This window comes from Rousettus aegyptiacus, unplaced genomic scaffold (genome assembly GCF_014176215.1).
Source record: "Rousettus aegyptiacus isolate mRouAeg1 unplaced genomic scaffold, mRouAeg1.p scaffold_m13_p_11, whole genome shotgun sequence".
NCBI classification, from domain to species: Eukaryota; Metazoa; Chordata; class Mammalia; order Chiroptera; family Pteropodidae; genus Rousettus; species Rousettus aegyptiacus.
The window spans coordinates 53,287,359-53,359,447 of NW_023416286.1; positions in this window are offsets into that span (position 1 = coordinate 53,287,359).

Here is a 72,089-nt window from a genome sequence, read left to right on the forward strand (position 1 = left end):
GAGAAAATTATGAGGAGTTGATTTGTGGCCAGTGGGATTTAAAACAATAAACATAAAAGATGTTACAGATTCAAGATTAATGCTTAGCTAATAAATGTATATGGGGCAAAAAAGGAAGTAGAGTCAAAGTTAATGTTGACTATTTAAACAAGTTTGGCATGGCAGGTGGTGCATTTAAATGCGGAAATAAAATAATTGGAAAAAATAATTCATAAATACAGGAGCAAATTCAGTGTGGACCAGATTTATTTGTAGAACTGGTGAGGTCCTATGGTGTATGTCCACCAGGCAATTAGAAATTTGAGACTGGATTTCAGAAAATGGTGAAAGGTGAAATAAAGATTTGTAAATTATCTGAAGAGAACTGTGATCTGAAGTCACAAGATTTAACAAGATAGCCACGAGAGACATAAGAAAGAATGGGATAGCTAAGAGTAGATTTCAGAACAGTCATATTGAGAGTAAAATGTGGTACGCAAAAGCAGAGCAAGCAAAGAAAAATGGAAGAGGGTCAAGGATATAAAAGGAAATCACCCAGGGCAGCATAGGGCAGGATTACAATGCATAAACCGATGTCTCTTTTGGAACACAACTCATATTTTATTTTGAAATATCCAATGTTTGTTTTGCTTTCATCTTTAACAGGTATAAAGGAATGTTCACTTATTCTCAGGTATTTCTATTTTGAAAATATGTCTTATTTTCTCTAAGATCACTAATTAATGCCTAGAACTATGTTTACAGATAGCATGCATTTAACAATTTCATGTTAACTGTGTAGGTAGTGCTACTAATTCTCGCAAATTGCTTCCGTAAGTACGCATTTTAGAAAGTTGATCTCAGGTAGAGATAATTGAGTTTGACATCACTCCTGCACTGAAGGAGCTTCAGCATTTACAGTGCAATATATTCAGCAACATAAGAGACCTGGAAACCAAATGCTATAGGAATTTGGGGGAGAGTTTATATTTGACCCAGAGAGTCACTGAAGCCTCAGTGAAAGAAGGAATATCTGAGATGATAAGTAAATGATGTGGACCAATCTCTCTTGCTTTTTTCTCTCTCTTTTATACTTTTTAAAGTCTTAATTATTCTAAGTAAATGAAACACAGAAAGTGAACTAAATGGACTTTGTTTGAATAAGCATCATTTTATTCTTAACATGTTTTTTTTTTTGACCACAGCACCTATGCACAGAAATAGAGAAATACATTCAGAGAAGGATTCCCTGATTCTATTTCCATCTCAAATATCTCCCTTTCTTTCTTATATCCTCTGTTTATTCAGATTTAGGTTGAGGAAATGATAACATTTTAGTATCATGACTTAAGCATCTAAATACATTTGTGGAATGCATCCATTCTTGTACAAATTCCATTTTAAGGTATCTATAGAATCATTTGTTTTATATAACATGAGTTTATTTATTTATTTTTATTTTATATAACATGAGTTTATTTATTTATTTTTATTTTATATAACATGAGTTTATTTATTTATTTTGGACTACTGCAAATGGGTCTATTATTTCACTTTCAAAAAAAATGTGAGAATTCATTTTCTTAGTCTTCAATTTAGTAAGATACAATATTTATTATTATTATTATTATTATTATTATTATTTTAGAATTTAAATGGCCCGTTGTTGAACTGTTAGAAATATTATTTGTTCTTGAACCAAAAAAATAAAAACCAGCAAGACACTAACTAACATCTAATTGTGTGGCCACTGTTTTCAGTATCTCACACTATTTTTCAAGCTCTTTTTTGTCATTCTCATGACCTTTCTTGTGAAAATAAGTTACCTTGTTATTCTGAGTATCAATTACAATGTCCTTAACTCCCTCTTGAGAGTATGGAATTGAATTCCATCTCCATTGACTGTCAACAATAAAGGATGTATTCAACAGCCTGAGGATGGTGTCATTTGAAGTAGAGAAAGGAAGTCTATTTTTTTTTTAATTTTTTTTTTTCATTCCAATTAGCAATGAAAGGAGAGAGTTGTTTTGTTTTCCTTTACTTCTCATGGCCTCAGAAAGAAACAGCACTGAAATTGGACTCCCTCACCTGCCTAGACTTGTCGAAATCTCCTATATCCAGCAGGTAAGAGGCAGTTTGTGAACGTGGAAGCCTGAGAAGTCATGGGTTAGTTACCAACCTATTCCCCAGAGGGAAAAACAATGCAATTATCTTTCACTTAGTAGTAGGATTTTTCCATGAAGGCGAGTTAAAAGTAGAATATAAGAAGAGTGAGGATGTCTTATGTTTGTTCTGTGTAAACAAAAGTCTTTATGTTGCAAGCTGTTTTTTAACTCTTAAGACAAATAGACACCAAGAAAATACTAATATGTAGAAAGGAAGCTATTGCTTACTTTCCCCAATATGTGAATGTGATTTTTCAGTAATTATATTATTTTTTATATACTCTATTTCTTTCTGACAATATATATTTATGTTGTTAAATTTTATATTTTGTTTAGTTGCAAAGCAATAATTAAAAGTTATGTATTTAAGCAATTTTTTTTAAAAAAAACACTATATTTTACTCATACAAATGGTATCATATGTCCTGACAATTTTAGAGTCATATTAAATTCACTAGAATAGAAAAAATAATCTATAAAATATTTGAGATAGAATTAAGAGTAATGTATATGATCTGAATTTTGTCTATTCATTTTTGTTTTTATATGTCTTTGAATGAACAATAAGACAACATATTTTTTCATTTCTTTGTTTCAGAGTGTTTTAGGAAAAAGTAGATCTTGAGAAGTTGGGAAAAAGAAAGAAATATGTGAAGGTAGATTTTTGAAGTTACAGGTGAGATAAAATGATAAGGCCAGATAGGAAGTGAGACTAAAGTTTTAGAGAAGTTTTTGAAGAGTAGTTATAAAAAAATATTTAGTCACATAACAAATATTACAATGTGCAAATATAAAGTAAAGAGAACAGGGTTGAGTTGAGTAAATGTTTTTTAAGGGTCCCAGCAAAACTGTATCTGATAGATAAATAATAAACAGAGTATATTTTCGATGATCAAGAAGAAATTATAACTAAGAATCCAGATAAACGATGAAATTATGAAAAATATTTTTTCCTATCTGCGAAGATATTTGCACTCCAATGTTTATAACAGCATTGTTCACAGTAGCCAGGACATGGAAGCAACTGAAGTGTCCTGCGATAGATGATTAGATAAAGATGTGTATGGTCTGTACCTACAATGGAATATTACTCAGCCATAAGAAAAGATGAAAAATTGCCATTTGTGACAACATGGATCTTGAGATAATCATACTAAACAAAATAAGTCAGACTAGACTAAAAAGTTGAAAAAACACATGACATCACTTACGTATGGGATATAAAACTAAAAGCAACAAACAGAGACGACAAACAGAGGCTCATGGACACAGAAAGTAGATTAGTGGTTACTAGAAGGAAGTGACAGGTAGATAAGTATAAAAGGGGTCAAATATTTCGTGACAGAAGGAAATCTAACTCAGGGTGGTGAACACACAATGTAATATATATATAAATATGACTTACTGTTGAATGATGCACTTGAAACTTGTTTTATTTTGTTAATCCATATCACCTCAATAATTTTCAATAAAAAGGGGAAGATTTAATGTGAATATTAAAATTTTAATTTTGTCACAGTGTCTCAATTTAAATAATTAAACATATATACTTAGCGTCTATTCTGAGCAAACCATTCCTATGATAGTGGCATTAAAAGGTAATACGCACAAATTCTCTGTTGCACCCCTCCTCTACTCATTAATTTACTTGTGACCTATGACGTTAATGAGTATAAATTATTTATAGGAGATGCACTGGTTTACTGTAGAGAGGTCCTCAATATTGGAAAGTTAACTGAGGTGAATCAAGTCAAAATCTGGTGAAGGGAACCTTCACCAAATATTTTTTCCTCTTTCCCTAACAGCTACCCTTGACTGGGTATAACGATGAGGTCTAAATATACATAAACTGAAGAACTTTTGTTGTTTTAAGCGCTTCTTTCTGGACGAGGTCTCTACAACTAGCCACATGGAGTGAGGGAATTTCCTGTTATGGAAGAGTAGTGCACATGGTAAAGTTTTCCTCGTTGCTACATAGAAATATTTTGTTTTATCTCTACAGTTTAATTATATATAAAATGTTAAAATTATAACACAAAGATCAGTTGGTCTAGTTATTCTTTTATTTATTCATTTACTCAACCATAATTGATTTTTGATTTACTGTGTCAGGAACTGTGTTGGATATTGGGGTGAAAAAAGAAATAGGCACTCATGGGGTTTACCTTCATGGAGTTTACAGTCTTTTAAAAAGCAAATAGATTTAATAGAAAAATCACAGCAATTATTATAATGATAGTTACAATAACAAGTTCTGATACATAATGTAAAGAAGAGACAGGGCCAGCTTCATCAGTATACAATCTACATGGAACTACGGGGTCCTACACTTAGAGGGCAGCTCTTGGTTTAATGTTCTGCTGGCACATTCTGAAATTTTAAATAATTTTCTAACAAGGGCCCCTATATTCTCTGTTTTCACCAAGCCCTGAAATCTATGTAGTTGGTCCTGAGAAGATGCTACAATAAGTGAAAAACAAGGGAATATCTGGTTTAGATATGGTAATGAGGAACCACTACTTGGAAGAAGGTAATTCTAATTGTTTTTTTTCTAAGGTATAAATATAGATTAAAATAACCGGAGGCCTAGCCCTTTCCTTGGTCCTGCTCTAACTATAATGTTAGGTAAATTGGTGGGGGTCATGAGAACTAACTTATTAACTAGTAAAAGGAGGTATAAAGGTACATAATATATTTGCAAACCCATTTCTGAAAACTATAAGTAAATCCTTTATAAAAATGGACAATTTATAAAATTTATAGAGATGAATCATCTCAATAATTAATAATATAAAAAGTAATCAATATTGGATAATAAACTTTACTAATTAAATTGGCAATAAAATGTCCAGAGTTGGTGTATTAGTCAAAATTTTTATTGCAAGAAACATAAGTTTTATTTGAATTATACAGAGATAGAGATTAGATAATTCACAGAGTTGGGGAGGCAGTATTAGAGCACAAGGACTTAAACCAAGCTTGTAAGAATAGCATCCCAAATTCTGCTTAAGAATTGGCTTTGAAAAGAAAGCCACCACAAATGCTACTGACCCACGTACCAAAAGAGAAAACCATTTTCACTTTCTCTGCATTTATGACACTCCTGGACCAGGAAGCTTCTACCACTTCAAGCCAGCATCCTGACACATGTGCCATTACCCCTTGAAGTCAAACAGATTTTGTAAGTCAAATATTTTTTTTTCAAGTCACTTGTCACACACACAACATTACTCATTTTTAAAAAGATAAATTGAATTTTTTTAGAGCTCAAAATTTGCCTTTATCAAACTATATAATTAAATTACAGACTAGAAAATATATTTGCAGCTTATGTGACAAATAATTGTATAAAATACATAAAGAAATCCTGTAAGTCAACAATTAAAGGTAAAAGAGCTCATTAAAAATAGTTAAACATAGATTTACCTTATAACCCAGCAATTTCACTTATAATTATATACTCAAAAAGTTGAAAACAAATACTCAAAACAAGTACTTGTACACAAGTTTATAGCAGTACTGTTCACAATAGCCGAAAGGTAGGAATAACTTAAATGTCAAAAACAGATAAAGGGATAAACGAACTGTTAATAAACATGCAGTGGAATATTATTTAGACATAAAAAAAAATAAACCAGTGGCACATACTACTAAGTGGAAGAATCTCCAACTTTATGTTATGTGAAAAAAATAAATGTAAAAAGTAATTCTTATATAATTCATGTTATATGAAATATTCAGAGCAGATAAATCCATAAAGACAAAACACAGTTTGGTATTTGCAAGGATTAGGAGGAGTACCGATTGGGGAAATTGCTTAATGGGTAAGGAGTTTGATTTAGAGTGATTGACATTTTATTTTATAGAAATATAATATTTTATATGAGAGTAATATTTTAGAATTACAGAAAGGTGGTAGTTATACAACATTATGAATGTACTAAATACCACTGAATTGTTCACTTTTAAATGATTAATTTTATGTTATGTGAATTTCACCTCAAAAAAGTAATTTAAAAATGTGTGGTGGAAAGATTTGTATACTTCACTGGATGAAAAAAAATACATATGATAGCCCCTATACATATAAAAAGATCATTAGCATTATTAGTTATTAAGAAAACACAAATTAAATCCTCAGTGAGATACCATTTTACACACACTGGGATGTCTGAAATAATTTTTTTTAAATCTTGAAAAAATGTTAGATGAAGAGAAACTGATGCTTGCATATTTTGCTAGTAAGAGTGTCAAATAGTTCCGCCACTTTGAAGAGAGGGTTGGCATTTTTTTATACAGTTAAGCATACAAACAATGTATGACCCATCAATTCCATTTTTACTCATGTACCCAAGATAAATGAAAACATATGCCCATGTAAATGACTTGCTCAACAAAATTCATAGCAGTCTAACTTAAAAGAGTCCCAAACCAGAAATATAATCCAACTGTCCATCATCAGAAGAATGGATTAAAAACAAGGACAACAAACCCCTATAGTAGACCCATACGATAAATCACTAGTCAAGAATAAAAATGGAGGGACTGCTGATCCATGCAACAGGATGGATGAATCTCAACAAGAGTATTTTAAGTGAGTGAAAAACTGAGCACAAAAAGGAATGTTTGATTTCATTTTTATTATGTCCACTAACCAGCAGTTATAAGTGACAGAAATCAGAGTTTCCTTGGGATAGTTTGGAAAGGGCATGAGAAAATTACCTGAAGTATGAGAATGTTCACTACCTTTCTCTGAGTTTTTGTTGCATTAATATAATATCCAAAATTCACAGGACCGAACACACGATTTGTACATTTTTGTTTGTATTAATGAAAGCCAACAGTTTTCCTTTGTTAATCAGTGTGATTTTTCATATATTTTTCATTATAACCAAGTTTATGACAAATTGTTATTGACAATAATATTCTAGCTATGTCTCATTCTTTTACAGGATTTTATTCTTCCAGTTTGAATGTATATTTTGCTGTTTTTCTTTTAGAGATTAGTATCATACCTGTGTCCAACCTCAATGGGCACACTAATAGTCATAACACCTGCTGATTTGCCATCATATGACATAATTTCCTAAAGTGCCACCTGTGATGGAACATATTGTACAGCTTCAATTAAAAAACTTTATGAATATTAAAAGAAAATGCTACTGCTTCCTTGAATGTACTTGGCTTCATATTCTACTCACCATGCCGTACCCAGGTGTTGATTTAAAATTCAGTGGCACAAAATGATGATCTATCATTCTAAATTATCTCATATTCTTTAAATTCTTGATGTATCTAAGACAGAAGCCTGGGAAACACTTCCTTTCCAATTGACCATGTAGCATATTTTGTCATTAAAGGCTTACACTTCATCATTTGGAATTTCATTCTAAACAAAGATTCATAAGTGAGCATTCTAGCAGCTGCCTTGTCAGGTTTGTGAAAGCGAAAAATTAAATCTACTATATTTATTCCAAGCTTCCTCTGTAATGGATCTCATATGAGAGCTTAATTTTATTTTCTGTTTATCAGAAATAAGGCCCGTCAAAGACATGATATGCAACTAATTATGTAGAGCCATTACACAGATGGCAGATAATAGTAAGAAATTATTTATGGAAATCTGTCCTTTTAACAAGCAAAGAGAAATGGCATTTGACTCTCCTTCTTATAAATTATAATACCTAGTGCTTGTTCAATTTGATGGCACTTCCATTTTCCCAGAAAAAGAGATCTGGTATTAACAAAAATATTTTCAAATAAGATGAATCAAGTAATGGTCCTTCATTTATTTTATCAGTTTAGGCCAGAATAAATGATAGATGATAGGTAGGTAGATAATAGATGATAGATGATAGATAGATAGATAGATAGATAGATAGATAGATAGATAAATAATAGATCATAAGAAAGATAAATAGATGATAGAGATAGATTAGATAATAGATTAGATAGATGACAGATAGTTAGACAGACACAGATTATTCAAGCTGTCAAAGATAATAAAGCCACATAGTTGTGATGAGTCTTATTGATGACATTTTTTCTTTGTAATTCATTTTTTTGAAGTTAACCTTATGGAGACAGAATGTTACATTGTCCAATGGTTAATTTTTCATCTCATTTATACTACTAATGTTAAAATAGTAAAAATATAAAATAATTTGTTCAATTATTTACTTATCTGTGTATTTAAAAATATATTTTTTAAGAGACTATTATTTTCCAGGTCTGTGTTAGCAGAGTAAGTAGCAAATGAGACCAATCAGACACTATAATGAACCTAATGAATGGAACAGAAAATAAACTTTTACTTGGCCTATTATAAATCTTAAATAAGATTAAATTAATCAAACATTTATTAATTTCATCCAGTATTTATTAAATATTTGCTATCTTCCTGTCTAGCAGGGAAGTGAAACTAAAATGGAGAAGTCCATGACAATCTAGGGAGACTAACATTGACATTTTTCAACCTTCCCCAATTTAAATGTGTTACATATAAATAAAGTTTGCATAACTATGCTTGACACTTATTAGGTGTGAAATTAGTGTTAATTATAGTTATTAATAGTATGAGTTGTTATCATCATCATCATCTTCATGATAATTATTAGACCTTTTTTCTCCTATATGTTGCTCTTTCCATATTATAAATTTGGAATAAAACTAAATGATTGAAACGATCATAAAATGAACAACAATTTTTATTGCTATTTCCTGTTACATATTTTGGAATGTTGTTATTAATAATCAAGTGGAAAAAGGTGAAAAAGTATTAGAAAAAAAGGTGGAATCAACAAACTGTGTAATGAAAATGAAAATTGTTAATTAAGATACTTTTTTAATGTTACCTTTAGGATATCGATGTGTAAACACATCTGTGAAGGTAATTATTTAACATATTATTTTTATTTTCTTTTATTAAATTTTTTAGAGATCAATTCATTATAGGATGCCAACTTGAATCAATCACTGAAGGAAGATGTTAGACATCTAGGTAAGAATGAGGATCCAATGCAATATTACAATAATCATTTAAAATGTTACTTTAGAATACCTTAGGATAGATTTTCTTATTCTTGATACTATTGGTACTCGGATTCACATAATTCTTTATTTTCTGTGGGGGAAGTGGTTCTATCCTGTATATTGTAAGATGTTTAGCACCATCCTTGACCTGTACACACTAGATGGTAGTAGCACCCCTGCCCCTTCCCGGTCGTCACCAAAATGTCTCCAGACATTGCCAAATATCCCTGAAAGGGCAATATTGCTACCTGTTGAGAATGACTGGCTACAAATTAATGATTGAGAAGAGATCTATAAGCTTCTTTAACTTAGAAAAACAAAAGTTTTTGCGAAATGGCTCATACATAAGGAACTCTGACCAACTTAATAGAATCTATGTCTGAGTATGTCTAGGAAATGAATAAATGTATTAATTATTTAGATTTAGTATTCAGAAACAATTTGAATATAAATTGAAATATATACACAGGCTAAAGCAATGAAAATGGTCAGAAAAAATCTCCACACACACACACACACACAAAAACAGTAAAGATTTAAAAAAATGAATAAATCTATAATTTAATGACAATAGTCTTAATCATAAACTTTGTTTATTTCAACATGTATTTAAATGTTGTACTTCTTAGATTACAAAAATAAAATCAAGTTATCAGATATAAATTCTGCCTAACTATGCAATCATATTTTGACTTTTTTAAAAAAAGATCAAACATATGTATACTAAATAGGTTATCATCAGTTTTCTCAATTATCCAAACAGTAATTATCCCTAAAAACTAACTTTAATGGAACACCTGGTATCTTTAAGAGATTTAAACACTATGCCTTGGATTTTTATCAATAATTTCAAGTCATTTTGAGTACAGAAATTTCCCAACTGGGGAGTATTTATTACGTCAAATGTGACATTCGGAGAGGAAGTATTAAGTTCCTACCTAATCCTATGTTTGGAAAAATAAATTAAATGACAGCCACATAAGTATTATTAACATAAAGATATTGAAACAAATACCAAGAATCCAAATTATTTTCATTGGCCACATATAATTTAAAAAATTTAATTTCTTTTTGTTGAAAAATGAAAAAATTCTTTCTAAAAAATATATTGTCATTCTTCTTGATAGTAGACCAGTAGCCAGCATCAATTTATTCTGATATTATGTTTATGTAGCACAGAGTCTGATTAAGTGTGAGACTGAGACTTCCTCCTGTGAATGATTTAAAGTCATTCTCTTTCTCATTGCTGCCCTGTCTCTATGCATAGACTTAGTTCACTTTCTTTATTCTTCTACAATAGTTTTACTATGCTTTGAACATTGACTATGGACACCCTCACCACAACTTCAAACAGATATCCCAAGTACACTTTAGGAATATTAGTAACAGAAGATTCTTATGGGCTTTAAAGGGATGGAAAAAGAAGTTTTCCTTGGTTGCATCACTCTGGGAATACCATATTATATTATAAAAAAAATATATTTTGAGGAGAAAAATAAATATGAGGTCTTTTTCAATGGGTATGAAAATGATAAATCATGGTACAAAAATATTGATGATTCAAAATACGTAAAGAATTTAGATGTAATGTTTTCAAGCATTGTTTAATAAGCATATGGAATGCATTGACCAAAATTGCTATCAAAGAATTTACATAAATGAGTTTAAGAAGCAGACATTTTTACATCAGGAAAAGAATTACTACATACACCGGGCATGTCACAGAACAGAATAATGATAAAAGAGAGCAGACTCTTCGAGGCACATGGTACTTTCAGTTCTTCCATTTAAAATATAAATCTATACTTTTAATTAAAATATACCTCATAAAGCCAGTGCACATGGTTTAGTATGCTTAGAATTAAGCTGGCCTTGCCCTAGGGCATGATTTACAGAGATGATTTGATTTCTTGACTTAGTAATGTAAAACATACAATAGAAGGAAGATTGGGAACGATTGTTATCATGTGAGTTAAACCTAGCATTAATTTTACATGAAACTTAGTGTCATGTTAGCAAAATAAATTTGTAGGTTAATAGATCATAGTGAAAATATGTGTGTTTAATTGCACATCTATTAAATATTTTAACAATTCCATTTCATACTTTTATATCTGATTTCTGCTTAAACCTGAACATAAGAATTCACTTTTGCTGCTTGAGTTGTGTTCTCCAAGCCCCATCCCACAGGGCTGCTGCAGGTGGTGATCTTCATTTACTCGCTCTTGCATCCTGTAATCTACTCTTTTCCTCTCTAGCTTGTCACTGGCTGATGTACCAATACTAGAAAAGGAGGCTGTTTTGTTTTTGCTTCTCAATAGATCACTTTTAAAGCTACCATTTCTAGGAGGCTAATGTATACCAGACAGCAATAAGTGTTTTATAAAACATTTATATGTTAAATCTTAACAGAAAAACTAAGAAATTAGTCAATTTGACTCTATTTTACAAATAAATACTCATTTATTGACATTTATCTATGTTGCCGAGGCTTTGCCAAGCCCGTGTGTATGCTCTCATTTCATCCTTATAAAATTCTGAGAGATTGTTTTAATACTAGTGTTATTAGTTAAACTATGTACACTCAAAATCCATGTGTTGACGCCCTAATCACATTATTTTAGAACATGACCTTATTTGGAAATAAGGTCACTATAGATTTCATTCATTAAGATGAGGTTATACTGGAAGAAGGTGGGCCCCTAGTCCAATGTGATTGCTGTCCTTATAAAAAAGGAAAATTTGGACACAGAAACAAATACAAGTAGAACACTATGTAAAGATGAAGGCAGAGATTGGGGTGATGCATCTACAAGCCAAGGGACATTCAAGATTGGCAGAAAATCACCAAAAACAGAACCACAGAAAGGCTTGGAGCAGAACTGCCCTCAGAAGGAACCAACCCTGCAGATTTCTTGATGTCGAGTTTCTAGCCTCTGAACTGTGAAACCATACATTTTTGATTTCCTGAGCCACATATTTCATGTTACATTGTTACAGAAGCCATAGGAAAAATAACTAAATTGCCATATTATAATCGAGGAGATGGAGGCTCTTTAAGATCACGATGACAGAGCCCAGGCTTAAAACTGAGGCTGTCTAGTCCAGAAGTAGCTTTGGAATGATTTCACAATTCTTCTACTTCAGTTACTTTCTCCATAGCTTTCTTTCTACCTGGCTCTGCCCGCTTTACTTATCCTGGGAATCCTGAGTCATTCCTCCCAAACCTAGACATTGATTTGTTGGCAGAAGCTGGAGAGAGGGCACTTGAATCAGTGGTGTTTTGTTCAAGGAAATCTTCTACTAAGAGCCAAATAAAAACTTCTTTCTAGCAAGATAGCTGTCACGCTATAAAAACAGACACACCAATTTCCATGCCCATGCACCTGGTCTGGGCTAGTATGGACCTGTCTTTTTCTAAGCCATGCTCCTGTACTTTCAATGTCCTGGGAAAGTTTGACACTTGTGTCCTGCTGTTCAGTGTTTCTTCAAGTATTTCTGGGAGAGTCAGTGAATAGATAATGCACAATGCTACGCTTTTTCATTTCGTTTCATAGAAGAGGGTGATGAATGAGGCTAAACCAAGTCACTTTGATATTCCTTTGTTCATAGAATCTTTCTACAAAAACCAGAATAGCAATAGCAAACTCTTCCCACACTGGTAACTGTTCTTGATGATCATGTGATTTTGCTAACTCTGCCCTTCAAGTTTAGGTAGTTCTAACTATTCCCAGACCTTCTGTAATCCCAGGAGCCCATTCTATTCTTTACACTTACTCCATTTTTCTTGTGGTGTCTTTTCCTTCCTCTCTTCATTCTCTTCCACACTGGGTTCTTACTATTTGTCTGCATCCTTTCCCCTGCTTCCCTTCACACTCCACCTTGGATGAGGTATTGGAGTGCTGCTTTTCCCAACACCTGCAACACTTACTTTGTCACTAGGTTTTTAATTTTTTTTTCCCCCTTAACGCAGACCTTATAGTTAACCATCTGCTCCCAATTCATTTTCTCCTTTTGAGTTGAGGGATGTTGTTCTCGAACACCCTGCCATTCTGATAATTGTTTTTCTGTGAAGTTCCCTTTTTCTTTACTTACTATAAGGCTAGTTTTATACCAACCTAAAAGTAAAGATACCGATATTTCAAATCTGTCTTCAGGAGCAAACAGAACTTTAGAGGAAAGATACTGTTACAGTTAGACATTTGATTCGGTAGACTCAACCACTTAGGATTTGAAGAAGTTATGTGTCAAACTACAAATACATAAATTACAGCGCATAGTGAAGTCATGTTTACATAATAATATAGTTGCTTCACTAATAATTTTCTTGGCAGGGCATGCTACAACCACTGAGTCTATTCCACAATTTTAGAAAGAATATAGCCTTCAACTAAAATGAAGTCAGTACATAACTGACACAGGAGCATCTCCATAGAGGGGATATGATGTAAAGCACTCTGCAAGAGGGGATAGGATCCAGATGCAGATTAACTGGCCAAGAACACAACTTTCTTACCAATTGGTCATATGATTAAATCTCATATCTTCTCTTAGCTCTAGTTTTCACATCTGAAAAAGAAAAGATTTTTGCATTAAACAGTTTCTAACATGTCTCTACATGCCTGAAAAAAAAATCAATTTGAAATTGTCAAAACTTGTTTTTCATGTGGTTTAAAAAATCTACCACAAAATAATCTAATAAATATGATAAAGAAGAAAAGAGAATAATAAATTAAAACCCCCCATAGAAGATAATACAGAGTAACTTAGAGTTATTTAAGTATTTCCATTTATCAAAAGGATGTAAAAAATTACATACTAAGGAAGGAAAGAATCTCAAGGCCATTTCAGTTCAGCTGTCAGTGATGAAGAGAAAAGCAAGTTTGTTGATAGTGTCTGAGAGATGATCAGACTGTATTTTAGTAAGAGGGAAAAGAAAGGGTTAAAATAAAAACAGTTTTCATAAGTTGTGAAATTAAAACTATAGAAAAATTACCAAATAGATGGATTTTGAATGTAGTAGTTATCACATAAGAAAACATTTGTTTTCAGGATAAATTTGATCAATATGGGATGTTAAGAAAATCTTTTCCCTTTCTTTCTCAGAGGCCTCCTCATTCATCCCAAGGCTATTTGCTCAGCCCACAAGTTACCTTGGCGCTAGGAGGAGGATCTGCTCTGTCAAATGTGGGAACAACAAAGTTCTCTCTGTTATGAACTTCGGAACAGTTGTCTTCTCTCTTTTAGTTTCAGAACTCTTTCGCATTTCTAGAAGTCATTTAGAATCAACCCCAAAGATGTTTACCTATTAGAAATGAAAACAAAAAAAATTTTGAATTTGCATTAATAAATTAATTAAAAATAACAATAAACATTATTATCAATAAAATATTTTTATGAAAAATGACTATAAAATAGTGATAAGGATGGAATTGTAGTTCATATTTGCAAATCCCTTTAATGTCAGGCTTAATCGAAGCTATCTGGATTCTCACAATTATTTTGCATTCAATCTGTAGCAATACATGTTTTGATAGAATTATAATGATGGAAATCGGCTTCAAACAGATATGTTTTTTTTTTTGGTGGTGATTTCACATAGCTAGGGATATTTTTCTTTGATACTGCATCAAAATATGACAAATGATGATTTTTTAAAGGTTACTTGAAACTAAAACCATATTAATAAATGCTTCATATTATGATACGTTAAAATTCATTGATCTATCTAGCACTTTAAGAGATCTTTCACCAATGCGTGATTTTATAATTATGCATTGGTCATTTGGAAAGTATTGCTTCATTCAGTTATTCACATCTTCTAACAGTTGGCCCATTCCATTACACAATTTTTAAAAATTTACATTTGTTAATATTACCACCAAGGAGAGGAGTCTTTTAAGTATAGTATCATTGTCAAACTCATGATAGTAAAGAAAAATTTTCCAAAATCTGATTTTTGCTGCTAAGTTCAAATTTTATCATTGGTCAACCATACTGAAAGTTATTTTTATTGAAAGTACAGGTTCATTTTGCTCATTTTTGAGAAATTTTTGCCAAATTACCTAAGTATAAATAAGCAAATATCTCTATAAATATTCTGGGGCTTGAAGTATTTGTTTAAATATAGGCTAATAAGTAAGGTTTATAAGCTAGCAGCAGTTCAGGGTGGGTTAATGGCATCAAGGAAGGAAGGAAGAAAAAAAGGAAGGGAAAGAGGGAGGAAGGGAGGGAGGGAGGGAAGGAAAGAAGGAAAGAAGGAAGGAGGGAGGGAAGGAAGGAAGGAAGAAAGGAAGGAAAGAAGGAGAAAGAACAGGCTACAAAATGAGTTGAATCTTTGCATGTAGATAGATTAGGAAGCAGTGATTCAGATTCTGGAGTCAGACTTCACTTCATATCTTGGCTGCAGCACTAGATTTTGCACTTCAATTTTCTTGTTTATTAAATGTAGTGAATAGTGACATATATCTCATAAGATTATTGTCAGAATTAATTGAAATAACAAATACCAAGTAATTAGCCTAGTGTCTGGCAGTGTGGAAAGCTTCATAAATGTTAGCTGGCTTTATTATTAATGCCTTCAAAAATATTAAGGAGCATCCAGTTTTCATAAAAAAAGAAAGATTGTTGTCTCTGTTCTTTCAACAAACATACTTAATTTTGTTCCAAGCACGTGGGGAGATAATTTCTATGGGTCTGGCCCTTCACAGTAGTTCCTTCATGTCTCAAGTGTGATCCTGTTTACTAGAGGTTCCCATTACCACAATAGGATATTTACTTGGGACAGACAATTTTTAATTTGGATAAATAGTTGAGGCAAAGAGAATATTAGACAATGATTATCTAGAACATAATGGATACCTTCACGTTTTAGAGATGGTAAAGTAGCATTTACAATTCTAAAGAAGGGGGAGTCGTGAAGAGAAAAAAATTGGCAGTGCGAATTCTAATTCTAGCGAGGAGGATATTAGTTTAGTCAGGTCAAAGCTGATGAAAGCCTTAACTAAGCCAGTAGCAGAAGAGGTGGAGAAAAGGGGAGATGGAAGGAGCACTCGGATTTTGTTTATTCCTGTATTCCCCAAACATATTTGACCATATTTCCTTTCATTCTTGAAGCACTGATTAAACATCATGTATCAAGAGGTTTGTAGGGTGGGAAGTTCTGGCTGAACTTTTTAACGTTAATTAACATAGTATTACTGCTTATATACTTATAGCTCTTTCATAAGTCCTATTTATTCTCTACCTTTCAGTTGTCTACGTTCTGCTGATTAAAAGACCAGAAAGTCTCGAAGCAGTACTCTCACATGGTGTGTTCATTTTACTGCGAATCACCCCCAAGCTTCTGTGCCTCCTCCAAAAGTCTTGTTTTGATTGCTCGAAACTCACTAATTTCTAATCAACCCAGTTATGATCATCAGTATCTTCTCATGTCTTATCATTTTTCTTGAGATGCCATATTTGGAGGCATTTATGTTTTATATTTTCAGCATTCGAAAGCCCATTTAAAATTATTTTATTCCCAGAACCTTTTTACATTTAGAAAAAAGACTCTTCCTACCCTTGACTCTAACCTAAAACAAGATAGTTCTTTCCATGATATGAATAAATATGCATAACAAATTTATGGCCCTATTCATATAATATGTAAAATATAATAAATCAAATCTCTTCATTTAAATTTTCGAAACTAGCTTGTCAACTTCTCAAAATAAGTCAGCATCTTGAATGTGCATTTCTAAGCCCTAAATAAGATATTTCTATTTTCTATGGACCTGTGATAAATAAAAGATATATAACCTTGAAGAAAATTAGTTGCCAGAGTTCCTTTATTCTACTGCAAGATTAATACTTCACAATGTTTGAAATAATTTCACTAAGAATATTGAATCATGAAAGTTTGATACTTATTAAACTTTTTCATTTTCGGAAAGTTTATAAAATATTATATTTATCATAAGGCCATAGAAACTACTGCATTTGTTATTCAGGAAAATCAAAGAATGGAAAGGAAGAATCATACAATTTTTCCAAAAGTTCAGAATGTGTTTTCTAAAAATAACTTTTGGAGAAAATTTTATAATTTATTTATTAAAAATAAATTATTATCATTATTTTCTCAGTAATGCAAAAAATATTAAACTAATAAAAGGGAAAATAAAATAATCCCTGTCTCCTATGAAAGCGAGTTAAACTGATAGTGGATAAGTTGATCTTATTCAGAATATTGAGATATTTCTACTTGTTCTTTCCAGTCTGTTGCCTCTGGTTCCATATATATGTTTTTCATATATTTTTAAGACTAAAACAACAGAATTTAAATAATGGCTTCAATGTGTAGACATATTTAAGGATATTCATGAACCTTATCAACTTTCAAAAAGAGTTTAAACTGTTCACCCTTTCCCAAACTGTGTGCGAGAAAAGCTGTTTCAATACAGTCTTTTCAGCATTTGAGCATTTTTTAAAAGTTATAATTAAGAACTTTAATTATTTTGAATGTGACTATTTTTAATTTAAATAAAGTTTACATGCAGTAAAATACACAGATCTTTGTCAACGATTTCTGACAAATGCATGCACCATCACTCAGAACTTAATTTTTTTTTTTAAGCTATCAGAAAATAAAGAGGAGAGACATGTTCATCTTTTTTCCCTCTGCTAGTACTGACCATCATTCTGGCAGCTGATGATTGTAGTATAGGGAGGTAATTTACATGACAAATTGATTAAGTACTTCAAAATTAGAAGAAATCACCATGAAAAGTCAAGAATTCATAACAGTTCATTAACATAATATCTGAAGTTGGTTGGCTGATTTGCTTAGTGCATGGTCTTAATGGAGATGATATTTTGTTTAATTCTTATATATCTCAATTATGTTGGTTCTGATCCATGGCTACAGGTAATTTCTCTAATCCTAGCCAGTAACTGTCTCTAGGCTGTAGCAAATTTACAGTGAGGGAATATAAAAATTTTAATACAAATCAAGATACTATTCTAGAAAACTATTTGAAAAAATATATATATAAATTATTTATATATTTATATGTATAAATTAGAATACAAAAGAATAATTATTAAATTTATTTGATTCTCCTAATGGCAAATAATAGAATTTTATTATATAAATGAGGAATATATATTATCATAATCTCCAAGTTGGTTAAAGATTAAAAATATTTTTCTCACTACATTTGATTTGTATCTCACTGAAATAATGAATGAAATTAAATATTTCACCAATATTGTAGATATATATTTCTCTGGATCGCTGATACTAAATTACACTCTGAATAAAATCATATTAACTTTTGTTTGAGGGGGAATATGAAACACATGCCAAAAGAGCTTGTACATACAGACTGTACAATTAAAACTGATTTACCAAAGGTAAATTATACTTTTAAACTATAAAAATTCTTCTAGAGTGACATGGCATTCCTTTTAAGATAATTTCTCATTATGTTTCCAAATGAATATCTCATTGCTTAAATTTTGATAACTTTTAAATTAATGTCATTTTTTTAACTTTCATTTCCAAAATCGAGACCATTATTATGGGCAATAAATGAGATGATCCATTGCATGCAAAGAAATTTTCTTTCTTTACAAGGGTATGATATTCTTAAAGGTTATTTATCTATTGATTTTAAGTCTTCTAAAAATAAAGATTTTTGTCTCTGTGTGTTCTCCTTATTTCTAATTATTGAAAAACTTTTATATTTAAATTATTTTCTTTACTTTTTCTTTTGTGTAATTACCATTTATATAAAATGTGAGTATGGGGAGGAGAGAGAGAGAAAAGGGGAGAGAGAGAGATTGAGGACAGAGATGAGATATGCATACATAAGTACAGTGCATCATAGAAAAAAAAAGGATGTGGGAATCATAACACAATTATTTCATGCTACTGATGTAAAAAAATATTCTGAAAGAAATCAAGATTAACGCTATTAAATACTCTTCAATAGCCCTAGAAAATTTTACTATAAGTGCCAAATGTTATTTCTAACAAAACATAATATTTCAACTAGCTTAAATATTATTGGATTTCAACAGATCTTTATTAAATGCATCACCAGTAATGTATCGGAACTATAAAGGACAAAAAAATTCAAATCTTTTAAAAAATGTATATCAATAAAATCTAATATTAAACATGCATATGTTGTATTTGAAATTAAATAGGCTTTAAAAACATGCTGCTTAATTATTATTAGGTATTCAATATCATGACTGTGTTTTAGTATTAAAGTCTAAACAGAAGTATGGTCATAAATTAAGAATATACATCATTCACTAAGTTACCCAAAACAGTGAAATAAGAATATATTCAATTGGATAGCTCTCTCAAATTAACTCTCAATTTCTTTCTCCAGTATTCTTTTTCTTTAGACCAGAAAAAAATTTACATTTTGGGACTAAGAAAGAGGAACAATCATTTCACAGAACTTTATGAAAGAAAGTAGGAATAAGATGTGAAATGTTTGTAACCTATTTCCAAAGACAGAAATCCTGAACACTTTACTGATGAACAACAATATAAACGGTGGCAAACTATTAAGAAAATACGACTACATGAAATTACAATGAAATAGAACAAAAGCTACAAGCATGTCTCACCATTAAGGAATGTCGATGCTAATGTCGGTGACCACGTTGTATTAATCACCTGTATGTTCTGTCCAGGAGAGGTAGAGCCCTGAGACTGTCAACTCTGGCAAGTTAAGCCCAAGGCTGGATGGCTGGCACAGGTCTGGACAGTTAGTCTTTGGAAGTAAATAGATTGGTGGATCTCCAACTGCTGGTCTATATCTCTTTCGAAACACCATGATGATTTTAGCCAGGTATTTTCATAGAGAGCTAATCTTACTGTAGCTTATTAATACAGTTGGTGAGATATATTTGATATATACAATGATATATATAATAATATATACAATGGAATATATTTGATGTGTTTTAGTCAATCTGTTGGGGACAGGGCTCAGGAGGAACATCCACAAGCATCACTTTGTGCAGAAAAGCATGAGCAGAATGTTGACTGATCTAAGGGACCCTGGTTCTATTAATCACTTGTGGAAAATCATATTCTGGCTGAAGTCATATTCAGTCTGGGTCAAATGGCACTAGCAGCTTCTATTGCAAGAAATGGTAATTACATGATAATTTAGCCTACTAGCTGTCCCTCTCTTGCTCCTCTCTCCTTTTATTCTCATGTTTCTTGTACCTTCTTTAGGCAGAGACCTGAAGACCCTGGTACACAGAAATCCTTTTTCTGACATTGTTTATATAACCTGTACTTTTTTTATAGTCATGACACTCTGACACACTATGTATGAGCAGCAATGGATTCAGGAATAAAATACACAAGACTGTCTGCTGCTGATTACTGAATTCAGACAATTAAATCTGCAGTCGATGTTTTACATTAGCTGCTTGTCTCTAACCCCCAGATTTTACTCAATTGCATAGCTGTGTCCATTTGATGCAGCGATTCCTCTTCCACTCAGGCAGCCCACATCTTCTTCCAAAGATTCCATATGGACTATTTTCAGCCTTTCATCCTCCTTCTTAGGGCTCAGAATGACTTACACACTTGTGAGGAGGAGCCAAGTGATAGAATTGTTGGCAGTCTTATCACTCCAGGTGTCCCTTGAACTTTAAGATTTGTGAGTGAACTGCCCACTCAGGAGTGTTGTGACCCTGTGGCACATAATATACTCACATCATCACCTACCTTTTACGTACCTGTTTTATCACAAGCCTTAGCACATGATGGATTCTGTGAATGCCTAAGAACGAGTTGACTCATCCAAATTCGAGCCATCTGGTATTCACAGTGACTCACTATTACCCGCCAAGGGCCATTTGCTTCAATTATCTCAAGGGCAGTTGTAGCCCACAGACAGGCAACATGTCCACTTTATTCTTGTTTTTGTTTGTTTGTTTGTTTTTGTTTTTGTTTTTTGTTGAGATATATATATATCTTACTCTTGCTCTTAGGGGATCTCTCCAGCCCTTGAGGTGACCCAGCCTAAGCCCCCTGCCATAGACCAGGACAACAGCATTTACACCAGTTTGCACACATGACTTCCAATAAGTGTCACTTGGCACAGGAACTTATGGACAAGGTTTACCAGGTGTATGGTTACCATGTTCTGTCATCTCGTAGAGAGGCCTAAAGGTGCTGTAAATGTGGGCTCCAGGAAAGGGATTTTGCCACCCTGTCTGAAAATATGCTCATCACCCCACCACCAAGATTTCTAATCTATCTATTTCTGAAATAATTTTATAAGTAAGGATAAATGTCTCTACCAGAGGCCAGTCGTTTCTCTTAATATATAGATCCTATCCCATATTGCCTTCTCTTGGAATTTTCTAAGCAGTTATGCAATTTCTCTTCTGCAACTCTAATTTCTTTCTCTCCATCAGATTATTCTCATCATTCCACAAGGACACAATAGCTTGAATCTTTAAAAAATGAAGTTAAAACAACCTTGCATTCCACCACCCCCCAATTTCTGATGGAATTCTGTATGCCTTTCCTCTTGAAATTGCTGTCTATAGTCACTCTCCCAGTTTCTCTACTGCTGAACAAGCTTTGGCCATGTCATTTCCCTGAGTCTGCTCTTATATGAGATCTTCAAACACATCCATGTTGCCAAACTTATCTGCCTCTGTGGTCTTCTTCAGTAGTATCTCAGAATCACTTGTCATATAGTAACTGAAACTCCCTTTCTTATCTCAGCTTCCAGAACACGGTATCCTCTTACTTTTCATCCTCTCTCATACACTTTTCTCTTTTATTTTTTTTGATGATGCCTTTTAAAAATTTTACTTCCAAATGATGATATTCTCCGAGGTTCATAATTGAATTCTATTCCCTTCTCTAAGTGTCTTCTGTTGTTAGATGTTTTCATTTAGTCCCATTACTTTAAATACCAATTTTATGTAGCTCTAACTTTTCTCTTGGACTAGAATCTATATCCAACTTAGTATTTTCAAATTAATCTCTAACTAATATTTCCAAATCTAAACTCTAGAGTCATATATTCAATTCCCTATTTATATGTCTATGAAAATATCTAATAGACATCTCAATTTTAACTTGGTGAAAAGAGCTCTTTATTTCCTATATTTCCAAAATCACGTCCTTCCTCAGATTTTCACATTTCCACAATTGGAATCAACAGGTGGTCAAGCTAAAAATACTTTTTTTTTTTTTTAATTCTTTTTATTTTCTTATTGACATTATACATTCCCCGGTTAGGAATGTTGAGGGAAAAGGTGTCAATTATCCCACATATATCCCATCATATCATTTCCATTTTTATTAATACTACTTTATCCAAGGCATTTTCCATATCTTGCCTGGACTATTAACATAGCTTTTTATCTGGCTTCTGCTCAGCCCTTACCCCTTCTGTGTGCTCTCAATCTAACAGCCAAGTAAACTTTGGAAACCACAAACCATATATCATGACATTCTCAAGCTTAAAACTTTTAGCTGGCTTGTCATCAGTCTTAGAAAAAAAAAATTAAATTCCCTCCTTTTGCTTACTAAGTCCTATATGCTCTGGCTTTGTCTCATACCATTCTCTTGTTTGCCTTCTGAATATGACAGTGAAATTAATCTATAAAGCAAAATTATTGCACACTGAATTTTCTAAAACTAATCAAGTGCCAGTGAATGTGGGTTAGAAACAGCCTGACTCATTATTCTTCTGAGGAATATACTATCATTGCATATAGAGACTATCATGTCCTTATTTGTCTTTTGGCTAGGAAGACTAACACTGGCTAAGTTCAGTCCCACTACACATCTCTCATGCTACCAGATGTTCAGATTATGTTAGACACCCTTAGATGTTATGATAACCTTTCAGAAATAGTGATTTATCTTCATTCATTGAAGTACATACACAATCGCTCCATACAGAGCTGCATATCCATAAATCTCCCAAGACAGAAGACCTGTCTCTGTTCTGTCTTTATTCAATAGTAAACTCAGCCAAACTCTTAAAAAGTGAGTAGGAAACTAGAGTCTACCATGGAACAATTCACTACTAGAAACTGGTTATCTCTTTAGCTCAGATACAGATTCGTGCAATGATGGAGGATATAAAACAAATGTTAATGGTTGGTTTTACATGTATCATGATAGTCAGGACTTATTCTAAGTAATTTACTTACAGTTTTTAGGGACTTGCTTAAAGCCATCGGTCAAGTGCTTGACTCATAATGTTCTATCAATATTATTGAAAAATAAGAATATTATTATGTCTACCCTCTGAAGTAAGTCCTTTATCTTCCACATTTTGCAGAAAACGAAGACTTAAAGGGTGAGGGAATTTATTTTTGCTCTTAAGTTTGGTATTTAACAGATATAACACTTAAACTAAGGCATAGCGACTCCAGAGTGCTAGCTGTGTTCACATCAGGATGACCTTAATTAAAGCTCTCCACGTCCCTTCACATTGCAGAGATGATTATCTAATGTACATATCACCTTTTATCTTCCTGTGTGTGCGAGATTGCCCCTCTGAGCTACTAGCTCTGAAAGATTAGAGCTGCTGACTTACTCGAACTTGGCCGTCATCACTAACACAGGCCTGATGCATAGTGTGCTCAGTAAGCATTTGATAAAGCAATGAATAGAAATTCTGGCATGTGGTATTCATTTAACTGAAAATCAAAGGAAAATATCTGTGTTAGCTATTACATAGCACCTGTCCTGAAAAGTCATATAGCATTTATAATGTGTCAGGAATTATTCTAAGCTGTCAGATATTAACTCATTGCATGCTTTAAATAATCCTCTGGAGATAGTAACTACTGCTATCTTTGTTTTACATCTGTAGAAGCTGAGACTTAAATATGAAAATATTTGTCCAAGACCATGATTAAGAAATAGTAGAGATGTGCATCAAACCCAGGAAGCTGCCCTCTGGGTCCATTTCTCATCCAGTTGTCTAGGTGTTTATGTAGGGATAGAAGCTTCCTATAAAAGTACGTAAACAATATTCCCAGAAATTAGGTGAAAACTAGAATCTAATTGGTTAGAAATTATGACAGTTAATATTAAAAGGAATTATAGTTATTAAAACAGAAAAATGAGCACATATCTCCCTAAATTGTATAATGAGTACATCTGTTTTCCCACCTGACATGAACTAAGTTTCTATGAATTTATAACAGGTTACTTAAACCTAATCTCCTGGATGCTCACCATTTCCAAGGAAACAAACCAAGGCAAATGTTGAAATCTGAAACATGTAGCTACATACTGTCTATTGCTTTCTTACATAGGTATCGAGAAAGATAAACTCGACTTAATACATACTGAAGGATTAAATTTTTTCTGGGGATGCATTTTACATGATGCCAAGCAAGGAAAAAATGCACCACACATAGACATTTTCTTATCCATTTTTTTTTGCCTAAATAATCTTTAAATTCAGACAATAGCTATCTCAGAACTGAGGACATATATTCTACACATATTTTTAAATGTAATATAAATGCTTACAATGAAATATTTTATTTAAAATAATTTATTGGCTAGCTCTCTCAAATTGTTTTTATTCACAATATAATATAAGTAAACTTTAACAAGCACTTCAAAACATTTTTTTCCCCAAAGCTAAGCATAAAAATTAAGAAGAGAAGAAGAAAATGTTCTACATAAAAATCCCCACATGAATATAATGTATTCATAGTTTTGGCATGAATTATAGATAGAACCTCTGGAATACACCTACGCAACAGATGTTATACAATGTTTTATTTTTTACAAACATAACAGAGTACACCACAAAAAGTAAATCATTAAATAAAAAATAGAAAAATGACAATGTGTGCCTTAACTGAAAAAACAATATGTTTAAAATTATTTATGTTTATCTTTATAGGTCAAATTGCTGTGGTTGTAGGATGCTTTGTTGGCTTTTCTGCTTTAGATTTTTCTTCTATTTTGAGTTTATTATTATGAGTCCTGAATAATCGAAATAACAAAAGGTACATGGAGACATTCAATAAACCATATAACATATTTAATCTAACAGTAATGTAACTTATGCAACATGGTTACTATTCAAAAAAAGAATTCATTTAGAGATAAATTTATCTGATAAATGTAATTTGTAATACTGTTCTATTTCAAGTGTAGTATTTCAAGGTTCAGATGGAGTGAAGAGAAAGAAAAGAGAAAAACAGAGAGCATGAAATAGAAAGAGCATATTCCTTGTTTGTCCCTTTTGAATAAATATTTCAGGCTGGTTTCTTTCCTACCTGTCACTTTCACATACACACGCACAAAAAGGACAACGTTAGACCTTGATGCAAACTTCATTATGGTCAAAATGCCATCCCCTGAGTGGTTAAGGTTAGCCTGTTTAATTTTACTGAAGATGTGGAGGAAGGAGAACAAGAAACTGCATCATTGGCAAATATCAGGGTAACATGAATATCAAAATGCTTGTTTGATTTTCCAGTTAAAAGATGGCCTCAAAAATGTTTAGGCCAACAGACATATATGAACTGTCTAGTGCTTTCTTACATATTTTAAATAAAATATGTATATATGCATATTAATTACATACTAATCATATATTTTAAATGATAATATGATTGTATGTGAATTATATACAATTATATTAATACACTTGTATAATTAGTTATATATTTATTTATTTAATTATATATTTCTATAAATCCAAATTTTACCTCTGTTTCATAAAGTATCAATATAGAACTATTGATTTTTCATACCATTATATTAAATTAAAGACTTTAATTTAAGCTTTGCACTCACACCTTGGATATCTGTGAGTTCATCACCGATGTGTCCTTTGCATGAGTTACCCACACACTGCCAGCCACTGTACATCTTTTGTATTTCCATCCAAGTTCTGTGAGATACAATACTTTCTGAAATCCATGCATGATATCATTATCGGAGATTTTATCTCAAGCCACAAATACTGATTCACATAACATTAGGATTATTGTCATATTCATTTGTTCTATAGATGTAAATTCGTATGCAATAATGTGAGTAAAATCTGCTATATTACTGTTCAACATCCATTAAAGTACTTGTTTATAATGACTTCCAATGTTTTCAATCATGAGCTCATTCCCAAGAAAAAATTCAAAACTGCGTATTCAATTTCTTTGTCTCTCCTTTCCTATAACTTTAGATGACCTCTATAAGCATTTTGAGCTAGTATTGATTGAGGTTCTTTCAGGCCACATGTCTTCTCCAAACGCCACTTTGTGGTTCAAAATAAAATCATTAAAAAAGGTGCCCATAATATGAGAGACTTGATAGGGCTCAATACAAGGTGACTTTCTTTTCTGAGGAATAATTCTGAGAATATATCGTTTTTCATTTAGTCATCTATAATAAAGTTTTCTATGCTGTTCTACATAAAATTCAACTAAGCGAAGGATCATTTTCAGTCAGATACCTTTAGCAGTTGGCATTCTTCTTACCGAGAATTGGTTTAATTAGCCGCTCTCCTAATAGTCTGTGCACAAGCATTCACTGATACCCAGTCTGTGCCAGGGCCTGTGCCAGAACGTGGGATTCAGTGGAAACCAAACAGATGCCATCCCTGCCCTCCCACAGCCTGAAACCCAGCAGAAGAAAACGAGCACTGAATACATCATTAACATCAGTATTCAAATACACATCATGAAAAGAAAGGTACAGAGGAAATGGAGAACATCCTCCTGTGGGATCTTTTATTGGAGAGATCTAACCTAGGCCAAGTAACTCGGGACAGGTCTACATCCTGACTCAGAACTTTCTAAGTTTCAAAGCCCAGCAGCTATTCCTCCTAGTGCATGTGTGACTGTGGGCAAGCTACTTAACACTCTAGCTCCATTGTTTCTTTTCTGTAAAATGATGAGTGTGAATATGACTGCTATGTAAGTTTGGGATGAGAAGTAGTTGAGTATATGTTAAATATATATATATATTTAATTGTGTGTTCATTTAATATTTAATGTTAAATGTGTATATATATACACATACATATATACCTATTTATATATATACATATATATACACATTTATATACATTTCAGTGTATGTATATAAAAGTATATTTTAAATATCTATTTTATGAAACAGAGACTGGTTTCTAGCAAATCTCTTTTGTGTTCCATATAATTATACTTTTTATTATGAACTAGGAACAAATATTCAAGCTAAATATAAAAAATGACTGAAATTTAATCTAATAGGGGATGAATAAAAAGGAAGGAGAAATAGAATCTATCAAAGGTGGAAATGAAAGCCAACGGGCAGGCCCTGAATTAATAAATAATTAGCCTGGAAGACCTTAAAGAGATTCAGATTGCAAAAGCTGAGAGACCAAAGGAATGAAGGTTGTTTGATAAGTCTGCTCAAGGCAGATAGTTTTGCTTTTTGCAGAAAAAGGAGTGCAAAGTAAATAAGTGCTAGGAGATAGAAGTGAGACCTTAAAGGAAGGAGAAGGGCAATGGGAAAAAAAGTGAGTTAAGAGGGAGGAAGGAAGGGAAAGCACACAAAAGAGAGATAAGAGCTCTAACAGCTGCCGATCTTTCAAAGACAGAAAGCATTGACTCTCTTTATGCCAGTTTTTGACATACCAACCAAATATAATTCAATGTAGCTTGGTTATTGTTCAATCATTCTGTTTAGTTCCTAAATCTCGTCTTTGCTTTTACTGAAAAAGGTGATAATTACTGGCGCTTTCTGGAACCACTAGAGCTAATTCCTCTTTGTGCCAAGTCCTCTTTCTCAATCATTGAGGCCTCCAGAGGCATGGGAGTTAGCTACTTCTGTTCACATTTCATGAGGAAGACAGTGAAATATGTCTCTACAGATCCCATACTTTCTAAATCCCATACTTTCTCAGTATTTCCAGAAACTATCAGAGTCTGGCAAAGTAAGTGCTTAAGGAATATTTTTTGAATCACATGTTGCTAATAGGCTAGTAAACAGTATTTACTAAACATAACTGTATTCAAGACAAATGAGGATATGCAGAATTCACTGCCTAATGTAAATTCTGTACTTTAAAAAGATTTTAGAAAGATTCAAATTAAAAATAAATAAGGGGAATCTAATCAGATAAAAATAGTAAACCTGTGCGATTCAAATACTTGGGGAAATGGAGTAATAGAATTTAAGTGAGACTTTTGAGCTAAGTGCTTTAATATTCTAGAGAATGATGTAAGAATTGCCAATATACCTATATGTTAAATGCCTCTATAAATTCACAAAACATCAGTAAGTCATATATGCAAGCATGTATAATGGTTTACCTAGTTAGAAAATGAGGTGAAGAGATAAGTTTAGAGAAAGAAAGTGAAATTAGTCAGTTCCCAATATACTAACAGATTTTGATTTTTACTTTACTATATGGAACTTTGTAGCCATGAACAAGTTGTTTAATATTATTCTTTTTACCTCTGTTTCTTTATAATTAAAATGTGATTGATAATAACTAATTCATGGGTGATTACTTGTGTTAATATATTTACAGGGTTTGGAATAATGTTTGTCATGTTGTACATGCTCAATAAATATTATTGTTATTATTATTATTAACTTCTGAAATATCTATTCTACCTGGGATCTTCTACTCATATCTAAATAATATAAAAATTGCTTCTAAATGACTACTCCAAAATAACAGTCTTTTCATGACAGTTTATTGCATAAAATTCTTTACTGGATTTCTATCATCACTAATCTTAGCATTTACCTAGAAATACTAGGTAAATGAATCTTGAAACACTTTCTAGTTTCATCACAAAATATTAGTCTCTTTATCCCTTGAACTTCAGGCATTCTAAATTACTTACAGATATTCAGGCCAAAGACTTTTCTTCTTATCTCTCTTCTTTTACACATGTAGAGGCCTCTGTTCATAATCTTGATTCATCAACACTTTCTCCCTTGTGCCAAATACCTGCTCATTGATTTAGTTCAGGTTGCATCTCATTTTTTTTAGGACAGCTTCTTTCACCACCAGGTAAAGTTGTACAAACTCATCTCTGTACAATGAGTCTACCTTTTAGATAAATGTACTCTTGCACTTAAGTCATTAAAAAAAGTGTTTGTTTATTTATTTGTCAGTTCATCATCCTCTCTCTTGATGAAACTGTATTGAAACTTCACAGACATTTTATTCCTGTTATCTTCAAAAGAGAGACCTACTTTGGCACACAGTAGATGTCTAACAAACATTCAAAATGATTGAATCGCTAAATAATACATTAACAAATGCTTAAAGTCTTTATAAATTGAAGCTTCTTTACATTGCACTTTATTCACAGAATACCTTCAATAAAATCATGTAGATGTTTCTTTCCAGGATAATGGAAAGAAAATTAGGAACAAGATACACAAACCCTTGCTCTTTGAGGCATTCATTACAGTTGTGCTGTTGTATATACAGACAAAAATAATTTATAAATATTTAACCTAACATTAAGAAGTAAAAAGAACTGTGGAAAAAAATGTAAATCACTAATTGAGATAAAGTTTCACAGAGTAAGTGGTTGCTATATTAAATAGATTATTTCTTAGGTTGACTTCCCAAGAAGGCAAATTCTAGAAGGACATTTGAATGCAGGAATACTATGAAGGAGCTTCCAGAGAAACACTTTTAAGGGAGTGAATGAAGCAGGATTAGGAAGAAAGAGAAACTGAATATGTTATAATAACAGCAAAGATCTTAGTGGATTCCATATGGAGCTCTAGAGCTATGATAACCATTTAAAGGATTTTATGACCTAAAACAAGGGATCCAAACCAGTCATTAGCTATCCCCAGGGAGTGAGCATAAACTTGAGTGAGGCAACTCTGCTCCTAGGAAGACTGCACTGGCTACTAACTTCAAGCCATCTCTATGTACTACGGGAGCGTGCACTTCGGTCCAAAAGGAGAATCCCATTAGCTCACCATAATTCTACTGCAGTGTACAAGATTGCCTCAGTCTGCCCTGAGGGGTTGATGTTTGAGCAGAAATCTGAATGAATTAAAAAAAAAAAATCTGGGAGAAGAGTTTTCCAGGCAGAGAAACATACGACTGTAAAAGCCTTGAAAAAGAAAGCTGTAGAGATGAGGTACTGAAAGAACATTAGATTGAAGTGCAGTGAACACGACCAAGTATAGTAGGAAGTATCCAAGAGGAAGAGAGGGTTTATATCACAGAGAATCCCATAGACTATGATGTGAAATTGAAAGTATAATTGGAAAGTCATGGAAGGACATTGAATGATTTTATATGGTTTCGATATTCTGAATGATTATCCTGGCTGCCTTGTAGAAAATTGGTCTCAGGAGATGAAGCATGAAATCAGGCAAAACAGTTGGTAGGCTAAAGCTATAGTCTGTTTGAGAGGTGCAAGTCATCTAGATTAGGATCACAATTATGGCAGTGGCAAAAAGATGTCATGGAAGAGCTACATAGTAAATGAAGCTGTTTCTTGAATTGCATATGACCTATGAACTAAAGTAAAAAACAAAAATGACTTAGGCTTTTTGTTTGTTTTGAACAATTGGATAAATGATGGAGTCATGTTTTGGTCTGGGTAAGATGGTTAAGGACAAGTTAATTAAGATATATATATATTAGCACTATAAAGTGTAAAATTAGTATTAATTCTTTTTGACCAGAGATTTCGAGTAGGTAGTTGCATATACAAATCTTGGACTTGGGTGGAGTTGGAGCAGAAAATATAAACTTTGAATCATAAACATATAGAAGAAATATATAGCCTTGCAACTCGAGAGAAACATCTACATTTTTTATATAAAAGAAGAGGACCTAAAATTGAGTTCTTAGGGGTATTTATGAAGGTGTTGATCAATAGGTATAATGGTGTGTGGAGGGGGATATGTATTTATGATACAAAAACAGAGAGATTGAAAGAGTATAGTATTTTAAAGAGCTTAAAATATCTAATAAGGCTCTTGAAAAGGATGTGTACAAAGAATAGTAAATGATGCATTTCTACAATTATCTGGTAATGGACAAATAATAAGCAAATAGATATATCATGTTAAATAATCTGTATTTTGTTCTGAAGGAAACGTATTGAATGATTTCTTTAGGATACACTTATGATGGCACAGGGGAAAGAGAGATGTAGATAGAATTTAGATGGCTTTAGAATTTAGAGAAAAAGACTTTGTTGCTCATGACATATTCATAGGATAGATATGACTGATTCTCCTGTTTCTGACTATAGTTTCTGTGAAAAGTCGACTTTATTAATTTATTTATCAATTCATTCACTCAATAAATATTACTTAAGCTCTTATAGATCAGAAATGTTTCTAAGTGATGAGAATATAACAGTGAATGAAATAGACAAAATTCTTGCTGTTCCATTTATATTCTAATGTAAAAGATACAATTAACATGAGACAGGAATAAAACACATAGGTGAAGTGTAGCAAAGTATAGATGTTAGTTATCCATCTATTCTTTTATATTAACCACCTATAACGAGTTATGGAAAGGACAGAGATGAGTAAAGAAAAAAAGAAAATTTTAAATAAAATGAGGGAATAAATGAAATAACAGATACAAACTATGAGGTTAAGAGAATGTGTGTTTTCACTGTGAAAAAGAAAGAGATGCCCCTAACTTTATTGGCTGGTGAGAAGAGGGAAGTATGGTGGAAAGAAGAATTCTGAAATAGAGGCCTTTGAGAGACATGATTGATTTACTTAAATTTCACAGAGGGAAAGTATTATTTGTTTGTAAGAGCTGCTACAATAAAATTTCCAAAATATTTTATAATTTCATAAGTATATATATCATATATAAAATAAAAATGGAAAACTATGGTATTACACAAACATTTAATCATAAACTATTTTGAACACATGGAAAAGTAGATGAAATGATTTTTTGTTAATTATTGCAATTGGTATTTGATTATTTTGTTGGCTGTGTTGTTATTGCTATGTATGCCGATTTTGTTTCTTACCTGAATTAACTCAAGTTCTGTGTAAAAAAAATCTCACTTTAAAAAAATTCCATGCATACAATATAAAGGCTAATTGAAATATAGATTGAAGTGACTAAAGCTCAGATAGTATTTATACTGAAGTATCTGTTAAACCTTTTAAAGTTATAGTTGTAACAGGCTCTTTAAAATCGATATTTGTAATAAAAAAAAATATGGCTTTTCCTAAAGGGAACTCTGACAGTAAAAAAAGGTAATCTTCTTTTACAACCTGATAATTGTTTAAAAGTTGTTAATAAAAAACCATGAAGCATTTAAGTCAGAAAATTGACAAAAACATCTAAAAACAACTACAGAGAATTAGTGAGATGGCAAAAGTTAGTGGGTTTTGGCCACTGAAAGTCAATTTCATGTATAATTTTTTTCTAACACTTTGCTAATTTTTTATTTAACATATTTTAACTATAATTTTTAATTTTTTTAAATTAATTAATTTTTTTTTATTGTGGCGACATTGGTTAATGAAATCCAGTAAGTTTCAAGTGTACTATTCAACAGTAAGGCACATATATATTGCATTAATTTTAAATCTATTTTGTGAATTATCAGATCAAACCAAAAAAATACTTTCACATAGCAGGTACATAATACATGTTAAATGAAAAACTAATGAAGCTCTTAAAATAGACTACTTAGTTAATCTGTGGACTAACATTTCTATGACATGATACCAACAAAATAAAGTTTACATAAGTTTAATTATATTCTACAAACATTATTGATAGAAAAAAAAAGATGGTAAAGTATGTATGAACAGATCGCTTGAGCTTAGGGATTTGAATAATGATTAGGAACATACATGTATGTATGTGCAAACATTACTAGATACTAAGTATTCTATTAGATGCATAAAAATGTGTGTATATTTTTATCTGAACAATCTGAGTAGAACTTGTAACATGTGATAAAAGTTTAGGTGCAATAAAACTTTTATTAAAACTTTAAATTGTTTAGATAAATGTGACCTAGGAAACTATAATTTCATAGTCAAGAAAGTAGGAAATCCAGAAGGGATACTCCACACGATTTGTAGACTACAGGAATAGTTAGTTGATCAGGCAGCGTTAGGAAATACACCAATGTCGCATTGGAGACAGTAAAAATTGTGAGATTGTGGGTAAATTGTTCAGTAAGACCAATGATGCTCTACAAAATAGTTTAAAACTAAATAATTAAAAGAAAAAGTAAGTAAAATAATTCAGTGTCATATTTTTTTCTTGTGATAAAAGAAGATAACCACAATATACACAATATAGAGGAGTCCGCAAAAACATTAAAACAGAATCTCGTCTATTATGAATTTTTTCAGAGCTTCATTTCATAAAATGTTGCTCTAATTCAGGGTATCTTGATGCAAGAGACAGCTGGAATTGATAATAGCATTTCTCAAGGCTGTCATTAGTTCTGCAATATTAGCTTAAATTGGTATGGAGGAGAATGTAAAGTTCATACAGATTTTTGTTTCTGTTCCTTACAGCACATAAAAGATAAAATGACATATTTCAATAAATTATTGGAACTTGTTTTCTTCAGAGAAGTCTCAATTTTAAAAATATATATTATTAAAAATTCTAATTGTTGTAATCTAATTTCAAAAGAAATTACCTCTAAAAACATAAAACATTTTTACTTAAATGTATTTTCACTGAGTTATTTATATAAAACCCATTAAGGAAGAATTTATACATTTTAGCAAAACATGTATATTATCTGTACAATAAACAAAATAATTTTTGTTGACTGAGATATTAATAGCAGACTTGTTCTCAAGGCACTCAATTAATATCTGCATTGGATCCCACATGATTACTGTTTACTTCAGACTAAGTCTCCATTAAGAGGTAACCTCATTCCTTCAAAGCTAAATGTGCAGACTAGATACACCAAAGGTATCTCATCAGGCCAAATTATCTGTAAACAACAGAGTGAAACAAGGAATACTTGTTTAAATGATATAATTACATTTGCTTTTTGATGGGGATAGAAAGCATCACATTGGTAAAAAAAATTAGAACTAGATACAGATACTTTTTATTACTATTTTCCTCTCAATGTTGATGGTAAATTATGAAAAAATATTTTATGGAAACTTTATTAAAAATGCAAAAATGGAACTTAATTGTCCATAGATATAAAATAACACCAGTAATATCATTTCAAAAATTTCTAATTATATAACATTAATCATAAAATATATTTAATTGCTAATTCATTATCATAGCATTATCTATCTATATGCTTTTGCTTGGAATATTAAAGAATATATGAATAAAGAATAATTAAGAAATACTATTTTTAATTATTGTTTATAAATTTCCAATTAACAAAACCTCTTGACTTTATGTACATTAATAAACTGTTTAACCATAGTTTTAAAATAACAAGTTATAATTAATTATACATAGCTTCCAAAATAAACTCTGTATATGAATTTGAGGATCACAACTTTGATATTTTAATATATTCAGACTCCAGTTGCCAAGTACAATGAAGAATTGAAGGGAGATTGTGCTTAAATAAATGATAAAATCATTTCAATTTCCAGCAACCTCGTGATGGAAACTGGGAGACTTGGAGTATTAGAGGCATAAGGAAGTGAATCTAGGATTCAGGGACAGAACTGAATCCTCAAGGGAGTCAGAGCTTGGCAAATTAGGGATGGTGGCATCCCATGACTATTCATTGAAGCAAATCTTTTCTAGAGTAGGGTATCTCAATTAAGAATCATAGAACACTTAAATATAAAGATCATAAAATGAGTAACTAATCAAGGAACACAAACACATAAGCGGATGAGCCACTATAACAGAATCAGCAAACATAGAAAAACAAATATAAGTAAATAAAAGTAAATATCTCCAAAGACTGAAAATATAGGAATGATCAAATACAAAATATAGAATAATTATATATGACTATTTAATAAAAAATGATACCATTTGAATGATCAACAATGTCATTATCAGAAATAAAGAGATCAGAAAATAAATGGCAATATGAGAATAAATATATTTATATCATATATACATATTTTATATTATTATAATACATGATATATTTTTATATATATTTCAAGTTGTTTAAATAAAAGTCAATAGAAAGGTTTATCGACATATTAGACAGAGTTGAAGAGAGAAACGAAAAAGTGGCAAATACAATAAAATATAAAATAATGGAATAAAATGAAGTACTGATAAAGAGGTGGAAATATGAAAGAATCACAAAGATATATTGAGGACAATGAGAAGATATAATATACAAAACAATTGAACTCAATTATGAAAATAGAGAAGTTGCAATATTCAAAGATATAACGGTTTTAAATATTTCAGCTCTCATTAAAAATATGAATCTACAGATATAGAAGCACGATTCATCACAAACAAAAAAAAATCAATTTAAACCACTTTTAACCTGGTGACATTGAAAGAAATTAACCTTAAGATCAAGAAAAACACAAGAATGCCCTTTTTCTGAGCTACTCTTCAACCAAGTACTATAACTCTAAAACAGTGCAGGAAAAGAAGAAAATGAAGAAAAAGGAGATGAAGAAGAAAAAAAGAAAAAAGAAGAGAAAGAGTATGATGAAGAGGAAGAAAAGCACAAGGATCGAGATGAAATAAATATAGACTAATTACATACCTTAAAATACAAACAATGCTATAAGCAAATTATTAATGATAATAAGAGTATATAAATGTAATTAATTAAAAGTCTATTTTCAACATGTTTATGTACTGGTTTTAAAACTTAAACAATATATTACATCAATTATACCTCAATAAATATGTTTAAAAGCCAAAACAAAACAAACAAAAAAAACACACTCTCAAAATAAGCCACAAGCCTCTTGAGAATAAGTTGTATAAAATATCTGTAAAATATTTGTAGAAAATGATTTAAAACTCTACATTAAAAAGAACATAAATAAATGGAGACAATGTCCTGTGATACATCAAAATCTGGGAAAAGATACTTGAAACATATATAAGTGACAAGCATTAGAATCTAAAATATATAAATTATGAAGACAAAGATACTTATCCAAGTGATATTTTGTCAAAAGACATGAACAGACATTTCTCAGATGAGAAAACATATATGTCCAACTTCATTATCGATTGTAGAAACCCCATTACAACAAAATGTGATGCCATTTTATATTTGTAAAATATGAAAAAAGGAGTCTAACAACATAAGGTGTTGAATAAAATATAGATCAATGGAAACTCATACATTGCTCTGAGAAGATAATTTGTGACATCAGCTTTGTAAAACAGTTTAGCATTTGCATACTAAACTACCCAGCAACTTTATGCATAGTTATATCCAAGAGAAATTTCTATATATTTGCTTCAGGGGTCATGTATAGGCTATTTCAGAGAATATTACTTCATTAGAGAATGGATAAATCATTTGATATATATTCATAAACTGGAATATTTTGCAACAGTAAAATGAATTGACTATAGCTACATATAACTTTATAGATAAACAGAAAACTGAAGTCGAAGAAAAGGAATTTCCAGAAGACTACATACAGTATAAGATCACTTTTATAAAGCTTAAAAACAAAGCTAAAAAATAGATTTCTTAGCCATGCATACATATATATGATATAATAATTTACCAATCAAGGAAAAACTAAACAGAAAGCTTAAAATAGTAGTTATGAGTAGAAGGCAGGAGATGGGATAAGGGAGAAGTAGAAAAGTATGTGCAAGTTATTAGTATGTTGAATTTCTTAGGTGAAATGATAAATTTACGTGTATTTTACAAATTACTTTTATAAATTAAAATACGTAACGTTAGCATTTGTGTGTGTCAGATATTACATATCGACACACAATAAAGAAAAACAATTAATTAAGGCTTTCGACATAAAAACACTTACCAACGTGTTTACCGAAGACACCCAAGCATATATTAACAAATGTATTGGTTAGAGACAATGACATTTCTAACATTTATGTCCATGAAATTATATAAAATATAGCTTTGGAATTTTGAGTATATTTTTATTTTACTTCTCATTACTTTTACATTGAGAGGTACTCAAGGTGTTTTCATGGCACTGTGGGTATATACTCTGTGTTTGTGGAAATTGTACTAAACTACAAAATGGGAAAAGCAGGTTCAAATGGGACCTGTACAATTAACTCTCAGTAACTTTGGGCAAGTCACTTTAATTTCTCTCAATATCCTCTTTTGAGTAATTAGCAATTTAATTAAGCACTCTCTGAGGTCTCTTCTAACTCTAAAATTTTGGACAAGTTTGACCTTAATTTGTTGTAAATGTAAAGTTTAAAATAATGTTGAGCAAATTGGATTACTCTGGTATTAAACTACTTATGTGTTATTAGAAATTATGGTGAAAATGCTTATTGAAATTTACTTGGCAAGTCTTTATTAATAAACTTATGAAAATGTCTGTCACATAATCTAATGAAATGTTGATACTTGAGATAAACAGGGCAAAACATCAAGGCAAAAAATTTAAATGTTCTGTTGTAGTGTCATTACTTTGTAGAGTGCAGCAGTGCCCTGGAGTAATGAATGCACTAAATCAAATATTTAAAATTTAATGTACTTGTCTGATTTGAGAAATTTAAAATTTGCATATGAATTGAATTCAGGGCCATTTTTTTCCTTCTGACAGAAAAGAAATATTAACAACTGAAAACTGATGTTTTTCTACTACTCAAAAACAACTTCTCGAGATATTTTTATATACCGCTACAGAAAAATGACTAATACAATTCGAAAGGAATATTCTTAAAAGGAATGATAGGACATAAAACATCAGATTTCCTAATATTTCTATCTTTATGTCAAGTAAAATATGTGACTATGTTTGGTTTAATTTTTTGAGCTTCAGTGAGATCATTTATATTCATTAAAATATTAAGAAAGCTGTGAGTATGATCGCTTGCAAGATATCTTAGAATTCACTAAGCAATATGAAAATATAAGCAGATGAATTACCCATTAAATCTAATAATTTTGCCTGGAAGCAGATTTTGACAGAGTTCTGACTTTTAAGAGAACCATATTATTACTTTGCCTAGTGTAACTGTCAAATGTGTATAAAATCATGAGATAATTTACAATTTTCTTTCAAATGAATCTTTCCCATTAGCTTATATTTTTAACTTGTATAATTTTTCATGTTGTTGTTTTTTTTCTATAAAAAAGTCAAAACATTTCTTATGGGATAATCTTTGTGTTATTTTAATTGTTATATTTCTATTATAATACTTTCGGGTAAATAGACATTTTTCTTATGTATTGATTTTTTTAGTTTTTAGTAGTTATATTTTGAATCTCTATGTTTTGGGGGATGGGAGCCTTATTAATGTCATTACAGAGAGAAATATAGAGTAATATTAAGAACATTTTACTATGGCATATAATACACTTAAGCCACTCACAAGATGATATTCTCAACATGTAGTTATTTTTCCCCTCCTCTCCTATGACTATGACATCTTCTTTTTAACCTATTGTGTTTGAAATGTTCGATTGCTATCTCTGTTCCTACCTAGTTAAATAATATTCTAGATTTCCGCAAGTCAGTATCATTCATTCTTTTCATTTCTGTTATTTTTCTTCAAATTACACTGTCTGCTAAATATAGAAGACATATTTGGATGAGGATGGAGGAGAGCAAGAAGGATGACTCTAACTACCCCAGAAACTCTCTTCATGCTGTCCCAGGTAATGATAACAAAGTTGCACATCTCTCCTGTGTTCATTTGCAATGAGATTAAGAGTAAAGAGTTTATTTTTCTTCAAAGTGATGTGTCTTCAGAGGCTGCTGATTACTTGCCAATATATTTCTGCTATGGATAAATCCATTTCTCCTTAACATTTTATTATATGGTATTGATTTTTAAAATTTTCTATAGTGTTATATTTTGAAATTCTCTGACTTTTTTTGAGAGACAAGCACTTTATCAATAAAAAATATAAGAAAGTTAAATTAAGAACAGTTGAATAACTACCACCTTAAATTCTTAAAATGAGTGCTTAAACACAGACCATAATTATCTATTCAGGCTTCCCCTGAAGAAGTAGTGCTTATGAATATATATGTAAAAGGATGGATGTACAGGTGTATTGATACCAACTTGTTGTAGTCTCTAAGAAGTCACTGAAGCTACATTAAGATCTTTAGAAAGTGTTACTCAATTCCTTTCACATTACTTTTTAAAAATCAAATAGAAAGTAAAATATTTCTAGTGTGTAACAAGTTCATGTCTTAAATATTTGCATCCTAACATAAGCTCTACTAGTTTTCATTTTATGAAAGTTACATACATTGTTAAGTCTTTGACTTTTTGATGTATTTTATTACTATAGAACATTAAGAATCAGTCTTCATTATCAATACATTAGACTATATATAGATAGCTTATTTCCATAATCACTGTGTGAATCTGAATTTTGAGAACACTTTCAAATACATGTATTTGCATATATTGAAGAATGGGGACATTTGGTAATACACTAGGAATAAATCAAGTGTAAAAATAAATTGGAGATAATTTATCAGCACTTACTGGACAATGGTTTCTAAAAAGAAAAATAGAATTATTATTACAAGCACATGTCTATAAAGTTTTCCATTATGCCACTTAAAGTATTTAATAAACAAAAATTGATGAGCATTTTCTGTGATGAAATGCTTTTGGAGGAATTGAAGAACTAAGTAAAAGAATAAGAATCAAATTCTGTTTCTGATGTTGCTCCATGTCAAGATGCTTTCATTTTAATTGTGTTACCAGTGAATAGGTCTTTGAGAGCTAATTGTGAGGATATACAATGGTGTTGCCCAGATTGGACATGGTTCTCTGTATTGTATTGATGTTTTTTGGGTCAGTGACATTAATCTGTTAGTGGTTGTCATGCTCCATTTTGGCTCCTCATATAACATAAAATTGTAGAGAACATCTCTCATGAACCGTCTCATGGACTTCTTTCTTTCTGGACCGTTGAGATGGTTTCTCAATAATAGATCAACTTACTCTGTTCTTATTTGTATATAATTGGGTTCTAATCATGAGTATGCATTCAAGTAATCTCAATAACTAGTATAATCAGTTAAAAATAAAACTAAAAATTACCTAATAGCTATTTGTCTTTATGACATACATTATTTGCTTGACCACCTTTTACTGATTTTCATGAACATGACATGTCTAACATGTGCTAAAAGTGGAACATTACATTCCATAATAAGATAACATACTTTTATTGATAAATGAAATGTTACAATCATTTTTCAACTTAGCATTAGGTACTTCAATAACTACTTTCCACAAGACACTTGAGAATATCTGTATAGCTATCACTCTAGAAGAATTTCCTAAAAATAAATATTCCACATTTAGAAAATTTTTCTATTTCCACAGACAATTTTATGTATTAACACAGAATGGAAAAATGACATGGTTGATGCCCATACAAAGAGTCAAATACAATGGTGGTACTTGGTAAACTTTCTATAGACAAGGTAGTATATTTAAAGAGATGTTCTACTGTGGTAGGTATGTATATGTGTGTGTGTGTGTGTGTGTGTGTGTGTGTGTGTGTGTGTGTGTGTGTATGTCCATGCTCCAAAGTTCTCAGGATTCTGGTTCCCATTTTGAAATGTATATTCTCCTAAACATTTGAGATGCTGGAATTTTGCTATAAAAATGTTATTGCCATAGTTAATTGATAGCTATAACTTACTATGGAGAAGCATATAATTTTTAATGAGAAAATCTGAACTAGAGACAATTAGTATTCAGGTAAATGAGAAGAAATGTCACAATCAAAATATTATCAAAGGTTCCATTATGTCTCTATTACCTTTTTTCCAGATCTAATGTCTCTGTCTCCATCTCTGTCTGTCTGTGTCTGTCTGTCTGTCTGTCTGTCTGTCTCTCTCTCACATGCACTCACATCACATATAAGTACACACACACAATAATTTGCAGACTTGTAGATCATTAAAAACTGCTTAAATCATCCTAGTTTATTTATGTTTACCTATCTGTAAGAAATATTCATTTTTGATACAAAGCATATTATAAAAATAGTGGTAACAAAATGGTGAAACATTTTAAAATTATGTTCTATTAAGCTTTAGCAAAATATATTTAAAATAATTTTCTACATTGCCAAATTCATTGATCATTAAAAACTCAGAGAATATAAAGAACATAAGAAGGGTGAAAATATAGTGATGGATACAAAAAATAGGACTAATAATGTGTTTTCTTTTAAAATGTCTGTACTGATCTATATTAACATAATTGTCTCTATTGGTTAGAAATGTCTTTGTTTTTCATTTTATTCAGACACTTGAAGTTTACATATGTAATGTTTTAGATTCAATGTTTATATGTATACATACATTTAAACATATTTACATATATGCTTATATATAAAAATGGAAATAATGGATTGTAGAATGACATTTAAGTCATCATAATTTGTTTTAAAAGAACAAAATGCTTAGCTTTATTTTAATATTTACATAAATTGGCAATGGTTAATTTTTTACAAATAGTACCTAATTGACATTTAATCAAGCATACACAAGTGTATGTTAAATATAAATTAATTACTGTATGTTCAAGATACCATAATTTTATGGTGTGTAAACATGTAAGTACATTTTAGTTACCATTTAATTACTGATTTCACAAATTATAAATGTCTAATTACCTAGCTAACAATTCACTACCTTTCTAACGAAAGCCATTTTCAGGTTAAAAATGACGTAAAGTTACTTAGATGTTATTTGAACAATAATACTTAAAAAGTTGCAAATGATTTGACATATCTATCTCACTTCTGAATTAACTCATCTCCACAGTAATATGTGTGGAAATTATAATGTGCATAAAGACTGCTTATAAATGCATAGTTACATAATTGTGATTTGATTACCCAAGCCAATGCAATAATATTTTTATAGAGAATATCAAGAAATATGTCCTGAGGTTTTAAAATAAAAATATTATCTATTTATAAAGTTAAGTTAATTCAATAAAATAGTATATGAAAAACACCTTTCGAAATGTAAATTTTCTTATACATGTGGGAATATAAATCATCATCTTGGATTTTGCATTATTACTTATTTCTTTATTTTGCCCTTTTCTTTACTGTTTTTCTAAATGCTGTTTTTTTTCTATTATTCATTTTTCACTTTTTGTTTTGTGTGTTTAAATAACAAATCTTGAGTTTCATGAGGAACAAAATAAAATATTGCTTCAAATTGACCTTAATCAGTTTAGTCATTGATAATTATTCTATTCTTTTTGTCAGATATCAGTAACCTTGTGTAGGTTTTAGGTCTTTTACTACACAGACTCTATAGCTAGTATTGTTATAATGAAAACTAGTTCCACACAAAAGTCTACCACACATACAAGTGCTTACTAGCACAGAGGCAGAAAAACCATTATCCGTCTTTACTGTGAGCTAGTGAAATCTTAGCACTTTGGACTTTTATATGTTAGGAAACCACTTTGCATGTCAGGTTCACAAGAGGCAGCTGCAACAATATTCTAGCAACAGGATTCATCTAACCCTTTAATTGGAGTCAGATTTTCTGTTGAGTTTTTTAACAGGACACTGTTTCAGAGTCCTAAAGCCATGTTTCCACTGGAAGTAGTGCAAGACTTTGGGATCAGTAGACAACATAGTTCATAAAAGAGTTGGGATTATGGGACAATATTTCTGGTCAATGCACAAATATTAAACACAACTCAATTCGTTTTAATATCATGTAACTATCAAGCCATCTAGTGTTGATCAATATAAAAATACCTGATGCACTATTACAGAAACAGATTACTGGGATACAATCTTCTGATTATAGTCTGACAGCTCTGGTACAACAAATATTAACCATGAGTTTGTTCATTGTTACAAATAACCATATAATGAATATATGAGACTGTACATGTGGAAATATTTGAAATTAAATTATAGACAGTATAGTAGATATGTATTTTGTTAGCATCATAAGTATTATATAAAAATAATCAATTTTAAGTTGCCCAAGTAGTTTATAAACATGGAAACAGCTATTTTAAGAAAAAGAAGAAATATTTGGGAAAATATGAAGCATATTTAAGTGTCAATTATTTCTACATTACAATAACTTAAGACACAGGTATTTTTTCTTAACAATCAAAGATGAAATGTTAGTCACTGTCTCATCTAAACAAAACATTGTGAAAGGTACTAAGGGGGTTCGAAAGAAGGCTATCCTACAAGCTCTTCCCTAAATAAGTTTACTGTAATCTTGTTTTGGAAACATGACCCATAAACTGATCAGAGGTAGAAAAAAGAAGATAAAAATTAAATTTACTAGTAATCAATGAAAATTCACATTTGACTAAAGTAATAATTTGCTCAATATAGATATTAGTTCAGAAAGAGTTCAAAAAAGGAGAAATCACAATTATTTAGAAAAATCATTGTGAGAATTATAAAAGAATTCAGTCAGTTGTAAATTTTAAGAGATAATAAGAACTTTCCTTCTTTCTTCAGGAGATATTGAAGGTAGTCTGGCTTCTAGTGAGTTTTGTGGAACTAGGTGTTGACCCTACAATGGGGAAATGGAATAAATGTATCTTAAAGTTTATTCATTATCCCCTGATAACTTTTAAATAGCATTAAAAAAAATAATGTTCATATGTTTTTATCATACAAATATAAAAAAGTGCATCCTTGTCTCATGTTTTGTAAGATGGCTGTCAAACTACAGTTTTAAAATGATTTTTTCTTTATAATCTAAAAAAATATTGAGCTTTTGCTTTTCTTAATTATATTTACCAATATTTACTATGTTAGAAATTAAATAAGACAAAATTTAAAGATACTTTTATTTCAATAAATATTGTAAAATGCATTATATGGTAATGTAATATATCATTAAAATAATATTTCTCTAAAAATTGAATAAAATATTGTTTTACATTTTTATAAATTTCTTTAATAAGTGACTTAATGTATTCTTATCAGATTCTGCATTCCAAATGAAGCAAATCACTGTGTTAAAGTATATGAAAAAAAACTATACATCTCATAGATATGTAGTTGCAATCTTTTTCAAATAATCAATAATATTTTGATACCACACCAAAGCTTGACAAATAAAATTTTTTCAAAAAAATTGTCAATTGTAATGTGTTATCTGAAAAAGGATGAATAATCTTTAAACTTCTTTTCATAAAAAAGATGCTGGCCTATCTTGCACTTTGAATAAGTCCTTTATCTAACAATGATTTTAAATCATCATGCATTGGTCATTTGGAGCATATTGGTTCACTGGCTTATATAGAGTTTTCCCATACTGAAGTAGTTTACTATTTAATATAAAACAAATGTATATTCAGTTTCTCATCAGAAAAGCCCTTAAGTATTGTAAAGCTGAAAAGCTCATAGTGATAAAGAGAAATTTTCCAAAATTCGAATTATTCTAAACAGTAAAATGCATAGAAGAAAACATAGGAACTAAACTCAAGGACTTTGGACTTAAAGAGGATTTTATGAATTCGACATAAAAAACACAAGACATAAAAGCTAAAATAAATGAATGGGACTATATCAGACTAAAAAGCTTCTGCTCAGCAAAAGAAATCACTAACTAGGTAAAGAGACAACTATCTGAATGGGAAAATATATTTGCAAGCAACACCTCCAATAAGGGCCTAATATATAAAATATACAAAGAATTCATACAACTCAATAACAACAAAAACCAAATGATCCAATCAAAAAATGGGCAGAGGACTTGAACAGATACCTCTCCCTAGAGGACATACAAATGGCCAACAAATGTATGAAAAGATGCTCAACATTGCTAGCTATTAGGGAAATGCAAATCAAAACCACAATGAGATACCATCTCACACCTGTTAGAATAGCTATAATCAATAGGACAAGTAATAACAAATATTGGAGAGAATGCTGAGAAAAAAGAACCCTCATACACTGCTGGTGGAACTGCAAATTGGTACAGAAACTATGGAAAACAGTATGGAGGTTCCTCAAAAACTAAGAATGGATCTACCATATGATCCAGCCATCTCTCTAGTGGGTATTTACCGCAAAGACTTGAAAACACATATCCAAAAAGATATTTGCACACTGAATTCATAGCAGCATTTTTCGCAGCGGCCAGAACATGCAAGCAACTGAAGTGTCCTACGATAGATGGACCTCAAGATAATAATGCTAAGTGAAATAAACTAGACAGAAAAAGTTGAAAATCACATGATATCACTTATATGAGGGATATAAACTGAAAAGCAACAAATGAACACGGCAGAGATTCAGGGATATGGACTATAGGCTAGTGGTTACCAGAAAACTATAGAAGGTGGTTACCAATGAGATGGGGGAAATGGGCAGGTAGATGGGGTAAAGGAGGTCAAATATAGGGTTGGAGGGATGAAGTGGGTAAAGGGGATCAAATATATGGTAGCCGAAGGAAACTGGACTTTGGGTGGTAAACACACAATAGAATGTACAAATGTCAAATGATAATGTACACCTGAAAATTATATAATTGTATTAACCAATGTTACCCCAATAAACTTAATGAAAAATTCACAAAAATTTTGAATTATTCCTTGAAAACTTGGATTTTACCATTGACAATATGTAGTTATCAATGTTTTCCTGGAAGTGATAGGCTCACTTCATTCATTTTTTAGAAAATCTGCCAAATGCCCACATGTGCATAACCTTGGTTTTCTGTCAGCTTTTCATTAAAGTAAAAAGTGGTGCTCCATAAAGAGAAAAATAGGTAGTTTAGCTCACAATTTCAGCAATCACATTGGTGATTTTTCTCAAGAAAAACATCGCATACCTTTATGCAGCCAGCATGCTTTCAGAACCATTTCATTTCCCATATTTTCATAGGTAACATAAAAATACACATACATAAGTTTCAAGATTAATTATATTAAGAACCTGCACTACTTCATCAAGTCATTCTTATGTGGAAATGGTAGTTTGTTTTTGTTTGTTGTTTTGTTTTGTTTTGTTTTGTTTCTGGAAGCAAGAGGAGTGACGATGTATTTTAGTACAGCGGGGTCCATTTTCACACCTCCTACTAAAGCACCATTGCTGAATATGTCCACAGACTGATAAAGGCAAATTATGTCTTAGCTTTGTTACAAAGACAGTTTTAATTTAAAGACCCTCTGGAGGTTCTTGGCAATTTCGCAGGTGTTTCAAATCACACTTGAAGAATCACAGCTTTGAAACAACAAGAAATGTACATGAAAGGGCTATGAATTTGAGACTTCTTTCATTTTTCCTTCCACCAAGGCTCTATACTTTTTAACCATTTCTTCTATAGTAGGATGGTGAGTGGAAGGACAGCGAATATAGTACCAATTTTTTTCCCCTCTGAATTCCAATGGTTGGCTGCAAAGAACACCTCCCCCCACCTCTCCCCCCAGCATTTTCCCCACAGAACTAGTCCATTTAGACTGCCAAGTTGATGTAGTTGCTACTTTCATAAAAGAAGTTATGGACCCTGCCCCAAACACCATAGTCTTCTAGATTATCTAAAAATCAAAATTTATTAAAAATATAAGTCCCTTGGAATGCTACACTACCCATGTCAAAGAGTTGTGACAATCTACTGAAATAAAACATGAAAAGCTCTCAAACAGTGACTAAAATGTATCAAATGGATCCTCTTCCTTCCTCTTCTCCCCGCTTCTTCTTTCATCATCCCTTCCTCCATACTTTCCCCCCCTCTTTTTCTTTCTTTTACTTCCCCAAAGCTTAACTCAGTGACTGGCACATGAAGGATAATAGGAGTTTAATAACTGTTTGTCTAATAGGTAACTTCTGAGTGCAGTTTGGTGCCCATTTTTCAACATCTTATTTTCATATCATTTATTATATAAAGGTAGTTTGTCTTGAAATTTGACAATGTGACCTTTTCTCCTTATTTTTGCTATAGCAATAATGATCCATTGCATTTTAAAGTTCATGACCTGGATTTTATTTTTGGTGTCAACTGTACTTAAACATCATTAGAGACAGATAGAACAAAGGAATGTAAATGGATTTACAGAGTGTAAGCTGAAAAAAAAATAATAATTTCCATTCAGGATGCCACAGTTTGTGACCATTTGCCAAGCATTTTACTTACCCTAAGGTAACAGATTTTATGTGTGCTTTTTATTACCTTCTCTTTGAAAGGTTTTATATAAATGCTATTCTGGCATTTTTCAAAACTTCAGAAGCCCCCCAAAATTGAGTGTGTGCTTTTCACTTGAATGGTGAAGAATTTTAAATGTATGCTGTGACTGTGAATATCTGTATTCTCATAATGCATGAACGTGAATGATGCCAATGGAAAACAAAATTAGCTTATTGACATATTAATAATTCTGGAACTAACTTTTTTCTTCAGGCTTTTTATAAATGCAGTTTTCAATGCATCATGTCCCAAAGAAAGAAAGTAGGTTTGAGGATGAATAGTATATCTAAAAGTTGTTGCTGAACAATTGCTTTTAGAAGAGTAAAGAAACTCCACCTAAAGTATTCAAATGAGAATGGTATTTTAGAGCAATGTCGAGTGTCCATTTTTAGAAAGGACACGGCCAAGATAAAATAATAGAAAAATAATGTGATACAATTACGTATATATGTAAATTTTTAATAAATTTGTATTTCATTTTATATGTTGTATTTTCTTATGATACAATATTGAGTCAGTTGTCTTTAGTTATTTTTTAGTAGACCTTTTAATATTACCTATAGATTGGACTCCAAAGTCATAAGAAAAAGGAATATTCAAAGGCAGCCGATTTTATAGATTAGCATAATCATCTTTTTTGTATCATAATCAGCTTCACCTATAAAACATATAGGTCACAGTGAGAAAAGATTATCTCACAAGACAAAACTGAACTCTGTGGCTTAGTACTGAGAACATGAGCTTTGAACTCAAAGAAACTGAATTTAAAACCTGGCCCTGACTTTTAGGGGGTATGTGTCCTGACAATTGACCTTCTTCAATCTACTATGAGGATTAAATAAAACTTCTGGCACTTTTTGAATATTTAACAGTAGTTTTCTCCTTTTCAATTTCTTCCCAATTTCATACATATTTTCAGTCTTAATTTTTTGGCGACCTATTTTGAACTCTACTCAAGTTTACCCATATTTTCTTCAGAAAACGTCCTTCACATTTGACAACCTAAAATCACTTTTAATTGTCATTGTTTGAGTACACCATTTTAAAACCAGTTCTGTGTCAATGAATATCTGTGATGTTTATAATTTCCCAATATTTTGAACTCTGTTATAATGAACATGCCTATTTTTATACTTGTGCCATTATCATTGTAAAATAAATTATCGGAAGTAGAAATTAACTGACCATTTATTTGGTCGATTATATTTTGATCGATATGGCAAAAGTGCTCTCCAAATCTGTGACCAATTGCTATCCTGTAGAATAGCGTGTGATTTCTTTTTTTCAACTTTGGAAGGTTTCACACTCATTTCTCAGATGTTTATCAGTACTGTCTTTTCTGTGAGATTTAAATACTTGCTAATCTAAGAAATAAATTGTTATTATTATTATTTTTAAAAATGGACTTCCTTTCGTTCTTTGGTTAATAGTAAGGTTGGATATCTTTTTATATCTTTTGTGAAGGTGAAGTTGTGACTATCATTTGATCACTTTTATATTAGATATTCACCCTTGTTTTAAAGTTGCTTTATACTTTTTTATATTACAGATATAATGATTCGTCACATTTACTTACATATTACTTTTTTTTTCAGTCAAAAGGTAAGTTTATTAGAGAAGGGGTAACACTCCACAGAGCATAGTCTCTGCTCAGAGGCAGAGAGTAGAGAAACTAAGACAAGGGCAATGAGAAAGATGGAGTAAAGGTTATCAAGAGAAAGACAATGAGAGGGACCACACATTATTATTTTTTAATTTTTGTCTTTTAACCTCGATGATGAAAGAAACTACGTTTTTATTTTATATTGTTAAAAATCTAAAATATGTTTAAAATTTTCTATGCCTCATTATATTTTTAGCATACATTTATTTATTCAATCTTTCATCCATTTGGAATTACTTAGATGTATGACATGGAATAAGGAGATTAGATAATTTTTATATTTTCCAATTGTTCTACATTTCTAATACCATTTTGATCAATTTATTTCTTTTATTCTCAAAGTAAAAAATGATCATGAATCTAATAAATCTTTAGAATTACCATTTAGAGCTCTTGCAAAAATTCTTTAAATTGGTTTATCAGAAAATTAAGAGCTTTACCTGTATTTTTTCTGCATTTACACAGCAGTGCTTTTTCATTTTTTTTTTTTTTTTCTTACACACAAACAGACCACTTACCATAATCAAGACACTGTGCTAGGCTATGTGGCTGGAAAAAAGACAGAGCTTAATAGAGAGATAAATTCAATATAGTCCCTATTCTTTAAGGTAAATACACATTTGGTAGGTTTTAAATACAAAATAATTCAAAGGAATTACAAAAAAATGCTATTAATATTTATAGTCATATAAATAATATTTTTGATGGTAAGAAGAAAATGTGTAATGTTGATCCTAAACTCTGAGTATAAAAATGACAGTTGGAAAAAGAAAAGAAATTCTAGTTGAAGGAAATTGTGTAAAACACTGACAGAGAGGAATATAACAAATATGTTTACAAAAACAAAACCTGTATTAGAGTCTACACTCAGAGAAATTAATGGTGGAAGACTTAAAGTCTGGGACAGAGCTCTGAGGACTTTATTATGAATGCCCTCTGAGTTTCAAGTTTAATTAATTAGTCTATGGGAAATCATGAAAGTTTACAATAAGAATTTTGATACGATCAGATTAACAGTTAAGACATGTCAATTATGCAGCAGGTTGTAAGGCCTGCATAGACTCCTAACAAACACACCATAAAAAGATATAAATCCTTGACATATGGCATTTTAAATGCCTTGGTGACATCTATCATCCTCTTTGTAAACAGAAAAATATACCTGATTTTAAAACAAAACAATATGAAGAAAACTCATCAGTAAAAGTTAAAGAGGATTTGTCAGTGTTTCTTAAAATTTGGACATCAGTTGTCTTTCAGTAAATCATACATGTATGATATCAATGTTGGAATAAATAATTAGTAAATGAAAATATACATTGTATTTTTAAGGTGTATCTTAAGTTAAAATATAGATGTCATATCAATGTGAGGGATGTTATCATTTAAAAGCAATCTTTATCAGTGGTGTCAACTTGCTAAATCTTAACTCATATTAAAACTGATAACAAAACAAAGACACTTGAGTAAAAAAACAAATTGTATGCAAGACACTTGAGTAAAAAAACAAATTGTAAAAATATTTTGCACATATGACAATTTATATTCTTAATATATGTTATTTTATTTGACATTAAAATAAAATATATGCCCATAAGAAAGAGCATAATAGTTTATTTTTCATCTGTGCATAATTAAGTTTAAGTTGTCTAATACTGAAATTTGATTAAAGAATTTTGTAAAGTGTTTTTTTCTGATTTTAGATGAAATATATTTATCATTAACTTCTCAGAAATATTATGACCTTTGTCTGCTTTTAACTATTAGGAGTGTGACTGTTAAAAATGCTTTATAGTTTTGTTATCTTCTGCACCTTAAATTATACAATTCATTTTGTATAAGAAATGTTATTTTTTAATTTGTCTTGGAAAATTTAATTGATTTACTAATTTTTATGAAAATGAATATACTTCAATGGATTCTTGTTCTTTTTTGAACAATGGATAATGATGGATGAGTGTTTTCAGGTAGTGTTGCACAAGATTTAGTCAGTTATGCTTGTTTACTTAGTCCAGTTCTAAGGAGTTTTTTATCCTGCTCTCTAATGAGTGGTTGATTCGGCTTGTAATACTTGAACTTGTATGCTAAATAAAACATAGGTCAGGGAAGCAAAGACTGAAGGAAAGCTGTTTAGAGATAAAATGAAGATGACTTGAAAATAACTGAGCATGAGCAAACCACAATGGTAATAACAAAAAAGAAACAAACACAAAAAATATTTATAAGGCAGAGTTAGGAGATCTCGGTAACTGACTGCAGATAAAACGTAAGGAGAAGAGAGCCAATAATACTGCATGATTCTGACCTTAAATTGTGGGGACATAATGATGAGAAGAAAGATAATGCATTTAGATTCACACCTGCGTTATTTAAAGTTGCAAAGCTGCACCCAAGTAGGGACATTTGCAAGACATTTGAGTATATGCGTTGAGAAAACTGGAAGGAATCAGGATTGAATATACTAATGTAAAGAAAAGTAAATACTAACAAAACTAATGTATACAGAAGTAAATACAGACAATTAGGAGTGGATGAGATTATTAAACCACAGTTTTATTGTGGGAAAAATGACCCAAGGCAGAATTTTGAAAAATATTTAGGATGTAGGCCTATGAAAAGAAGCTAGTTAATGAGAAGATGCGGTAATCAACGAAGTAGGAGACTGGAGTAAGCAATAGCATTATGGCGTAAGCAATAACATTATGAGTCTTAAGGGGATGTTTCAATTGTTCTTTCTTGAGGACTAGAATTAATTAGTGAACAAACTTGCAGGTGAGGTGTTTGTGGTTTTGCATAGAGAAGTCTCTCAATGAATATGTTAGTATAAAAGAAACGGGTTTGGGTTTGCACATAATCAATGTATAACACCATCATCATCATTATCGTCATCATCGGCATCATTATTATTTAAAGGATAAGGCATTTAAGCACAAACATTAAATACTTTTCTGCAAAACATACGTCATTTGTGTAGTTTGCAAATACTTGATGAATTCCTAATTGCTCCACCAATGTAGTAGATTTTTATCACATTTAATGCCAACTAGTGATAAAAAAATAAAAAGTGTTGCTTCTTATTTCCTCTCAGGCAAGAATAGGTTCATACTATCCTCACTAACTCACACTCACACAAGAGTTTCATGTATTTTATCTAGAACTGGGTAGTATACCTAATTGCTGATGTCACATTTATGAACACTTCCCAGTTCAAAATAGTGAATTCTGAAACCAAACTTAAATTTTTGTTCAGTGAGAGGCAAGGGTCTCCTGAAGATTTCCTAGTCTCTGAATAGGATTTATGCTAGACAGAGCAGATGGTATAAGAGAAAAATTTTAAAAAGGAAAGTGCTTGGCTTGGTTTTAAAAAGGAGAAAAAGGGAGAGGTGGAGAAGGGGGTTAAAGAGTCATTGAAGAGAAGTCTGTTGGAGCCTAGACACTGAGGAATATGAACAGAGCCTCAAGGAAAGTTACTAGATAAAAGCTCAAATGCTATATAGTATCCTTCATTTCGAAGATCTAGGAAGTAAAGTACAAAGTAAAAACATGTGAAGTCCCTCCTTTAATAGAGTCTACATCAGTTTACAGTCCAATAAAAAAAACATAAATACAACACTTGCTTTGTTTTCTCCTTTATTAAATACTAGGAAAGATTTGGAATCAGAGCCCATATCCAACTACAAGAAAACACTTGTTTGTATTGCTTTATGCCTAATTTACCAGGCAGTTGGTAATTTGGAAGGTTAAAATTCAGAAAAAGAAATGATGTCTAAAGAACTGAGTAAGCAAAAATATTTTATATTTTTCTCTTACAACATCATCTTATAGTTTCTATCATAAAAAAGACATTTTCAATAGTTTTGATTCACACATACCAAATTTATTAAGTTTTAGCAAGTTACTGATACAGAGTTAGAAACATTAGTAACTGACTTGCATAAAGTCAGTTTTATATAAGTACTAAATTTATAATCATGCTGAATATAAGAGCTCAAATGCATTTGGATGCAATAATATTAATCTCAATCCATGATTCTTTACTCTGAATTTTCCCTAACGATATTAATTTCTTTGTATACACATAATCCTGTCTCTCATAGAAAGCTCTTCTATTTTTTTTTATTTATGCCCCCACTTAACAGCAGTCATTAATTTACTGATCCCCTGTCTATCAGGCCCACATCATCTTGATTAAGGCTGTTATCCTAATCAAAAGGCTGATAATTAAGACTATCCATCTGTAGAGTTCTAAGTGCTAAGATGAGTTGAAGATCCTAATTAAGATTATTTAGGTGTTACTTAAATGCCATCATTTGATTCAGCTAATCATACCAGCAGGTACATTAGATTTGCATTAATGTTCTGCTGAAGCCAGCAGCTATTTAGGCAGATCAAAAATGTAGATTACAGGTACTATTTCAATCATCTTTATCTGAAAGCGATATTGAGACAATACGTTAAGGATGTTGGAACAGGTAGCTCGTTTCAATGTTTTTTTAATTTACCTTATTGTAATAACTGGAATATTTAAAATAAACAGCCTATTTATTGAATTTGCTGTGTACCTTTTGTCATCTTTTTCCCTTTCTCTCAGATATGCATACACAGGCCAGCAGCAATAACATTTTCATAAGCATTTCTCATTCGTCACATATTCTTATTGTGATATGGTAAATGTCTCTCCAAAAAAAGTTTCCTAAATAGAAATGCTTAGGAACAACCAAAACTTTTTCCCAATAAATACCCAATGTTGCTCTGAGAATGAATAAAAGAACACTTATTTTGTGTTTGAATCACATAAATATCCAATTATTCTCTAATATAAGTAATCAAGAAAACTATTAAAGTATAATTAATTAATATTGTGTTTTATATATTTTTATCCTGGTTAATAAAAATTGTAAATTATATTTCTCTGTTTAAAATTATGTAGGTATAATGGAATAAAGTATGTTCATAATACCTATGCTAGGTATTGCTTTCAAGCGACCCCCAAATTTTTATGACAAATCAAACTACTACTTATAGAGAAAGAGTTTCATTTATTTGAGAGAATGATTCTTATAAAGTACATGGCCAATATTTTGAGTTCTCTTGTTCTGATGCAAAGGGAAAAATATATACCTGAGTTTTTCATAAATGTGTAACTTCTGAAATTGTTGTGTTAAGATATTCATGATAAGTGAGACAAGGAAAGCAAATAAAAGAAACATAGTATAAGACATGGAAAATGAACTAAAGTGTATAAAGCTCCTGCTCTGTGTTCTACAAATTAAACATTTCATGTAGTTTTTCATATGCGTTGTGGTTATTTTAACTCTATACTCAAGGGGTATAAATGTGTGAATGCCTGTTAAATATCTATATTATTTATATATCTGATCAGTTTTCAATTCCTTAGGTGTATAGATATTTTAATGTTTTCTCTTACGAATATTGGACTTTTTAAAAAATCCATGATTCTTAGAAGTTATTTATTCTTTATGATTTATATAATTTGCTTGTATTCAAGATACAGAACACTTTATCATTTATTTTCATCATAGGTATCTGTCGTTCATAAGCTCTGGCTTATAGTTCAAATCATAATTTTAAAATAGAGCTGCTTTATTTTCCAATATTTCCACAGGAACCTTTAAAAATCTTATGACAGTCATATCAAACTATCTACTACACACATCTTAATGAAACAACTATATCTAGCCAAATGCTCCACATAATTTCTCTGCCTTTATAGAGGTCTTAGGTAGCAAACTTAAAGATAATGCTTAAAAACCCAAAAGAGTAAAAGTAGAACAACAGAGTAGTCCAGGTAACTGGAACATAGATTAATCTGGCACTGAATAATTTAGAGATGAGTATATTTGGAACTATTAAGATATTGAGACCGCTAATAATGGCATTCAGTAATCTCATTTTTCCTTTTGGAAAGTGGCCAACAATTTCTTACTTATGGCTTCTTTATTATAATCTAACCAATATATTTTGCTTTAATCATTTTATTAAAATTAATTTATCACACAAAAAATATTTATTTGAAATTTTCTGTACATTACAGATAAACCTTAATTATTTTAATTTATTCTGTATCCTTCTTGTTAGACGTCAATTTTAATTATCTTGTTGAATGATATTTTGAGAAACTTGCCAACCATTTAAAATCGTGAATAAAATGAACATATGTTCTAACTATAGATTCAAATATAAAATATTGCAAAAATTCTAAAAGTTAGATTACCATTATTTGGGGGCAGCTTTGTATACTAGACACTTAGCATGTATTACCAGTTATACTCTTTGCCACCTTATATATTGACACGATTACCCTCACTTGACAGTACGAATATGTTTAGGATATCCTAGAAAACTCTTGTTGTTTCTGAGTACATCATTCTTATCTATAAAATGAAAAGAATTATATCTACTTTTTAGAGCTTTTTAAGGCTTGAGATTCTGGTTTTCACATTTTTCTCCCTCAGCATAACTCATCCTGCAATCTTTTCCATCTCAGTAAATGAAAGCCCCATTCTTCCATTTCCTTTGGTTAAAATCTTTGGAGACATCTTTAATGGTTCTCTTTTCTCTTCATTCCTTAACCAAATTCATCAAAAATTCCTGTTAGCTCTCTTTTCATAACACATCCATTATTTTCCCACTTCTCACCATCATTATTGCTGCATTAGTTCAAGTCCATGCTTTGCTGGTTGGCATGATTTCAATAGTCTCCTAAAGAGCTCCTTGTTTAGGCTTTTGCGACCACATACTGCCTACTCACAGTTTTCAACCCAATTACAGAAATATCTGTAAAAGCGCAGATAAGTTCATGTCACTTTCTATGGTTTGAACATTTGTGTTCCTCTAAAATTTCTATGTTGAAATCCTAAATCCAATGTGTTGGTGATAGGAGGCAGAACAATTGATAGGTATTTAAATCACAAGGTCTGTGCTGTTATAAACGGTGTTAGCGATTATATAAACAAGATGCTAGAAGATACCTAGCCCCTCTCACCATGTGAGGGTACAAGGAAAAGTCTTGCCACACCAAGAAAGGCCTTCACTGAATCATGCTGACTCCCTGATCTTAAACTTCCAGATTCCAGAACTGGAAGAAATGTTTCTGCTGCCATTCAGTTTATGGTACTTTGTTAGAGCAGCCTGAGCACACCGACACATCACTTCGGTGCTCAGAAACTTCCAACAGCTAAGTCCAGATGTTATCACTGCCCTCCTCCTATATACCCACCACCACGCCCAGCACTCTCCATTCCAGGACCCAAAGAAGATCACTCCTTACTGCAAACACCTTTGGCTCTTTTCCTTGGGAATTACTTTGTTACTTATGCTGACTGATGCACTATGAGAAGACAGCCTGGAAGGGCAAAAGAGTTAATGCCTTCAGTAGTAACAAATGACATAAAAAAGTGGTGCATGAATACTCCAGCATACTGAGCTCTCAGTTGAGACTAATCTGACATATGGGATCTGTTATCTCCCACAAGCCCCAGCAGAATGTAATAACAGTTTTCCTGAGCAGTAACCAGCTGGTGAGTGGTCTCCATATTTGCTTCCTTTCCAAATTTGATATTGTTATTTCCTAGAATCTCCCCCTAAATGAGCACTTTAACCTCAAATCCATGTTTCAGGAATTTCATCTGAGTGAGAGTGGACTCCTCATCTTTCCCAGAAACAACATCCTACAAAATCTCTCCCACAAGCCCTTTCCTTCACTGACATCACCCCCTACTGCTTTTCCCTGGAATATTCCAGTCCCTTCACTTCCGTCTAACACACCGGGTATTTTCCCACCTCAAACCCTTGACACTTGCTGCTCTTTCTGCTATAATGCTCCTTTCTCATGTGTTGCCTTCTTGGTTAGTCCTCTCCTTCCTCATCTTTGCCTCCTCAACACTCACAAACACTTACTATCTCCCTAACCTGTTAATTTTTTTTGTCATAGACCCGAAAACAATTTGACATATATATTTTATTTATTTGTTTGTTTTTTGTTTGTGTATGTGTTTGTTTATTTTAAATCTGTCTCTTCCCACTAAAAATCAGTCCCAAGATGGCAAGAATATAGTGTGTTCTGTTCATTATTGGAAAATCAGTGACTAGAATATACATAGTAGTTACTAACATTTTATGAATAGATTATGATTTATTAGATGCAAATTTGGGCAAACCATTAAACCTTTTTTAAGACATTTTTTTCTTATTAAAAAAATGGAGATGATTACATGTTAAGTATCCAATAGAAAATGTTCATTCTTATAGTTAATATTTTTGTGTTATTTTATACATGATTGGATATCTTGTCAGACTGTGGTGGAAAAGTAGTAGAAATGCTTTTGACTGTAAGAAATTTAAGCTACACTGATGACATTGTGATCAAAAACAGAAATAAAACATCTAAGCACATCCGTAACATACCATAGTCATAGTGTTAAAAGATTTTTCCAATTGATGATTAGAATGTTGCAGTGCTCAATAGTAGAAATGGTAAAAGTGACTAAATGTGTGAATGAGAAGGGTTAATTCATCAGTAGACTTTTAGAAATTTAATTTGGGCTGTGGTATATCTTAGGAAAGAAATCAGATGCTTTAGAAGATTAGAATTTATCAGAAGAGAGACTGGCAAGAATAAACTTTCTTAATGTTTTGTCTTATAATGTAGAATAAAGAAGTGAAAAAGCAAGGGAGTTAATGAAACAACTTGAAAAGAAATGATGATACTAAAGGTCAATTTTAATGTGACATGTTAAGGAACATTTCAGAGAAAGAGTGACAAGGTCACAGCCTCAGTGGACAATGCAATTCTTCAAGGCATTGACTAAGTTAATTGAGAAGGGATAGTTATTTACAACAGACATACAATATAAGAACCATATAAAAATGGATTAACCCGAAGTATACCTGCTGAAATCATATTTTATTTTCTATAACAATTATACATCAAAGTAATGTGAGCTGAGGGCTAAAATAATAGTAGTAGAAATAAATTTATGATCATAGTTCTGATGCTAATATGAGAGATGTGTGGTTGGATAAATTCTCAACTGCCCCCAGACTTTTGGAAATAATTTTTACTATAATGCACCTACACACATTATAGAAAATGTTTACACACATAAATATTTTCATGAATTTAGTAAATTGAAAACAGTTTTTAGATATATAAACAGAATATTAATAGGATACTAGTAGCCTCCCCTTAGATATACCCACATGATATTGGTTTGTAAGTAGCAACTGAAACAAAGTGTAGTTTAGCTGTTTTATTTTTTATTTTTTCTTTCTTTTTTATTTTATTTTTATTCATTTCATTTCATTTATTTATTTATTTATTTATCTATTTATTTATTTATTTATTTTTTGCATAGGTGGCAGCAGATTCAAACAACGTGAAGGTCAGTACTACACAGGTCAGTTCTCTCTTCAGTCTAGTTTGGTGAGTCAGGCCTAATGTCTTTTCCATATTATACTACAACCTGTTTCTACATTTCTTCTAATGATTCTGTGAGTTTTCTAATATTCCTTAATAAATCCCCTCCTGCTTAAACTAGTTTCTGTGAATTTTCTCTTCTGCAATCAAGGACCTAAAATGAAAAAAACAGTTTAATCCTGTCTATGAAGTTGAAAAGTTAAAATTTATTGAATGAGATCCCCCAATATGAATAAAAAGAGAGCATTCAAGAATAATTTCACACTGGAAAATTGATAGATGACAGAAGTGTTTGCAAAAGACGTGGGGAGCTATGATAAGCGCCCAAATAAAGTTAACTTTGGAGCTGATCTTTTAGGAATGTTATGGGCTGAGTTGTGTTCCGTAAAATTTATATGTTGAACTCCCAATACCTCAAAATGACTGCATTTGGAAATAGGGTCTTTAAAGAGGTAATAAAAGTTAAATGAAATACCAAGGGTGGGCCTTAATTCACTATGATTTGTTTTCTTACCAGAAGGGATTAAGTACGCAGACATGCACAAAAGAAAAATCATGTGAAGACACAGGTAGAAGATGGACGTCTCTAAGCCAAAGAGAGAAGCTTCAGAAGAAACAACCCTGTTAACATCTTGAACTTAAATTTCTAGTCTCCAGAACAGTGAGGAAATAAATTTCTGTTGTTTATGTCTCCCCTCTCCTAGTCTATGGTAATTTGTTATGACAGCCCTCGCAAACAAATATGAATAAGGAAGAATGATTTTAGATGTCCAAGTGAGTGCAGGGATTCTGAGAAAGGGAAGTAAGAAATTATTATAGAACTGTGTTGCTTAGTTACAATTCAGATGCAGTAAACATGAACACCAAATCTTACCTGGTCAAGGAGGCTCGCTTTATAATGAAGTGAAGCCCACCCATCCCAGAAAGTGAGGTCTTATGAACAATATAAAGGGAAAAATTAAACTGTTAAACAAAAAATCTGAGAACTGTAGGCACAGATATTCAGTATCTGGTACATAGAACCCAGAACCAAGAGTCTAGAACACATTATGCTTTCAGTCTTATCAGTCCCTTGGTTCAAGGAGAATAAGACAAAATATATTCTCATCATATTGTTTTGGCAATATTTCGTTGGATTATTTTAAAAATATGTCATTATGTGACCTTTACTTTGAGGTACATAGTTCAACAAATATAGACTCTTACGTAGTTCTAAGGGTTATGATGTATGGTCAAGGGTATAGGCTGTTTATATTGTTTTGAATATGTTGGTACCACCTGATTTTATAAATTTGGTGTCCAATTATTTCGAAAGTAATATACTATAATTAAATGTAAAAAGACATGGGCATAAAGAAATTATAAAAACTTGTTATTAAGTTTATATGAAGTTAATTTGAAAAATTAACTAAAAATTGCAATTCTATTTTTTATTTTTTTGCATAGACTCGATGCTGATCCAAATTAATTTACATAGATACAGTAATGTATATGATTTTGATTAAAATTATCATTCTCACAATTTCAAAGCCTTTTTAGATGATTCTGTCTATTTGCTTAGCATAGAAATATTGACTTTTATTCACATCCGCTAAAATATACAAGCCAGCGTTTCCTGCACTTGACCTTAGAAGCTCATCTTCTGGTATTTCTTTATACTTAGCCTAAGTATTTACTTTTATAATTACCTCCTGTTACATTAGTTAAGTTTCCTCATGCTGGTCTAGAGAGTTCATCTAACCCACTGCTATTTGCACACAGAGTTTAAATATTTGCAAGAGTACTTGCCCTGTTCTTTACTCATCAGTTAGCAAATCAAACATCATTTAGTATTGGACTCTGCAACCAGCATGGAGGAGATGCTAGTCAATCTTTCTTTTTTTGTTTATCTTTTCTCTGGACAACATCCGTTTTTAATACCAGGGTCACTGATTATTCATTCACTCACCATCCATTGAACATCTATATGACAGGCACAAAATTTGGTCTGTGAATTTAAGGAGTTTTACCCTAATGAGCAGAGACAGATGTGAGCAAATAATTACAAGGTGATTCGACATGTTCTGGTGTGCACAACATGTAATGAGCACACAGAGGATGAAGAATTGGGCTCCGACTGGGAGAACAGGGATGTCACACTAGAGGGAAGAAAAAAGTCACTCTGTCTCTTGCAGAAAAAAGTAGGACACTTAATTTTCCCCCTTGTTTAACAGATTGTGTTATAATAAACTATGAATGTTTAAAATGTACAATTTGGTATATGTGGATAGATAGATAGATAGATGTGTGTTTATGTGCATCAATTTATGAAACCCCACCAAAATAAAGGTAACACATACATGTATCACCCCCAAAAGATTCCTCGTTTCATTTTGTAAGTCCTTACTGCCATCTCTCTAGACCCTCTCTCCTCCATAGTTTATTATTTTTATTATTAAGTAGTATACCATAATTTGTTAATTCACTCATCTGATGATGGAGATTTGAGTTGATTCTTATTTTGGGCTATTTCAAATAAAATTGCTATGAAGAAGTTTGTACTTAAGAAATATAAGTAATTATGAGAACATATATATTTATTTTATTTATTTATTTTGGATAAATACTGAAGGATGAAGTGACAAATCATATGGTAATTTAAACCTTCAAAAAAATATTAACCTGTTCCCAAAGTGATTGTATAATTTTTCATTTTCGATATCAGTACATGAGTGTTCTAGTTAACCCGTTTTTCTAACATTTTGTATAGCCATTTTTTTTTATTTTAGTCATTTTAAAAGAGATGTAGTAAATGGTATTACATTATGATTTTAATTTGTATTTCTAGTGGCTAATAATGGTTGAGACATTTTTATGCTATTGTTTGCTATATATCTTCTTTGGTGACAAAATTCTTCAAATATTTTGCTCATTTTTATTGGGTGGTTTGTTTTCTTAATATTCAGTTTTGGCAGTTCTTTATATATTGGAAACATAACCCACTTATAAGTTACATGTTTTAAAAAATATATATTCTCCTAGTGTGTGGCTTCCTTTTATATCTTCTTTAGTGTCCTTAGATGTCAAATGTTTTTAATTTCGATAAAGTTCATGTTATCATTTTGTTCTTTTTCACTTATACTTGATATGGCACCTAAAAAAAATTGTTGTCTAACCCAAGGTCACAAAGACTTTTCTCATATATTTTCTTCTAGAAGAGTTATAGTTTTGGGTTTTATATTTAGGTTTTAAATCCATTTTCAATTAACTTGTTTCTAAAGTGCAAAGTATGTATCAAAGTTTATTTTTTTGGTTAATGGATGTTCAATTATTCAAGCACCATCTATTTAAAAGACTATCTTTTCTCCACTCAATTGCTTTGGTGCCTTTGTTGAAAATTAGTGGGCTATAAATGTATTAATCTATATCAGAACTGTTCCAGTGAGCTATCTGTTTGTATGAACACTCAGAGACCTCAGAAAAAGAATTAAAACAACCTCTTAGACATAACACAGACATTTTTGTTACCCTGACAGGTTCATATCATTCATTAACTTCCAGGGTTTTTGTACATTCTCCCCACCCTTATTTCTCATTTATATTTCATCACAAATTGATGCAGAAGTCCACATTCTTCACAAGAAAAATCTTGTTAAAAGGTAGGTTTTAATCTGTTGCTTTAGGATAGGACTAACAAACTGTTTTTCTGAATTTTGTCTTAATGCTAATGTTGATGCTTCACCAACCATACTTTGAATAACATGATGCTACAATATAATAGATTCTCCCTTTTAGTAGACAATTACTCATGAAAATAGTAAAAATATGTTATCACATGTGCTTTATTCTAATCTAATTAAATGTAAGCTAGTCATCTAAAAAAATAAAAGCAGAAAATATGTGTGTATATTCCTTGATAGTGTTTAATTGATCAAATCTTTACTTAAGACAACATTTTTTATTTCAGCAATTACATTTCAATAAAATCAGTCAATGGAATACAATAAAATGTGAGGAAAGCACTTGTAACATCTTAGGATAATTAAGATACTCACTACCATTTTTTTCCTCATGTCAGTGATTCTGTCTTATGAATCATTTATCTGTTTTGTAGTATGTTTTTAAAATATGAGAATTTCCAACACATATTACATAAAGTTTTAAATTATATTAAATGGAAAATATTTTAAATTGATTGAATAAGGCTATTCATATCCAATAAGGGATTAATATCTAAAATATACAAGGAACTCACACAATCCAGTAGCAAAACAAAACAAACATACAACAACAACAACAAATAAAATACAGGCAAATAATTTGAATAGACATTTTCCCAAAGAGGCACACAAATGGCCAACAGGTACATGAAAATGTGCTCAACGTCGTTAATTCTCAGGGAAATGCATATCAAAAATACAATGAAATATCACTTGGCACCAATTAGGATGACTGTTCTCAAAAAGACAAGACATAACGAATATTGTTTAGAATGTGGAGAAAAGGGAGCACTTGTGCACTGTTGGTGGGAATGTAAACTGGTGAAGCCATTGTGGAAAACAGTACAGAATTCCTCAAGGAATTAAAAATAGAACTACTGTATGAGCCAACAATTTCACTCCTGGGTACATATGTAAACAAGAATGAAATTAATAACAGGAAGAGACATATATACTCCCATGTTCACTGCAGCATTATTCACAAGAACCAAGGTATAGAAAACAACTGTCTGTCAATAAATGAAAAGGTAAAAAAAATGTAATACACATCACAAGGACAATACACTCATACAATGGAACATTATTCTGCCATTTAAAGGAAGGCAATTGTATCATTTGTACAACATGATGAGCCTGGAGGTCATTATGCTAAGTGAAATAAGTCAGAGAAAGACAAATACTGTGTGGTATCACCTATATGTGGAATCTAAGAAAAGAAAAAAAAATGAGCTCATAAGAATAAAAAAGTAGAAAAGTGGTTGCCAGGGGCTGGGATTTGGGGAAATAGTGAGAGGTTGGTAAAAAGGTACAAAATTTCAGTTATAAGATAAATAAGTTATGAGGATCTATCATAACTTATCATTATACAATATAGTGAGAACAATGTACAATACGGTGTTCTCGCTATATTGTATAATCGTAATCTACTAAGAGTATAGAACTTGCGTGTTTTCATAAAAAAAAGGAAAAAAAGGAAATATGAGAGGTGATGGAGGTGTTAATTCAATAAAAGGAAATCTTTTGCAATATATACATATATCAAATCATCACACTCTGTACTTTAAATATCTCACAACATTATTTGTCAATTATTCCTCAATAAAATAAAAAAAAATACAAGAAAAGTCAAAACTATCTTTTTGAACATAGAACAAAAGTTTTTTAAAGAAGCGACCAATTTTATTCAAATAATTAAAAACAATGAAAATGTGACATAATTAAGAGAAAATTAAGTCATTCTTAATGGTTCTGAAGGCATGTGATTAACAGCACTAAGATAGTTTGAGCTTGTAAACCCTTGGAGAGGAGACGTAATTACTCCAGAGCAATGAGCTCATTCTCAGGCTCTACTTTGCGAGGAGCTCTGGGACCAGTTCTGTCCCACTTCAGGCATAACCCTAGTAAGTGTTCAGGCCTGCAAAAGATGCCACTGCTCCCTGAGGCACAGCTTATTCCTCCTTGTTCTTTGGGCAACTGTGAAAAGGCCTTAACACCACGCCAGGCAATTTGAATCTCAAGTGAAAACCGCACATTAAGAAACACCCTCTACTCGGGAAGATAGTTTGTGAACTTCTGTGAAGGCCCAATACATTTCTAGGAATTGTCTATGAATTCAACTTCACTTTTTGCTGAGAAGTGTTTGTTGGCATGTCCCTTCTGGTATTGAAATATTTGTGTTTAATTTACCTCGACAAATGACACAGAAGCACACTAAGCCTGACTCTACTCATTTAAAAGATGTATATTATTTACACTTCCTTCCTATACTGAGGGTTTCGGTTTCATAGGCAGCATTGTTCCAAAGCACTATTCCATCAAGTAACTCAGCCATGAAAATACTCTTGTTGGATAAGTATCTGTTGAAAGAATGCATGTCAGGAACTGAAAAGACACTGACATTGTGGTAACCATATCTTCTCAGATTCTTGGTTTATAGAACACACTGAATGTTTGAGCATAGGTTCCCTTTAAATCCACATGAAACAATTCGGTTTGCTAGCACAGCTATCAAGGGCCCAGGTAATATTTTTTAAGTCCATTGTAATTTAATAGGGGACGCAAAGGAGAATATTTATTATGCAGAGATAAAGTAGTCTCCTCCTACTTCTCCAACTCTCCGACATTTCATATATCACCAAACTTTATATTAGATATAGAATTAAAAATATATACATGTATACGATATGTTCATGCAAAAATATTGCTACATTTTTGGTGGCTGTAAGGAAGAATTAGGAAAGTCTCTCCCCAGGCTTCCTGGATGACTGAAGAAATGAAGGGTTTTCATATTTACTGCAATTTACTCCTGACTTTGAAGAATACTTTGCTCCAAACCTGCGAGACAGTTTGAATGTTATCCTTCCTCTCTAGAGAGCCTGACAGTTTCTTAGCTATGTTCTCACTTTCGTAAATTACTCTGAGGTTCAAAATGGCACTGCATACTTTCCTCAGCTAGGGAGATTGTGGGAAGGGAAGAGCGAACAAAACTATAAACTTTCTTTCTTGTTCTTGTCATCATTTTTTTTTTTCCTCTTTCCTCTATGTCTTTCCTTCTATGTCTTTTTTCTTTTGCAGTTTGTGTCAAAGGACAGAAAAGCTTTTGGTCTTCTCAAAGTTTTTTGTTTCTTGTCATTCTTCAGACTAAACCCCCTGTGGTACTTCCCGTCATTAATTTTTAGCCCCTCCTCCTCTACACACACCCTCATTTCTAGGACACTTGCTATGCTATAGTCTTCTCACTTGCTCTAAGGTTAAAATGTCAGACCTATTTTCAGGACAACGCAGACAAAAAATGGCATGGAAAAGTAGCCCATAAGCAGTCTAAGTATATGTTATTCATGTGCCTGAGGTAGCATGATGAAGAGGACATTTCGCATCAGGGAAAAAAAGATAAATTAGTTGACATATGGTATGGGACCAACTGGCTATCCAAGTGAAAAATAAAAATGAAGTTAAACCCTACCTCACAACATGTACCTTAATAAAATCCAGATGAATTCAACATCGAAATGTAAAAATGAAACCAGAGAACTACTGAGATATTAGATATCAGAGGTGCTAAGTATCTCTTAATATTAACAGATGGAATACATCAGTAGAAAATTGAACCTAAGAAACGACGAGCAAATAAGCAATATATGTAAGTTAAAACAATGATTAAATTCTATAAGATGTGAAATTAAAATGCATTAGTCAGTATCTATAGGACTTGGGGTAAATAAACTACCTCATATGTATTACCTTAGGGTTAAAATTAATTCTTTATGGTAACCAACTTTGAAAATTATATCTAAAGTTTTAATAACATGTAATTTGGTGCCAAATTTCATTCTTAAACGTTTATTATAAGGAAAATTTAGAAACAATATATTGTTTAAAATATTTCACTATTAAAACTGCATATTAAATTATAAAGACCTGACTAAATAAATTATAGCACATAAAATGGGATGCTATATATCTATTTATAATGATTTCGTAGGACATTATTTAAAACAAAGGTGTTAACATATGTATTAAAAAGGTATATACAACTTTAAAAAATGTTTATTCTTTATTTTTAACAATACTTTTTTCATCAAATAAAAATGTTTAAAAGGTGCATATCTTTTTGTACATATCACATAAAGTTATAATAGTTATCTTTAAAATCAAATAAGTTGAAGTATTACTGTCTCTTTCATAAAATTCTTTTGATTATTCCTGACAGGTAATTAGGTAATTAAAAAAGTATAAGCAGGTACACTGGAAAAAATGTGGGAAAAATGTTTGCTTTTCAAACTTTTATTTCTTAGAGAGCATACTTCTACTTTCCTTCCCATGTCATTGAACCAACCACTGAACCCTGTTCACGTATTTTGCAATAATTAACCCCTATCCATTCTTCTTATTCTCCTTGACTTTAATTCATACCTGTATTTATTTTGTGATTTTCTTAATTTCCTAGAATATTTGAGAAGCAGATATAATGCACATCCAACCCAGGTATCTGTTGAGACAACCTCATCTTTGATATTCAAAACGAACTCATTCTTGAATGAATGAGTTTCCTCTGCTGCACCTTAGAAATCGCTGGAAATTCTGCAAAGGAACAGGTGACTTAAATTTTTCTGTTATCCTGGCCTCCAAATCTGCATGATCCTGCATGCTTTCCTGTTCCATAATTCATTTTCCCACACATTATCACTGATTTTCCTTAAAAAAAAATTTACACCAGCCACTGTTAATGTAGCAAGTAATTTCCTAAAAATGAGAACAATTGGAAAGTTATGTGAATAAACTTTTTTGATCACCCTCATTCTTCTTTAAGTTATCTGTGTTCCTCTTTCAAGTTCCCTCCCCTTTCAGTCAACACATAACAGTTACCACTGTATTTAAAGCCTTATTAATTTGCTGCCCCAAACGATTACTTTTACCGACTGATAGCTGCCAGAACTGATAAAATGTTTGGAATTTTGATCTTTCTCCTTTTTCATCCCACTAGTCTCTGTGAAGTAACAGTGACTTGCAAAGTTTTACTTTTCCACTAAAATCAATCAATTTGATTGTCAAAATCACTTATTTTTTTCATTTTAGTGTAAATAAAAGTAAAGCACCTAATATATAATAACTGCTCATTATCTGTGTGGTAATTCCTAAGTAGAAGTTTGCACTGGTGACTGTTCCCTCCCCACCACCCAACTCCCTCAACACACACTCCTTAAATGACTTAAATTTGCCATTATTCCAGAAGACCAAATTGAAGAGATTCTCAAAATTCTCTCAGGTGCAGTGGTCATTGTTCTAGAGACATGATCCTTCGGATTTGGCAGGATGTGTACACACATGCTTGTGTTTCTGCGTGCAATAGAAACTAATTATTACCAGAGCCCTTATACTTTTTGGAGTGAGACTGTCTATTCAGAATTTTAAAAACTGAAGAGGTTATTATTTGAAGACTGTAATTACATTTGCTCTTTTATGTTAACATACTTAGAATAGAGATTGGAAATTCCAAGGTCATTTGACCTCTTTGCAGCCTTTAAAAGGGCTGTAGCTAATCTTGACAGAGCAGAGGGTTATCGGCATTATTCATATTTTAGAAGATAAGGCTATTCCACCTCTGCTTTAGTAAGATATTTATATCTTTGCTGAACTAAAAATCATGCCATAAGCTCATCTAAATCTCCCTTGCTACACTTCAATAGATTGATAACTAGTTCTATTTAGTTTAAGATTTATGTGTATTCCATTTGATTCAAGGAAGTTAAAAGTGCTTTATGACTATTTATCACATCCTAAGAACCTCCTGGTATCCTGGATTTGGAATCAGAAAGCATAATTTCATGTCCCAATTTTGTCATGTGTTCACAGTATAATATCAAATAAGTTATGTATCCTCACTAAGCTTCAATTTCTTTATCTGTACTAGTAGAAGCTATTTCATGAAGAAATCAAATATAATAATTCACATAAAAGACTTTGTAAATTAAAACTGGATGCTATAAATAAATGTTAGTCACTTTTAGTACAATAAACAAGTTCATTCAACGTAATGCCTTGGACCAATGTTTTAATAATTTAAAAGAAAATTGTTCAATATAGATTCATCATACCAGATTTTGAATTGACAATACTAATTTATCTCCCAATTTATATCAACAATACATTTTCCTGGTTTTAAAATATGGAATTACATTTTAACTTCCCCCTCTTTTGTTATTAGTCCACATGTCGATAATGACTGAATCTATTCATCTCTATCCTTAAGATGTCTCCCCATCCATTCCTGATCTGCATCCCTTAACTTTTATGTTTCCTTTATCTTCAGTTTTGGCCAAAGAGGAATAGATGTGTCAGACAGACCCAGGAGTGGATTCTGGCTTTGCTAGTTCTGATCTGTGTGCTCCTGGTTATATGATGCAATCTTAAACCTCAAAGTTCTCACCATAAAATAGGGATAATACAACCCCCTTCTCATGGTTGTATTTAATGAAAAAAAAAGTTACAACTTTTTTTTGTTCAAAATCTTTAATGATTTTCATTAAATAAAATGAAAACTTCTGAGCCTTTTGAGACCAGTCTCATATTCCCCTCTGATTTTATTTCTTAATTTGTCTCCAATTATTATTACCACCCACTAGATGCTTCCCTACTGTGCCTCCTTCAGCACCTCAACCTCTAATCCCTAAGTACCTCTAATATACCACTACCTGGCACCTCAGAAGGAAGGAGTTCATATCCAACTGGTAGGGAAGTGCTCTGTATCTATGGTTTTAGAGAACAAACTATTCAAACTCATGCAATGATCTTGCATTAATATCTCTTTCACTGTTTTCTGATTCTTATTCTATAATTATTTGTTATATTTCCCCAGAATGTCATGATCACTAAGTAAAGCTGCTAGTGGGATTCTGTATTTTGCTGCCTTGACTCTGGAACTTACATCCCAACAGTGCCTTTTTAATTAAAGGTAATTGATTCTTTGGTTTCCTTATTTTGAAATTGGGAAAGGAAAACTTTCTAAATATATTGCAGAATCATTTTTGGAGAAGATACGCTAACCTATACTAAAGAATATTTGAAGATATCATAATTTCTTGTTTTCAGAGTACCAATACTATATGGCATAGTCTTTGACTCATCATGCATCTGGCTGAAATAAATCTCTAAGTGAGAGTACCTGACTCCAAGTAGAGAGATGAAATCTTTTCCATGCACTGTTTTCTTTCTACTAGCAAGGTGCAGAATAAAAACAAAATATATGATATTCATCTATCCACTCAATTTATTTGCATAAAGATCAGATACCAGATGATGACACAACTTTATTTTTTACATTCTACTAAAGCTACCAAGCTTTAAAATATCCAAAATACTTATATTCGACAAGCATTTCTCATGAATAATCATACATAACTATAAATTTATATGGGAAACGTTGTAAACAGAATTGTTTTTCTTCTAAAAACAAGTTTATTTCTAGTACATAGAACAGTGTCTAGTAAATTGCTCTAAATACATGCTTGTTAATGACTGTATTAAAACATATTGCATATTTTTGTTAAATGCATTTCTTCCTAATTAACCACATTAAAATGATCAATATTTGAATGATCAGTTTCGTGGGGCATTACCAAGCACTCAGATAAGGCTAGAGCAAGAAGATTTATGGGATGGTTCCAGCCCTGAGAAATGTCAAGTTCTACAAAGAACTAGAGTTGTGGAACCAGGGTACTTCATTGCAAACCTGCATCCATTATTCCAAGGTCACAGTAAGGACGTGGAACAGACCATGGGAGGCTGAGAGTGAAGTTATTAACCACTTGTCAATAGCAGTACAGGTAGCCAGAGATGAATAGAGATGAGATGTTATAGGAAATAGGCCCAACCAGGAAAGAAATGTCAGGAGCTGAAGGAACAGGACAAAGATGTCAGAGGACAAAGCACATGATGAGCATGGTGATTGTGCACACAGAGTGTTCAAGTGAATGCTGTGGAATGAACAAATTAATTAATAGGAACAGATACAAAAACAATCCTCTAGAGGATATTCAAATTAACTTCTTTAGAACTGATTCAAGTGAAGAGGTCACCCATAGAAAATTAACAGTGAGGTTCTAATTTTAAGTAATATGACTTTAGTAATCGGTGTGGTTAACTTGAGTCCAATATGAGAAACCCTCTACATGGAGCCACCACTTAATAAAATCATGTCAACAGGGCATAGTGGCAGCTAGTAATGGAAATGTAAACACATCCATCACTTTTGTATTTATTTGAATAGCCAAAAGTGGACTGGAGTTAGGAAAATTAAATCCCCAAATCAGTCTACTTTCTAGTTTCACCTAGAGACTAACCCTGTTTTGAAGAGTCGATCTTTTTGAGTGAAATGTTTGTCAATTTAATTCTATGGAGAGAGCTTAATTGTCTGTTTTGTTTCTTTATTTTTCAATCTTTTAGCAACTTTCTTGCTCTTCAGCTAGAATAAAAATGGCAAGAACATTCTCTGTACTAGCATATGACCTCTCAGCAATAAGCATAATACCTCTGATAAACAAAATAAATTGTGGTCTCTTTAATTGATTGTCAGTTTTTTATAGAGTAAGTTCATGAATTTAAATTACAAGGAGGAACAATTTGAGACTCATCCAGTATAAAGTTCAAACAGTGTGGTGATCCAGTGATCATTCCCAAAGTTGGTATTATTTAGGGGTTTTATACATGATCCAGAAAGAGGGAACATAGTGAAATTTTCTTGTTTGCAGATGACATTAAGCTTTTGTGTGTAAGGAAAGGTCAGATAACAGACATTTAAAAATAATGTCTTATTTAGACCACTGGTTACATGTGTGTGTGTGTGTGCTATTATCCACTTATTTTACTGTATAGCACTGTATCTACCTTGTAAAATTTGTGAATGAGGAAATGATATTCAGAGTATGTGTCAAAAGGAAATTTGTTAATGAAAAAAAATAAATATTATTCTATAATTAGGATTCCATTGTAACTAGCTATTTTTGCCTACTTTATTGTATTTTGGCTAATGAGTTATGTGAGGCTAATGCTATCTTAATTAATTTCGTTCTCTCTTTAAAATATATCTAAATTTTTAAGTATATATAATTTATAGTTAAAAATCATCGAAGTAACCACAAAGAATAAAGGTGATATTTGTCTTAGCAGACTTAATCAAATTATCTAGATAAATGTATAATTTATTTCTTCAAATACATCTTTTTGATAAATTATATGTTAAAATTTTGGTAAAACAAGTTAATTTTGAAAAAAAAGTCATATATTCCAGATATTTTGGCTAACTCATTATTTGTTTCAGGAATGATCAAAGTTTAAAAGCTATCTACACACACATTACTCTGTTGAAAGACAGCTTTTAATCAGCTCTGCATTTAAGCAAAGACCTAGGGATATTTGCAAAAATACAGAATCAAAATTGGAGAGCTAGCAGACTCTTAAAGTCCATATGGTCCAGTTCACCATTTGTACTTATGTAACCCACAAAAAAAAAGGGCTTGGGGATGAGCAAAGTAAGCAAAGTTGAGGCTCTCTACCCTTTCTTTCCACGAAACAGTTAAGATTGTTTGGAGTGCTCACACCAGCGTTAACAACTTCATTACGTAGTTTAACAATGAGAATAAATTAAAAATCAATTCTACAGCATTCTTTTTGGATATAAGAATCAAAAAGTTATATGTTTTTTGTAAAATCACAAGTGTTGTCAATGGAATAACTAGAATTGGAATCTTGTTTCCTTTTTAAAACATTTGATGATTAAAAATTTAGGCAGCTTGGCTTATAATAACATGGCCAAAATAATCAGACTTTCTATAAG